The 65,667-nt window shown below is 38.6% G+C and overlaps 1 protein-coding gene across 3 annotated transcripts; it reads right to left on the reverse strand.

Annotated features, from left to right (window-relative positions):
• Positions 1-23,090: 23,090 nt before the first annotated feature.
• On the reverse strand, positions 23,091-60,443 carry LOC109069624 (macrophage mannose receptor 1-like). 3 transcript variants are annotated; one of them, XM_042750626.1, is made up of 5 exons: positions 60,360-60,443; positions 59,340-59,378; positions 58,624-58,986; positions 57,923-58,273; positions 23,091-23,793 (listed from the first exon to the last, which is right to left on the reverse strand). In XM_042750626.1, exons 2-5 carry the CDS (start codon positions 59,374-59,376, stop codon positions 23,438-23,440), a joined length of 1,107 nt encoding a protein of 368 aa, XP_042606560.1. In that variant the 5' UTR covers positions 59,377-59,378; positions 60,360-60,443; the 3' UTR covers positions 23,091-23,437. The 3 variants fall into 3 exon arrangements, with proteins under 3 accessions (XP_042606560.1, XP_042606559.1, XP_042606558.1); XM_042750625.1 differs by lacking the exons at positions 57,923-58,273; positions 58,624-58,986; positions 59,340-59,378; positions 60,360-60,443 and adding exons at positions 24,843-25,172; positions 25,383-25,781; positions 32,039-32,077; positions 32,633-32,927; XM_042750624.1 differs by lacking the exons at positions 57,923-58,273; positions 58,624-58,986; positions 59,340-59,378; positions 60,360-60,443 and adding exons at positions 24,843-25,172; positions 25,383-25,781; positions 32,039-32,287.
• Positions 60,444-65,667: the final 5,224 nt, after the last annotated feature.

Raw genomic sequence — 65,667 nt, forward strand, 5'->3', positions numbered from 1 at the left:
CGTTTCTGAAAGAACACAGAAACAACCCTGAACTGAAGGTGTTTAAACAGCCAAATTCTGGATCAATCTATGGAATGAATCTGTTTGATGCATTTAGAAGATGCTTTTATGCATTTTATTCATTTAGATTTATGTACATTTTGAGTTGTGTTTCGTTTTTCTCATATTACAGAAGCTTCTGTTTGTTGTTTGAGCTCATTGGATCTTCATGTTGGTGTTCAAGAGTCCATTTGTGGGGGCATAGCTTTTAGAAACTCTCTGATGATGTCATGCAGTCAGCCAGTGCTGCTGTCGATCATCTTCTGATGTTACATACCCTCCCTCATTATATGACCTCACCCCTCAAAGCATCCCACTTCTGGCTTCTCCTCTTCCTCAGCCCCTTCCTGTGAAAAACCCTGCAGAGAGGAAGAGGAGGGTGAGGAGCTTCTACTGGAAACCAGTTCCTAAAGATCGCGTCAAGCAGCAGAACAGGCCGAACCTGTGGAGCAGCAGAGATCCATTCCACATCGACATCAGAGCCATCGAGGAGCTGTTCAGATGGGAGGAAACACCATGATTCACAACAACCAGACACGCTTTTGTGAAACATCTCAGACCGCAGGTGAGACACACGTGAGACCTACTGAACCTAGCCAAGGCAAAATTTCTAATTTTTTGTTTAAGTATTAGAATAACTTAACCTAAGTCTATATCGACATATTAAAGGGGTCATATGATGTTGCTAAAAAGAACATTATTTTGTGTATTTGGTGTAATGCAATGTGTTTATGCAGTTTAAGTAAGTAAATAGGTAAGTAAGTAAATTTTATTTATATAGCACATTTAAACATAGCAAAGCTATCCAAAGTGCTGAACAATGTAAAATAAAATTAAAAGAGAGAAAAGGAAAACAGAAAAAGAAGCAAACTAGACAGACAATAAAACAACAATGAAGTGAAATTAAAATGCTAAGGAGAAAATACGTTTTTAACCTCGATTTAAAAATGGTAATGGAAGGTGCAAGGCGGCAGTCTAGAGGCAACTGGTTCCACAGATGGGGGGCAGTGACTGAAAAGGCTCTGTCACCCTTTATTTTTTAAACGGGAACGAGGGACAGATAAAAGAGCCCGGTCAGCAGATCTTAAAAGTCTAGTAGATGACAAAGGGATAATAAGACCTTTAAAGGGGTCATATGATGACGCGTCGATTTTCACAAGGCTCATCTCTCTGAAAAGCAAGGTGTGCTCTGATTGGCCAGCTATCCAGTGCGTTGTGATTGGCCGAAAGCCTCAAGCGTGTGACAGAAATGTTACGCCCCTTAACATATTGTGATGCGTTGTCCGGCAGGAGTGACGAGACATAAATATAAAACCCATTATAAACGTGATATAAGCATGATTTCTAGTCATTTCTTCTTTTGGAAGGCCAAACAAAGTAGTTTCGCTTTCTCAATGAAACAGCGTCACACACTGCGGCCTCAGCTCCAGGCATGATGAAGTGGATATCGTCCTCTTTTGGAAGGACTATACGACATGGCAGTGGAGGCAACAACAATACTATAACGAGAATAAAAGGTACGCCTTCTTTCTTTGCGTGAACATCTGGGCCTGCATTATGCAAATCTTCCCACATACTGACGTAGAGATGTGGGGGCATGTAAGAACGAGCCGTTTCAGGGGGCTAGACGAGTCTTAACTTTTATAAAGAATATGTCTTTGGATTTGAGACTTTAGTCTTTGCAACTTTACCGAACTTTTTTATGCACCAAGAGCTTGTAACACTCCAAAGAGAAAGGAAAATTTGAAAACGCATCATATGACCCCTTTAGGATAAGATGGAGCTTGATTGTTTGTCAAGAGCTTTAAAAACAAACAACAGAATCTTAAACAGAACTATAAAATGGACCGGAAGCCAGTGAAGTGAAGTTAAAATTGGAGTGACATGGTCATATTTCTTTGCCCCAGTCAGCAGCCTTGCAGCTGCATTTTGTACCAACTGGAGGCAGGAAAGCAATGACTGAAGAAGACCTAATTTCATTGAATTACAGTAATCTAAACGTGAGGTAATAAAAGCATGAATAACCTTCTCCAAATCCTGAAAAGACAAAAATTATTTCAGTTTGGAGATGACCAGTAATTGATTGTTACTAATGACAGAATGAATTTGTTTGGACAAACATAATTCTGAGTCTATGATAACGCTCAGGTTTCTAACGTGAGGAAATGGAGGGAAAATTATTTCCCAGCTCCTTAATAATATCCATTCTCATTTTTTGGGGACCAAAAAAAATAATTTCTGTTTTGTTCTCATTGAGTTGGAAAAGGTTTGATAACTATTTTTTGATATCTGAGATACAAACCAGCAGTGGTTGAATGGAATCACTAGCTTTTTCGGGAGGATCAACTGTCTATCATCAGCATATAAATGAAAATAAACATTGTGCTTCCTGATAATATCCCCCAGAGGGCACATATATAAGTTGAAAAAAAGCGGTCCCAGAATAGAGCCCTGAGGTACTCCACTAATAATTGGGGCAGATGATGAGAAAAACCTGCATAGCTCTACAGAAAAAGACCTATCTTTGAGATTTGAGCTGAACCATTGTAAGGCTGTGCCCCTGATACCAATCAGATGTTTTAACAGCAAATAAGAACATTATGATCCATGGTATCAAAGGCAGCTGTAAGATCCAGTAGAATCAATACTGCATTTTTACCGGCATCAACTGCAACCAAAATATAATTGAACACTTTAAGCAAAGCAGACTCCATACTGTGATAAGTAGTGAAACCAGACTGAAAAGGTTCTAATAAATTAGCTGTATTTAAGAAAGTGATCAGCTGTAATTGCACAACTTTTTCCAAAAGGTTTGACAAAAGGCTGAACAAATGCATGCTTAAAGCAGTTCGGAACCACACCAGTGTCCAAAGATGAGTTAATCAACACTTGAACACTGGGGCCAATTACTGGAAAAGCTGCTTTTATGATCTTGGAAGGAACAACATCCAGTGAGGAGTTAGAAGACTTATACAGTAGTTTTATTACAGAGACATGTTGAAAATGACAAAATAAAAATGGACAAGCAAATGTTCAAAGACAGGTCTGAGAGCTGTGAAGTAAAAGATAAGCGAATGGCACTCACTTTGTCAACAAAAAATGTCAAATAATTCTCACAGAGCCCTGCTGATGGCTACCTGGAAAACTGGGAATTCGTATTAATTATTGAATTTATAGGGGAGAATAAAACCCTTGGTCTATGACAGTGTGCGGTAATCAGTTCTGAAAAATATTTTGATCTAGCTGACTTAGCAGCGCTCTGAAACTTGACCAGACAATCTTTAAACATCTCAAGAGACACAGTAAGACGATCATGCTTCCATCTCCTCTTTAAATTAATCTTTGGTTGTTTCATTTTAAAAGGAGCATTAGAATCTAAGATATTAGAACAAACTGTGTAAAACTGAGAAATTAAATTGTCAGGCCCATAGGACGCCTTTGCAGCATGCAAGATAGATTTTTCAACAGCATTAGCTAGATAGTCTTCATTGAACTGAGAAACAGTCAGTGAGTTTATAAAACGAGAATAAAAACCAGCAGGCTTATTCACAGTAGCAGAGGTTACAGCAGGAACCTTAAAAAGAATGGGTTTGTGATCAGAGAAGGAAGCATCATCAATGACAACATCAACTACAGAAGAACCATATGATATAATAAGGTCAAGTGTGTGACCAAGAACATGAGTTGCTTGATTTATATGTTGAGAAAAACCGAATAAGTCCAAGATATTACAAAACTCAGCCACCAAAGGATGCCCTGGGCAGCAAAGATGTATTTTAAAATCATCCAAAAGCAACATATAATCATACAACGGGGCAACAGAAGTTAAAAATTTAGAAAACTCACTAGTAAAAGTACTTCCAACATTAGGTGGCCTATAGATGAGAGCACAGAAAAGTGCAGATGAATTAGACTGTAATGCAACACACTGTACTTCAAACGATGAAAAACTACGAACAGAAACTGATTGAATATTAAGATGATGTCACACCACAAACATGCTGTTCTTCAGCATTATTTTGTTTTGTTTTTCAGTAAAAACATGCTCAGCAATGGATGCTCTGCAGTGAATGGGTGCCGTCAGAATGAGAGTCCAAAGAGCTGATAAAAACCTCACAATAATCCACAAGTAATCCACAGCACTCCAGTCCATCAGTTAACATCTGGAGAAGACAAAAGATGAAACACATCCAGCATTAAGATGTTTTTAACTTCAAACCCTTGCTTCCAGATAAAATATAATCTACAATCCATAATATTTTCAAAATTTTCACTGGAGGAAGCGTTATTATGGATTATGTACTTATAATTTTGAAAACAAGATGAATATACAGAGGAGGAACATCATTTTTTCAGTGCAAATGTAGGATAGATTCTGCATGTGAATTTGAGTGTGTTATTGTGTTTATTGAGCAGAATAAACACGTGTAACCCAGGTCACTAACAAGATCACTAGTAATTAAAAAATATTTAATTTTTATTAATATATCTTTAGTATTTCTATGAAAATGCAGATTGAAGTCAGTTTACATTATATTATAAATCTAGAAAAAGGAAATCGCTAAAGTTGAGTAGTGAGGTGAAAGGTTAGTCCCGCCCCCCTGCAAAAAGTTAGCGCACAAGCAGGGCCGTTTCAAGATATTTGGGGGCCCTAGGCAAAAGACTGAAGTGATGTCCCAAGTCCTCCCTCAGGAAAATTTTTAAAATTCAGGTGGGATTTCCTGTATTCTGGTGCATTTTAAGAGTCATGAATTACTTTGTAGAACTCTACACAAAGTGGCCACTAGAGTGTAGTAAAGGACACAGTGTCTTCAATGAGGCATTGTTGATGGGAATGACACAATTTGATTAATGTTTATTTTTGTCAACAAGGCAAAAACAAGGTAATTTTTTTTTTATAATTATTCATATTATTATTATCATTCTTAAGAACTGTCTTCTCTTTATGCAGAGCAGCGTTTTAATCTTGAGCTATACAATTTGTTGAATTAAAAGAAAGGTATTAAAATGGTGTATAACACAAACTATTTTAACAACATTGTACAAGGATTTTTTTTGTCAAAGAATAACCATCCAAAATTAAGAGGTTTAGCAATGCTTGCGGACTTTAGCTTGCACAAAAGCAGTGACCAAATCTTCCATGTTCAATGACCTCCTTATGTTGCGCTCTATTGATATAAGTGCCAGTCCTCTCAGTCTTTCTTGGCTCATGGATGATCTGAGGTAAGACTTTATCAGTTTCAAAGCTGAAAAGCTTCTCCCTCCAGAAGCTACAGTGACAGGAAATGTCAGAGGGAGACGTAGTGCTATGCTGAGATTGCTGTACAAATCCAGCATGTCCTCACTGTAAATGTAATTCAGCATGTCTTGTGGGCATGTAGAGACATGATCAGGAAAGGTATGGATGGCTGATCTGACCTCCAAAACTTAATCCTCTGCCTCAATGTCATGAAGCATCTTCTCTAAGGTTTTGCATTTCACTTGCAGTTTATTCTCTTTTACAGCTTGCCTCATGTTGTCTTTGGAAAATAAAAAACTGTACAGTGCATACACATCTTCCATTTTTGAGAAGTGGTCGTTGAGACTTCTAAGTGCAGTGTCTACTAAAGGGAGAAAGAATTCCCTTCTGAATGCCTCTTCTGGACTGTGTAGAGATTCTTCTGCTGCTGAGTCACAGTCAAAATGCTTTGGTGTTCTTTTCTGTCTCTTTGCAGGAAGTATTTTTTCAATCTTCAGTTCCTCTGCAATGTCCATTGCATCTGATTGACAGCAAGACAACCCACTTTTCTCTAAACTGCATAAGATAACCTCTCACACCTTCTGTTTCTCTTCTGAGTGTTTCCAGAGAAACATTTGGACTCTGCAGAAGTTTACTCATGTGGTTTATCTGGTACAAAATATTGTACCAGATAATGGTGCATAAAAGGAAACGCTATGTGTTCATTTCACTGTGCAAACTTTTGGCAGTGGACAATGTTTCAGCATCCCTCTTTTCAAAAGCAAAAGTCTGAAGTGCAGACAGTGCTTCCAAAACCTCCGGTAGGTGGTAACGCAACACTTTAACACTGTCTATTCAAGCTTCCCACCTGGTTGTTGACAAAATTTTTAAAGTCAACTGCGTGACATGTTGCTTGAGAACAGCCCACCGTTGCACTGAAGAGCTGAACAGATTGTAGAGTCGTTGGAGCAAACCAAAAAAGGACATAGACATAACCGATGACTTTACTGCATCTGAAACAACAAGATTTAGTGTGTGACTGCTGCAGGGCACACACAGAGCTTTGCTGTTCATTTGCAAAATTCTGGCCTGCACACCTTGTTTGTGGCCCATCATATTGCTACCATTGTCATATGATTGGCCACGACAGTCAGAAATGTTGAGCCCATGTTGCTGATGGAGCGTACTAGAGTCTCTGTTAGCCCTCTTCCGGTTGTGTCCTTAACATCAAAAAAGCCAACAAAATGCTCAGATATAGCTGCTCCAACAGATGTTTCACAGTTTACTATTCTAAGCACCAATGACAGCCGTTCCTTGTGTGACAGGTCTGGAGTGCAGTCCATTATGACAGAGTAGTACTTGGCCAGTTTAACTCTTCGCATTATTTCCTCAATGATTTTCTCTCCTACCAAATTTATAATCTCATTTTGAATAGTTGGACTTAGATAGTGTACTTTCGTCTCTTTGTTTTTAATTCTTTTCAAATGTTCACTGAGCACAGAATCAAACTGACACATGAGTTCAACCAGTGACAGAAAATTCCCATTGCGATCATCAAATGGTACATTAGATGTACCCCCTGAGGGCTTGGTTTTGTTCAGCCAGGTGACAGATAATGGCTATGACTCTGTGTATAACTGCTTTCCAGTGTTCAATTTCAAGTTGCATGAGATTTTGGTAGGTTTGGTCGATGGCAGTTTGAGTTAGCAATCTTTTTTGTAGATCATGGCACTTTTTCATTGACTCTGAGTGTGCTTTTGTGTATTCATGTTCTTTAAGGTGATGTGCAAGGTTCTTCCATGCACAATAACCATGGGTGCTTAGAGCGTTGTCTCTTTTACTAAACAGTAAACAGGAAAAACAAAATACAGCATCAGTGCTCACAGAATACAGAAGCCATGACCTCTGGATTTTTCCCCATTTTTCATCGTTATCTTATAGTTGTCTTTTGTGAACCTTCTCAGTGGAACTTCAGCGTTTTTAGGAAAATCAAAGTCCACAATTTGAACTGGTCCACTTCTAACAATTTGACAACGAGTTTCATCATTTATTACATCTGGCCACAACCCAGGATGAACACTGAGGGTTGCAGTAAGTGCAGCCACTTCAGATTCAGGAGGAGTAGAGGTATCTTTTGCTGGAGAAGTAGAGGAGCTTTCTTCGGCTGGAGTGGTGGAGGTGGAGGTAGTAAGAAGCAATGGGGCTCAGTCAGTCTCAAACTGAGATGATGATTGACTGCTCCTGGCTGGGTCTCGAGAGTTGACATCTGAAGTTCCATCACAGCCTAAAAGAAATAGTTAAATACAGATTTTTTAATAGTAATAATAATAATAATAATAATTATTATTATTATTATTTATTACTGTGTTATTATTATTATTATTATTATTATACTAATTTTAATATAAGTAATTAAAAATAATTATTTTAGATGTAACATATCTTCAGCTTGTGAAGAGGTGGCATTATCAATTGGCACAGACAGAAATTTAAGCAAAGCACCTAATAAAGCAAGCAAAAAAAAAAAAAGCAAAAAAAAAACATTTGGTGAATAGCCATACGTTTATTGTTATTCTCATAGCATATCATGAAAGTAAAGTGTGGAGGATTCGATATTTACTTTCCGGGAAAAGAACTTCACTTCTCATAATGCCACAGAAAGTAACGTCATACACAAAACTACCTGTTGCATATGGTACAAAGTGTTGAGATGTGTTGATGGAGAAGAATAGAAGGACAAACGCGAAGGAAAAAGGGGATTTTTCCTCCAGATGGAATAGAAATATCACCAATGGAAATTGATAGCCTGCGTACACCTAAAATGTAACCGGACTTGATGGATTATCTTGTTTGGACCTAACTGCATGGGAGTCATAGGACCAGCTCATTTTGTTTGGAATTGACAAAGTTTTTACCGTGACCGCAGCCACGGGCAGACAGCCGTCAAGAGTAAGTGACAACACTTAACTAGCTTTTGCCTTTATACATGGCAAAAAATCTGATTCGATCGTAATCTGGGCTCGTGCATCAAGAGGATTTAGCTCAAAGTAAGTTTTCGAACGCTGTAGCTACAACAGTGAAGAGGCGAGAAGTTGTCTAGTGTGTATTTTATGCTTAAATTCTGCAAACAGAACAAAGTTGTGTATGACTATTAGTTGAACTTTTTCATCCTCTAACAACGCTCACATCTACTGTTGTGTTTGGTCACTGTTGTCAAGATTTATGTTCGCAGAGATGTGAAAACACGACAGACAGTTGTATTTGGAGATAATAATGGTTTACTTACCGCTGTGTCTTTGGCGTTTTTCCTCTTCTTCTTTCTTTCTCTGTCTTTTGGAAAATCCTGAAGGGTATGAGCGCTTCATGATGACATTTTTAAATTTAAATGCCCACGTAATGCTGAGTGGGTACGACAGTTTCTCTTCCACTGACAGCTAGTGGGGGACCTAATGGGGGGTGCGCAACGGTGGATGTCACTTCAACATTACAGTGATTAGGGCACTCATAGTGTTTGTCGTTGCATAGGGGGAATCCGTATAGTTTGGGGGGCCCCTCTCACAGAGCAGTACTGGAGAGTGATAGCGCTGTCTCACTGTGGTGGTTTGTTTACGGTGGTTGATAATGTTTGACGAGGGCAGATACACAACCTAAACGACCGTGCGGCCATCGGGGGCCCCCTTCAGCTGGGGGCTCTAGGCAGCTTTCTACCTTGCCTACCCCAATGCGACGGCTCTGCGCACAAGCAATCAGAACGAGAGTGAACTTGAACGAGAGAAAACGCAGTTGTGAATGAGAAATGTTATGAGAATCATTTGAGTAACCAAACATAGATGATTAACAAGTTTGAAATATAAATCATTGATATAACTTTTAGAAGCTCACAGTTTGAAAATAGTAGTTTGAACTGAAGTTAGAACGAGATGTGATGAGACGGACGCAAGAGATTTAATCAACATCTTTTCCGGGGAGAAAATATTTTATTTTTGTTTTCTGTTTTATACTTCTCCTTGGTGAGTACAAATTTCATCATAAGAAGTGTATTTAGTTATTCTGATCGTGAATACTGTGAATTATAATGTGAAAAAAGGAATCTAAAGGGAAATAAGTGATGTAAAAGTTTTCAAAAAATGCTTTAAATGTGTTTTAATATATGTGATTGTATGTAATCATGTTTTTAATATGTTTTACGGGTTCGACAAAGATAATTTCTTAATGTGAAATATAGCTTTGCTAACACTGTGCATAGGCCCTAGTGTTGAATTGAGCACATGGTGATAAGCGTGTATGTTCTCATGTATGTGCAAATGATTGAGACAGAGAGTTTGATTTCATTTAAAATGATTTATTTGGACAATGGTGTTAATGTTTAATTTGGCTTTGTTGTTACAAGGCCGGGTTTTTTTTTTTTTTTTTTCCTTTGCTGAAGAATTCTGGATCTTCAGTGGATAAAACATTGTTTTTCCTCACCTGGATTCATTTTTTCCACCTTTGTTGAACATTGCTTTACATTTTTGAATTTGAAATAAAGACACTGATCTTAAACTAATACCTATTGTGAAACTGATTTTAAACTTTTAAAATCTGAATGCCTTTGAGGAACTAAATGCAAAAACTGAGACACTGATTTTGAAATTTAGTGTGTGGAAATTATTATTAATCTCTGTGTTCTGAATCTGAACCTTGATTTGGGTTTTTGAATTTTCATACCCTTTTGTTATTTTGAGTCTTTATTATTCAATTTACTCATTGTTATTTTTGTGTTTTGGTTCTGTTATTTCATTGCCAATTTAAAAGAGAATGACTGAAGTCAAAGAATAACCAATCAGAACATTACATTATATTATTTTCCCTATTGGCTGTTGCTTTTCTTTATTTTACTTTATGCTGTGTGATTTATTGATTATAGACTATTTCTAGATTACACTATTATACGTATTACTTACCTTTGCTCCAGTGAGACAATCTTTATCTTCTGATTCTGGTCCAAAAGCATTTCCAGTGATTTCACAAGTGTTTTATACAGTGACCTAGAATTTATTTATATAGAATTTATAGAGTTTTACACAATAGTAGGACCCCGTTACAGAAAAACTTGGCGAGCCAGCCAGGAGCAAAGTTACAGCATAGTGTAATAGTTATTAATCAACTTGATAACCACAACAGACAATAAAGAGCTTAAGTAAGCCCCCCCCCCACACACACACACTTCAAGTAGAAATGGAAATTGTGAAACGTGAAGAACATTGACGTACAGCACGTAGTTGTTGTAAGTGGTTTCACTGTTTTTTAAACAGACCAAGAACTAGAAGCCTGTCTTCAGAAATATGGATCAATCAAGCGCAACTTGTTTATCGACAACCCAGAATCTGAGTTCCACCACAGTGCAATAGTGGAGTTTGTCTGTGAATCTGCTATGAGTAATTTGGAGCCCTTACTCCCTATGGATATCCAAAGTACTCTAGATGCAAATGTTCTCTTCCATGTTCATAGTTTAGGAAGCGTGTATGTCCCTGCAGTTAGTAGCAGTGCTACTGAAGGGTACTTGGAGAGTCTGCAAGCCATTGCTCAAGCCAGTGGGAAGTCTCTGCAGGGATGTTCTTCAAATTGAGCTGCAAAAGATCTCTGTTTTGAAGTTTTCAGCAGATGAACCCTCTAGACCTGGTACTCCTGCAGAAGTGATCCCAGAACCCAAAAACCCTGCCAAGGAGAGCACACCGGTAAAGTCACCTTACCAGCTGAGAAACCTTGATATTAGTGTTGCTGATACAATGTAATTGAACCTGCCTACAGGTGCTCTGAATCCTCCAGGTATTCAGCGAGTAGTGATGGAGCATGTAGTGAAAACAAGTGATGCTATGACTCCTTCTCATGCTTTCCGTCTTAAAGCTTTCTCAGGAAGAAGTCCAAGACCGAGCACTGAATCAGACTTTGATACTTGGCGAGCCAGCGTTGACTGTCTACTTAATGATGTGTCTCTTTCTGACTTGCACAGAACTAGAAGAATTCTTGACAGCCTGCTGCCCCCAGCCTCAGATGTTGTCAGGCATGTTGGTCCAGATTCTTCACCAGCACAGTGCTTAGAACTTTTGGAATCTGTATATTGTTCAGTGGAAGATGGAGATGACCTGCTAGTTAAGTTCATTAGTGCTCTGCAAGACCAGGGAGAAAAACCTTCAACCTACCTGCATCGTCTGCACATGATGTTGAGTGCCACAATCAGGCGTGGTGGTGTCACAGAGGCTGAACGGAGTCATTATCTTCTTAAGCAATTCTGCCGAGGTTGCTGGGACAACAGCTTGATTGCCGACCTGCAGCTGGATGGAAGGAAAATATCACCCCCTTCTTTTGCTGAGCTTGTAGTACTCATTCATACTGCAGAAGACAAGCAGTCTCTAAAAAAAGGAGAGAATGAGGAAACATCTCGGTTTAAACAAGCATGCTCCTGTTCCGGTCAAGATTCGGACGACCACTCACCAACAGTCTGTTTACAGCAGCGATGTACCTGATGAGCCTAAGGATGAAGTGCAACATCACTCAAGTCAAAAACAGAAGTCAAAAAGCAATGCTGATAAGTCTGAAGTAGATGCACTTAAGAAAGAAGTAGCAAAGCTTCAAGCTCAGATTTCTGGCTATCAAGGTGTCATAAATGTACTGGAGAAGAGGAACCAACAAGCTTCAACTGGAAAAGTGGGATGTGTATAGTTGAAAGGAAACCAACCAGAAGTTGTGCCCCCAGGATGTACAGTAGTCCTAGATGGAATTGTGCAAGTGAAAGGTCCTTAGTTTGAGAAGTGGGTGTCAGTGGGTTCACCTATTTCATCTCCCTTACCTGGTGGTCTTCTAGTGGCAAGCAGTCTGCACAGTTTACCTGCAAGACAACGTATAGTGCAGTTACCAGTGGTAATAAAAAATGAAACCCAAACTGACCTGATGATCCCCCCAAGATGTGGACGCAGTTAGGAAACATCTTCAGGAGCTTCTGGAAGCAGGTGTCATCAGGGAGTCAGAATCTCCATTTTTGTCTCCAATAGTCATTGTTCGGAAGAAGAATAACTCTGTGCGCTTGTGCATTGACTTCCGGAAATTAAACTCCCAGACCATAAAGGATGCCTACGCCCTTCCCAACTTGGAAAAAGCTTTTTCAGTCTTGACCGGATCACAATGGTTCTCAGTCCTAGACTTGAAGTCAGGCTATTACCAAATTGAGATGGAAGAGTCTGATAAGCAGAAAAACTGCTTTTGTATGCCCACTAGGTTTCTGGGAATTTAACCGGATGCCGCAAGGAATCACCAATGCACCTAGTATGTTTCAGCGGCTAGTGGAGCGATGTATGGGAGACCTAAACCGGAAGGAAGTCCTTATGTTCATTGATGAACTCATAGTTTTCTCAAAAACTTTGGAGGAACATGAGACAAGATTGATACAAGTGCTTAAAAGACTCAGAGAGTTTGGATTAAAGCTTTCACCGGAAAAGTGTAAGTTCTGTCTAACATCTGTGATACTTGGGCCACATTGTATCCCAAAATGGAGTGGAAACCGACCCTTCAAAAGTAGAAGCCCTTACAACCTGGCCAAGACCCAAGAATCTAAAGGAGTTAATATCTTTCCTTGGATTTTCAGGTTACTACAGGAGGTTTGTACAGGATTATTCAAAGGTCGTGAAACCTCTTAATGATCTTATGGTTGGATATCTTCCACTGCAAAAGGATCGCAGAAAAAAGATGGATGAAACCACTACTACGTTCCAAAGGAACAATTTGGGGAACGATGGTCCAAAGAGTGTCAGCATGCATTTGACACTTTCAATTCAATTCAATTCAAGTTTATTTGTATAGCGCTTTTTACGATACAAATCATTGCAAAGCAACTTTACAGAAAATTAAGTTTCTACAATATTTAGTAGTAGCTTATCAGTGATGACTGTCAGTTTATGTGCATACGGCAGAAATGTTCAGAAAAATCAATAAAAGACGTAAACAAACAGACGATTAACACTATTAACAGCAATTATGCAATCAAACTTATAGCAAAATGTGGTAGTTCTGTATGTTGTTTCAGGGTTAGCATCATCTGAGGTCCTCTGAGGGGTTGGGATCATCTCTTCTCAGGTGTTCTGGATATAGACTGGCGCTTGTGTAAATCCTAGTTACCACGGGAAGTCCTTTAGTGGACTTTGCTATCCTAGGTATTATCAAAAGTCCAGCGTTATGTGACCTTATGGAGCTTGATGGGTTGTAGCGTGGTAGAAGACTAGTTAGGTATGCAGGAGCTAAGCCATTAAGGGCCTTATAAGTAAGTAAGTAATACAGGTCCTTCTCAAAAAATTAGCATATTGTGATAAAAGTTCATTATTTTCCATAATGTAATGATAAAAATTAAACTTTCATATATTTTAGATTCATTGCACACCAACTGAAATATTTCAGGGTCTTTTATTGTTTAAATACTGATGATTTTGGCATACAGCTCATGAAAACCCAAAATTCCTATCTCAAAAAATTAGCATATTTCATCCGACCAATAAAAGAAAAGTGTTTTTAATACAAAAAAAAGTCAACCTTCAAATAATTATGTTCAGTTATGCACTCAATACTTGGTCGGGAATCCTTTTGCAGAAATGACTGCTTCAATGCGGCGTGGCATGGAGGCAATCAGCCTGTGGCACTGCTGAGGTGTTATGGAGGCCCAGGATGCTTCGATAGCGGCCTTAAGCTCATCCAGAGTGTTGGGTGTTGCGTCTCTCAACTTTCTCTTCACAATATCCCACAGATTCTCTATGGGGTTCAGGTCAGGAGAGTTGGCAGGCCAATTGAGCACAGTAATACCATGGTCAGTAAACCATTTACCAGTGGTTTTGGCACTGTGAGCAGGTGCCAGGTCGTGCTGAAAAACGAAATCTTCATCTCCATAAAGCTTTTCAGCAGATGGAAGCATGAAGTGCTCCAAAATCTCCTGGTGGCTAGCTGCATTGACCCTGCCCTTGATAAAACACAGTGGACCAACACCAGCAGCTGACATAGCACCCCAGACCATCACTGACTGTGGGTACTTGACACTGGACTTCAGGCATTTTGGCATTTCCTTCTCCCAAGTCTTCCTTCAGACTCTGGCACCTTGATTTCCAAATGACATGCAAAATTTGCTTTCATCCGAGAAAAAAGTACTTTGGACCACTGAGCAACAGTCCAGTGCTGCTTCTCTGTAGCCCAGGTCAGGCGCTTCTGCCGCCGTTTCTGGTTCAAAAGCACACGCCTGTGCACGGTGGCTCTGGATGTTTTCTACTCCAGACTCAGTCCACTGCTTCCGCAGGTCCCCCGAGGTCTGGAATCGGCCCTTCTCCACAATCTTCCTCAGGGTCCGGTCACCTCTTCTCGTTGTGCAGCGTTTTTTGCCACACTTTTTCCTTCCCACAGACTTCCCACTGAGGTGCCTTGATACAGCACTCTGGGAACAGCCTATTCGTTCAGAAATTTCTTTCTGTGTCTTACCCTCTCGCTTGAGGGTGTCAATGATGGCCTTCTGGACAGCAGTCAGGTCGGCAGTCTTACCCATGATTGCGGTTTTGAGTAATGAACCAGGCTGGGAGAGTTTTTAAAAGCCTCAGGAATCTTTTGCAGGTGTTTAGAGTTAATTAGTTGATTCAGATGATTAGGTTAATAGCTCGTTTAGAGAACCTTTTCATGATATGCTAATTTTTTGAGATAGGAATTTTGGGTTTTCATGAGCTGTATGCCAAAATCATCAGTATTAAAACAATAAAAGACCTGAAATATTTCAGTTGGTGTGCAATGAATTTAAAATATATGAAAGTTTAATTTTTATCATTACATTATGGAAAATAATGAACTTTTATCACAATATGCTAATTTTTTGAGAAGGACCTGTATTTTGTAACTGATACGGAACTTAATAGGTAGCCAGTGCAGAGACTGTAAAATTGGGGTAATATGATCATATTTTCTTGACCTGGTAAGGACTCTAGCCGCTGCATTTTGGACTACCTGTAGCTTGTTTATTGAGGATGCAGGACAACTACCTAGCAGTGCATTACAATAGTCTAGAGGTCATGAACGCATGAACTAGCTTTTCTGCATCAGAAACAGGTAACATGTCATTGCAAAACTTACATCTGCACCAGTGTTAGGATTTGCCAACCCCAAGGTGCCATATGTGTTGAACACTGTGCCAGTACCAGTGGCCTTGGTGCAGCACTGTATCAAGAGCAAGATGGGCAGATGAGAGTCATTGCATTTGCAAGCCGGGGACTTACCAGGAGTGAAGCAAAGTACCCAGCCCACAAGAATTTTTGGCATTGAAGTGGGCCATTACTGCAAAATTCAATGACTACTTGTATGGAGCTGACTTCACTGTGGTAACTGATAGTAACCCGCTTACATATATCTTAACATCCGCAAAACTGGATGCTACCAGCTACAGGTGGTTGTCGAGTCTGTCGACTTTTACCTTTAAAATCCAATACCGGGCTGGAAGTAGGAATCAGGATCCAGATGGATTGTTGAGACATCCACAAGAGGAAGTTCCTGATGATTTGGAAACGAGAAAAGAGAGGGAAAGAATCAGGCAATTTGCTTACCATCACTTGACAGAAACCCCACAAGCAATTGTTTCAGCAGAAGCAATAAAAGCTATCTGTGACCGCCATCAAGTTTGTCAGCACTCTGATGACTCTAATTCCTTGGACCAACCAGTGACTCTAGTGGAATCTCTTGCAGTTGGAATGGAGGCCTTACCTCTTGCGTTCCAGCAGGAAGATACTTTCCGGTCTGGAGAAATTTTCCACTTGTCTGAACAAGACTTAAGGAAAAGGCAGAGAGCAGATCCAGAAATTGGAATAGTTGTCAAGCAGCTGGAATCCAATGAAAAGCCCTGTTATAAGACCCTGTCCCCTGAATTAAGTCTGTGGTTCAAGGAGTGGAATCGCTTAGAGCTGATAAACAGGGTGTTGTTCAGGAAGAGGCAAGAGCAAGGAAGTGAGTCATATCAATTAGCACTGCCTGCTGATCTCTGTGATCTGGTCATGAAGAAACTACACAACGAAATGGGTCACTTAGGCATTGAACAAACTCTTGATCTAGTTCGATCCAGATTCTTCTGGCCTAAAATGTCTTTGGTGGTAGAACAAAAAGTAAAAACCTGTGAGCAATGTGTCAGATGGAAAACTCCACCAGAGAAAGCTGCTCCATTAGTGAACATTAAAACCAGCGGACCATTGGAGTTAGTTTGTATGGATTTCCTATCACTTGAGCCAGACCGAAGTAACAACAAGGACATACTGGTGATAACGGACCATTTCACAAAGTATGCTGTGGCTGTACCAACAAGAAACCAAAAAGCCCAGACTGTAGCCAAGGGTCTGTGGGATAACTTTCTGGTACATTATGGGTTTCCAGAAAAACTCCATAGCGACCAAGGTCCAGACTTTGAGTCCCGCACCATAAAAGAGCTCTGTAAAGTGTCAGGAATATCCAAGATAAGGACTACTCCATACCATCCAAGAGGTAATCTGGTGGAACAGTTCAACAGGACCCTTTTGCAGATGCTGGGAACTTTGAGCACTAAGGAGAAATCACACTGGAAGGATTTCGTCAAACCTCTAGTGCATGCATACAACTGCACGAGGAATGATGTGACTGGATTCTCGCCCTACGAACTGATGTTCGGGAGACAACCCAGACTACGAGTTGATTTGGCTTTTGGGCTACCAGTCAACAGTTAGCCTGAATCCCATTCAAAGTACGTGCAAAACCTCAGGAACCGATTGGAGGAGAGCTACAAAGTCGCAACAGGAAACACTTCTAAAGTAGCAGCACGTAACAAGAAGAGGTACGATAAACATGTTGTTGCCTCTGTCTTGGATGTGGGTGACCGTGTGCTTGTAAGAAATGTTCGAATAAGGGGAAAGCACAAGCTAGCAGATAAATGGGAACCCGATGTGTACATTGTAACTAAGAAGGCTGGTAACTTACCTGTTTATACAGTCAAACCTGTAGGAAATGAGGGACCCCTTCGAACGTTACATTGAGATTTGTTGCTGCCATGTGGATTCCTGCAGACAGACAGATCTGAAGATATTCTTACCAAAGAAGTACCTTGAAAACCCAGAACCAGCGCTAGTTCTGCCCAAGAACCTAAAGAATTTGAAATCCAAAGTGAGTATTCAGAATCTGATGAAGATCTGATTGAGCACCATGTTACTGGAAGAACTCTGGAAATTGAAAGTAGGATTTTGTCAAATAAAAATCCTGTTGTTTCTACCAGAAGTGGAAGAACTGTAAACTTACCTGGTGTGGAACCTGTGTCAGAGAAGGATGTGGAATGTCATGTTCAGGAAAAACCTGTTAATGACACAAACTTACCTGAACCTGTGGAAAGAAATCCTCTGGACTTGATTGAAGCTGAAGTTGTTGGTGAGGATCTGGAAGAAGAATCTGGAGGAGAAATTGACAGAGAAAATTATCAAAAGGAAGCTGTTGAAAGAGAAAATGATCAAGACGAAGCTGTTGAAAGAGAAAATGATCAAGACGAAGCTGTTGAAAGAGAAGGTGATCAAGAGAAATTTGCTGGTGATCATAAGTCAGCAGAAAGTTCAAATGGAAAAGATGGAAGGGATAACGTTTCTGTAATTTCTGGAATTATTGAAATGGATCAGAATGAAGAAACTGAACCTGTGGGAGGACTAAGATGTACCCAAAGACCCCATGAACCTCCAAAAAGACTTCACTATCCCCAGTTGGGAAATCCTCTTAGTATGGTGATCCAGTCTTTGTTGTCAAGCCTGAGTACAGCGTTCAATAATTCGCTGGAAGAGAACCTGGAACCTGCTAGCTATTCACCAACCATTGTGACTGTTCAACCTCTGATGCAGAGGGACCTGCATACATTCAGGAGGGTAGAATGTAAAAAAGGTAATTAATAAGATCACTAGTAATTAATAAATATTTTATTTTTATTAATATATCTTTAGTATTTCTATGAAAATACAGATTGAAGTCAGCTTGCATTACATTATAAATCTAGAAAAAGGAAATCACTAAAGTTGAGTAGTGAGGTGAAAGGTTAGTCCCGCCCCCCCTGCAAAAAGTTAGCGCACAAGCAAACTTGAACGAGGGAAGACGCAGTTGCGAATGAGAAATGTTATGAGAATCATTTGAGTAATCAAACATAGATGATTAACAAGTTTGAAATATAAATCGTTGATATAACTTGTAGAAGCTCACAGTTTGAAAATAGTAGTTTGAACTGAAGTTAGAACGAGATGTGATAAGACGGATGCAAGAGATTTAATCAACAACTTTTCCGGGGAGAAACTATTTTATTTTTGTTTTCTGATTTATACTTCTCCTTGGTGAGTACAAATTTCATCATAAGAAGTGTATTTAGTTATTTTGATCGTGAACACTGTGAATTATAATGTGAAAAAAAGAATCTAAAGGGAAATAAGTGATGTAAAAGTTTTCAAAAATGCTTTAAATGTGTTTTAATATATGTGATTGTACAGTCGTGGCCAAAAGTTTTGAGAATTACATAAATATTAGTTTTCAAAAAGTTTGCGGCTAAACTGCTTTTAGATCTTTGTTTCAGTTGTTTCTGTGATGCACTGAAATATAATTACAAGCACTTCATACGTTTCAAAAGCTTTTATCGACAATTACATGACATTTATGCAAAGAGTCAGTATTTGCAGTGTTGGCCCTTCTTTTTTCATGACCTCTGCAATTCGACTGGGCATGCTCTCAATCAACTTCTGGGCCAAATCCTGACTGATAGCAACCCATTCTTTCATAATAACTTCTTGGAGTTTGTCAGAATTAGTGGGTTTTTGTTTGTCCACCCGCCTCTTGAGGATTGACCACAAGTTCTCAATGGGATTAAGATCTGGGGAGTTTTCAGGCCATGGACCCAAAATTTCAACATTCTGGTCCCTGAGCCACTTAGTTATCACTTTTACCTTATGGCACGGTGCTCCATCGTGTTGCTGGAAAAATGCATTGTTCTTCACCAAAACTGTTGTTGGGTTGTTGAAGAAGTTGCTGTTGGAGGGTGTTTTGGTACCATTCTTTATTCATGGCTGTGTTTTTGGGCAGAGATTGTGAGTGAGCCCACTCCCTTGGATGAGAAGCAACCCCACACATGAATGGAGTCAGGATGCTTTACTGTTGGCATGACACAGGACTGATGGTAGCGCTCACCTTTTCCTCTCCGGACAAGCCTTTTTCCAGATGCCTCAAAGAATCGGAAAGGGGCTTCATCGGAGAATATGACTTTGCCCCAGTCCTCAGCAGTCCATTCACTATATTTTCTGCAGAAGATCAATCTGTCCCTGATGGTTTTTTTTTGGAGAGAAGTGGCTTCTTTGCTGCCCTTCTTGACATCAGGCCATCTTCCAAAAGTCTTCGCCTCACTGTGCGTGCAGATGCGCTCACACCTGCCTGCTGCCATTCCTGAGCAAGCTCAGCACTGGTGGCACTCCGATGCCGCAGCTGAATCCTCTTTAGGAGACGATCCTGGCACTTGCTGGACTTTCTTGGACGCCCTGAAGCCTTCTTTCCTTGAAGTTCTTGATGAACCTATAAATTGTTGATTTAGGTGCAATCTTAGTAGCCACAATATCCTTGCCCGTGAAGCCATTTTTATGCAACACAATGATGGCTGCAAGAAGGACTATGCAATTCATCTGATCACTCTTCATAACATTCTGGAGTATATGCAAATTGCTATTATAAAAACTTAAGCATCAACTTTTCCAATTTCCAATATTTATGTAATTCTCAAAACTTTTGGCCACGACTGTATGTATTTATGTTTGTAAGATGTTTTACGTGTTCGACAAAGATAATTTCTTAATGTGAAATATGCACCATGCTAGCTTTGCTAACACTGTGCATAGGCCTAAGTGTTGAATTGAGCACATGGTGATTAGCGTGTATGTTCTCATGTATGTGCAAATGATTGAGACAGAGAGTTTGATTTAATTTAAAATGATTTATTTGGACAATGGTGTTAATGTTTAATTTGGCTTTGTTTTTAGAAGGCGTTTTTTTTTTTTTTTTTTTTTTTTTTCTTTAATGAAGAATTGTGTTCCTGAATCCTGTCCTCACCGAATGTTCATATTCCGGTTTGGACTGGTGAGCCATCCCACCAACTCGTACCTGGAACAGAGAAAAGAGTGGGAAATCTGCCGAACTGGTAGGATCAAACTTTTTTTTTTTTTTTTTTTTTTTTTTTTTTGCTTTGAGTTTTTCTTTTTGCAATTTTTTTTCCTGCCTGGATCTTCAGTGGATTAAACATTGTTTTTCTTCACCTGGATTAATTCTTTGCACCTTTGATGAACATTGCTTTACATTTTTGAATTTGAAATAAAGAAATTTAGTGTGTGGAAATTATTATTAATCTCTGTGTTCTGAATCTGAACCTTGATTTGGGTTTTTGAATTCTCATACCCTTTTGTTATTTTGAGTCTTTATTATTCAATTTACTCATTGTTATATTTTGTGTTTTGGTTCTGTTATTTCATTGCCAATTTAAAAGAGAATGACTGAAGTCAAAGAATAACCAATCAGAACATTACATTATATTCTTTTCCCTATTGGCTGTTGCTTTTCTTTATTTTACTTTATGCTGTGTGATTTATTGATTATAGACTATTTCTAGATTACACTATTATACGTATTACTTACCTTTGCTCCAGTGAGACGATCTTTATCTTCTGATTCTGGTCCAAAAGCATTTCCAGTGATTTCACAAGTGTTTTATACAGTGACCTAGAATTTATTTATATAGAATTTATAGAGTTTTACACAATAGTAGGACCCCGTTACACATGACTCTGATATGAATGATAAATGAGCACTGAGCTCTAGTTTGGTCTAGCGTGAGATGAGGAAGAGTCTCAAATGTGTGTTCATCCTTCTCTCAGATATGAGGTAGGCTACAGCACCTCTGTGAAGTTAGCACCCCATAAAAATAAACAATCACCAAACTATGCCATTCGTTTGTGCCACAAATACAAACATTTGTGCTGGTTTGTTCTTTGAGATATTAAACTTTTTTTCTTTTCTTGACCGTGTGACATCAATCTCCACCCAATGTTGCCCAAATCGCTCCAAATCGTTGCAGTTCGTTTGTGCCGGTAATAACTAATAAAATATGTTAACTGAAATAAAATTAAATTAAACAGTATTATTTTAGCTAGATGCCGAGGCAACTTTTCTGTTTAATTTAATGTCTTGTACTAATATAACAAAATAAATAAAAATAATAAATAATATTATATATATAATATATATATATATATATATATATATATATATATATATATATATATATATATATATATTTTTTTTTTTTTTTTTTGTGGCAGAAATATTTTCAGTTCCAAATAAACTTCATGTTTCTGTTGTATTTCTTTAAAATAAATGCCACTTGTTTAGATAGTTTTATATATAATTCAAAAACAGTGTTTCTAATATTTCTTTAGTGTTTCTAAGTTTTTTCATCACTGTATATATTTATAGATCCTGTAATTTGCTGCAATATTGAAGTATCAATAAACTCTATTTTCATCACATTTTAACCTTCACTTTATTTAAATGCTTCTGCTGATGTTCAAATATAGTGCAAATATTCCATGAAGTCACTCAATGTATATTTATTGTCATTATATAAAACATTATCCATTTTACGTTTACACGTAGATGATTTTATACAAAGAAATATCACACTCACTTCGTCATCAAGCCAGAAATATTCATAGTCTACAGTGTCAAGTGAGAGGAATAAAGAAATACACAGTAATGAAGGAAATTAATGAGACACAGGTGAACAACATAATCAGTTACTGTAGTTACAGATAAGATCATACTTAAAAACCATGACGACCAAGAAAACAGAAAGGAAACACAGGAAACAATGAGATGCAAACTAAAAAAAAGTCCATGAAAACAAAACATAAACCAAACTGAACGTGACACATATGTGACCCTGGAGCACAAAAGCAGTCATAAGTAGCACAGGTATATAGAAAACAATACATTGTATGGGTTAAAGTTATCCATTTTTCTTTTATGCCAAAAATCATTTGGATATTAAGTAAAGATCATGTTCCATGAATATATTATGTAAATTTCCTACCAGAAATATATCATAACTTTAATTTTTATTTTAATTGTATATTTTAATTTTTGATTAGTAGTATGCATTGCTGAGAGCTTCATTTGGACAACTTTAAAGGTTATTTTCTCAATATTTAGTGTTTTTGTGCACCCTCAGATTCCAGATTTTCAAATAGTTGCATCTCAGCCAAATATTGTCCTATCTCAACAAATTTCAATAAATTGACCCTTATGACTGGTTTTGTGGTCCAGGGTCACATTTATAAGAGCATCTTAAATATTTTACATCACAGTCCCATTTAGGAAGGATAAATGTTATTTTAAAGGTTTAAATACCGAAGTTATTTTAAAAAAAAATTTCAAGTTGCATTGAAAACTGCATTATTTTTAATCATTTTTTAGATGCAGTTCGCAGAACATATTAGTTCTACAAAAGTAAGTACTAAATAATACACACTAAACAACAAACACTAATAAAGCAAACTGAAAGAAAACACTGTAAATGTGTGTATCCGTCACCTTAAACAAGTGAAAACATGACAGAAGTTCAAATAGACATGAAAAGAATTAAACGGAGATCATTCGAGTCAATAACAGAAAACTACCTGATTGTTACATTGAAATATACATTTTCTGTGAAGCTGCTTTGAAACAATATGTATTGTGAAAAGAGCTTTACAATTATACTGGAATTGAATTGAATTAAACTGAATAATTTGAATCCAAATGGCTTGATTAAATCTGTTATTTGACTCACACACAGTGGGTAATTATTTAAACATTTTTAGTCCATTGCTGGTTACAGATTACATGACAAAACTTTTATATAGAAACAATCTATTAGATTTCACATTTTAAGTGATGGATTCTGAGTGCTTTTTGATTACTTTATAATTAAATGAATAATTTACTGGCATTGTGTGACCATGTAATCCATAAGAAAGTAACGGTTCTCTAATTATAGGCATTTTAAAATGTAGTGTAATCTAATTACAAGTACTGAATATTTGTAATCTGGATCACATGTAATCAGTGACTCTCCAGCACTCACTTGGTGCAGATGAAGTTGTTTCTATCAGTTTCAGGGCGGCTGATCCAGTGATTATCGCTTTTTCGAATGACTCCGGATCTGACCGTCTTATCGCAGTCGCCCAGTTCATTGTTGTAATCAGAAGCCCACTGATTGTAGCACACGGTCTGACCGTTGACCCAGAACCAGATCCCCACTGTGCAGGAGTGACGCAGACCCAGCCACACGTGATCGGAGAGAGCGCTCGAGGTCACATTCATCACCCGCTGCTGTATCTGCTCCGAATCCACCGACACCAGGTCCATGTCCCTATCTCTGCAGTATCTCAGAGCTTCAGTCCACATCTTATTCTCTCGGATCAGAACCAGTTTATCTGCAACACAAACAGATCAACAAGAAAATCAAGAAATAAAACATGGAGCCTTTAGAAACAGGAACCATGGCTATTTTAGTATCATTGAGATATTATAGATTCTATCAGTATGTTGAAAAAGTTTTTATTTTTACCTATTAATTTTAATTTCATCTAAAAATGTACTTTTTTATCATTTTTATTATTTGTAGTTTTTTTAATAAATGTATTTTTTATTCTTTTTATAATTGTCTACAGTAAATGACAATTCTGTTATTGTTTACTCACCCTCATGTAATTACAAATCCATAAGACTTTGGTTCATCTCTAAAACATGAATTATGTTTTTTTTTTAAATGAAAAGTTTGTCCGGGTAATGAAATCATGAATCATACGCTTTAAGCCAGATTTAATTTAATTCAATTCAATTCAATTCAAGTTTATTTGTATAGGGCTTTTTACGATACAAATCATTGCAAAGCAACTTTACAGAAAATTAAGTTTCTACAATATTTAGTAGTAGCTTATCAGTAGTGACTTTCAGTTTATGTGCATACGGCAGCAATGTTCAGAAAAATCAATAAAAGACGTAAACAAACAGACGATTAACAGCAATTTGCAATCAAACTAAGTTTAAGCAAATTTAAGCTTTTATTTAAATCTAAACAAAGATTGACACACAAACATAGAGCTCAATACATAGAGTGTGTGGGTCAAGTTAGAATAAAGCTCACTGGTTCTTGTGCATAACGTGACGCGTGACTTTCTGTGTTTACCATGTGTGTTTGTAAATTAAATCTGTCTGATAAATGGTAAAAATAAATAAATACGTGTTTTTTTTTGTTGTTTTTTTACATTAGAGTACATTTTACAAGAGAGTACCATTTTATTGCTGTAAATATTACATTTACAGTAATTCAATGTTTTACTTATTGTTTCTGTGTAATTATTTGTGAAAATTATTAGCAATTTGTAAGTGAGATTTGATTCTACACCGCTGAACTTCTTTTATGAGTTTCTGTAGTTTCACACATACACTGTACAGCAGCTCAGATGATTGATCTACTCACCATCATAACACACAAAGGGACGTTGTTCTGAACAGAGCTCTTCTGTCCATCCTTCATCACTGATACCAGTTGATACACAGATGCTGTTTCTGTTTGTTCCGATGCTGGGTTCACCAGTTCTCCAGTGTGTGAATGTAGCGGTGCTGTTATCTGACCAAACCCAGAGTCTGTGCAGACCGATCCAGACTTGATCATCTTGTAGCATGTTCTCAATCTGATTATTCTCACTCTCATTCCTCACACTGGCCAGATCTGTGTGTTTCTGTCGGCAGTATTTCTGAGCGTCTGTCCAGTTCTTTTTGTCCTGTTCAAGGACGAATCCTGTACTGGCTTTAAAACAGAAGGACATTTGATCTGATATTGATTAAGAGAAATAAATACAAAAAAAAAAAAAAAAAATTACCAAGAAAAAAAGACAAATCCACGAACACAATTGTGGTTCATTGTTCATAACTGCATTTTATTTTTATTATTGGACATGAAATATTCAATATTTTTTGATCACATTTCTGTGTTGTGATCTCTTACAGCTGAACTCACCATTATAGCAGATGAAATACAGTGTGTAACTACAGCTTGCATCATGCCAATATCCTTTATGTGCTTTCGCACAATTCACTCCACAATCCATGTAAACACAGTCTCCATCTTCTTCTGGCTGTGGTTTTGCTGTCATTTTATCCCATTTCTCATACAGTAAATCTTCTCCTCTGTAGAAGGCAGGGTCACTCAGAGACCAAATCCATGTGCTTGTGCTCCTCAGTCCAATCCAGACACGGCCAGAGTTACTCTTTATGGCCTGTTTTATGTCATTCTGTTCATTCATGTCATTGATAGTGACCAGATCTGTGTATTTCTCTCTGCAGTATCTCTGAGCTTCAGTCCAGATCATGTTCTGATTCACAAAGTGATACTGACGCAGAGACGAACTGAGCACGACTGAGGAGAGACACATTCACACAGATCTCACTCATTATATTGTATTTTGTTGTGAAACATACTACAATATTGTATTTTACAACTTTTACAAATATTTTTATAGTGCTTTATTACCTCTGAGACAGAAATATATTGCTATTGTAACACACATTGCGCTGTACAATAAAACTATAGATATATGTGTGTGTGTGTGTGTGTGTGTGTGTGTGTGTGTGTGTGTGGGCTGATCTGTGTTTGTGTTTTTGTGTGTTTGTTGGTTGATTTTAGTTTATAAAGGTGGTTTTGAGTAATTGTTGTGTAAAGCATCAAACAAACATTACACAAAGTAGCTTCAGCAAGAAATATTTTGTTTGATTCAACAGAAAATTTATTACATATACTCTTTTGGACCATGAAGGTGAGTAAATGATGACAAAATTTTCATTTTTTTTGTTGGGTGAACTATACTGTTAATAATTAATTATTATTATTATTACTATTATTACTATAGAAATATGAAATTATTTCTTTAATGAAGTGATACTCTAAATAATAAACTCAAACTGCCAGTAGGTGGTGGTAAAAGACTTTTAAAAGTCATTGCATCATTTATTCATTCATTTGTTTCGTTCAAAAGGCTGATTCATTCAGGAGTGAAGTACAGTGTATGGTTCTTTATGAATGGTCTATTAAATCATTAGGCTTGTTGGACTTGAAGCGGATCATCACCATCAGATCGATCGGTGTGTGACATCAAAGTACCGCGAGAGCTATAGAGAGCAGACGGATCCTTGTGTTTCTGAATCGCTCTCGCGGTACTTTGATGTCATTCAACGATCGACCGCTTCAAATCCAACACGCCTATGGCCAGTGGTTCAACTCACAAAAATGATTCACCGAATTCAGACGTGCATTAAAGGGGTCATATGATGAGATTTAAATTTTTCCTTTCTCTTTGGAGTGTTACAAGCTCTTGGTGCATAAAGAAGATCTGTAAAGTTGCAAAGACTAAAGTCTCAAATCCAAAGAGATATTCAGTCACTGTGCCCCCTCACCTCTGGTGCTGTCTCCGTAGTGGGCGCCCTGATTTAAGTCTGTGAGGCAGGGTACTGCTCTGGCAAGGTCTCCCAGGCTGTTTTTTATACACAGATTAAAACATTCTGGTAACGCAGAGCGAAATAAGAATGGTACTGCATTTAGAAATAATTCCTATTAACTTTGCTATTATTCTTGAATTTTCAAACTGCTAACACTTTGTACTTTTCAGTGTTGAATTATGCCTTTACTGTATGACCAAAAATGATGGCGTAGTCTATTTTATGTTTCAGCTGTTTAATCGCGCCGGCGCCTCACACACACACCATATGCTACTGCATTCATTGGAAACAGTGCAGCCATTTACCGTGACATTCGGCGTAAGCACCGGTCCACTGTGGCATATTTTTGCTCATTATGATATTTTTCCTTCGATACTGAAACGCGAGTGAACTACAAATCCTATTTTACCTAATAAATACGCTAATAGTTTAGCTTCAAATAGACTACATCATGAATATGGACACATTTGGATTTGTGCCTAATGAGAGAGGTAAGCTCAGCTTTATTTCATTTTAAATTAATTTGTTTTGGCTTGTTTTTTGCTAAGCCCATATTATTATATGGGCTACTGCAATTATATTTATCCATTAGAATGATATATTTTTAATTATTGTTCTGTTCTGATATGGTTAAATTTAAAGGACTTGTTGTAAAGTGAGGGGAACCAAAATATCATATAGTGTTCATAATGTTGGTACATTATAACATTATTACGCCTGCCTTTTTTATTTCTGAAAATGCGACTTATACGAGACTTATCTCTTTTTTTTTCTTTTTCTTTTTTTTTTTTGCTCAAAAAAACGAATAATTTATTATTAGTGTGTTTTTAAAAGCATGCAGCAAACAAAAATATGTAATTAATCGGTTAAAATTTGTTACTGTGGGTTAACAAATTTACATAGGTAGGCTATTCATATGAGAAGACCCCTCTGTCAAGCTCCTGAAGTTTGCAGACGACACTACAGTCATCGGTCTCATCCAGGACGGTGACGAGTCTGCTTACAGACAAGAGGTTGAGCAGCTGAACACTCTCAAAACAGTGGAGATGATCATGGACTTCAGGAGAAACCCCCTGCACTCCCCCCACTCACCATCATGAACAGCACTGTGGCTGCAGTGGAGTCATTCAGATTCCTGGGAACCACCATCTCTCAGGACCTGAAGTGGGACAATCACATTGACTCCATTGTTAAAAAGGCCCAACAAAGGTTGTACTTCTTTCGCCAGCTGAGGAAGTTTAACCTGCCACAGGAGCTGCTGAAACAGTTCTACTCAGCCGTCATTGAGTCTGTCCTGTGCACTTCAATAACTGTCTGGTTTGGTTCAGCTACAAAATCAGACATCAGAAGACTACAGAGAACGGTTCGGACTGCTGAAAGGATTATTGGTGCTCCCCTGCCCACCCTTCAAGAGCTGTATACATCCAGAGTGAGGAAAAGGGCTCAGAAAATCACTCTGGATCCCTCTCATCCAAGTTACCCCATCTTTGAACTTTTGCCATCTGGCCGCTTCAGAGCCGCAAATACCAGGACAGTCAGGCACAAGAACAGTTTCTTCCCCCAGGAAATCTACCTCATGAAAAGTTAAATGTTCCCCACCTATGCAATAAAAATATATTTATTTGTTACCACCTCCATCCTAGTACATCCCTGCATCTCACTCGATTCTATTCCATTATCATCTATAGAACAACTGTTCATACAATTTATTTATTTTTCTATTTACTTGCAATATTTGCCTATTTATATTTCCTTTTTTTTTTTTGCCTGTGTGTTGTTGTTGTCTCTGTGTACTGGAAGCTTATGTCACTAAACTTGGCAATAAAGCTCTTTCTGATTCTGATAGTGATTTTGATTCTGATATGCTTGGCTTCCCATAGCAACAGAGTCTGGGTCAAATCTGGTTTACATTCACTTGATAACAACAAAATATCCAAGTTCTTAGAATTAGAATGTCTAATCAAATCATTGTACCCAATTAGATCTAATATAAATAACATTTGCTGTTGTTTGCACCCTTTGTAGACAAAAAAAAAAACACCTTCACAAAAAAGAAGACAGAGAAAGAGAGAGAAAGAGTGAAGGGAGGCTGCTAAAGGCAGCTCCAGCAAGTCAGCAGGTAAATCATCATATAGAATATTTAGTAGTTTGTCACACTTTAATTATTGTAATTAAGTATATTTCCCATATTAATCACTTGTCTTGATACTAGTAATCTATAACACATCATATTTTGATACAACCATATTAATAATAGGCCTATAGATAAAAATAATAATATTAAAAATAAAATAAATGTTCTAAATGAATTGTTTATTAGTATATAATCTAGATTTATGCTGTAAAATATTAAATTAAATGTGTAATACATTTAGGGGAGAGTGGGGCAAGATTAGCCATTTTTACTTATGGGTCCTCAAGATAAGTTTAAATGATGAAGAAGTACAATGAATCCTATCCTATCCTAATAAAAGTATTCCTATCATTTTAAATGAGAATGTATCTATGACAAAGGGTTCTTAAAATATGACTTCTTTTTAAAAAGTGTTCCCATGGCTCAGTTTGGTGTAAGTTGACCCGAGTCGAGTCACTGATCAGACCATCTGATCAAATCTGATACAAACCCATGTGAAATAAATAATAATTTAAAAATGAATTTAATAATTGCCTTTTACAACCAGTCATATTTCTTTTCAAAAGTTAACTTTTACAACATAAAACCAACCAAATGTAGTTTAAATTTCAATATTTAATTATTTGCATTTCTGAAACAATATGTTTAAGACTAAAGGTGTAGCCTTCCTAAAAACAGACTAAACAGAGAGTTTGTTGGTCATTAGTGACTGCAGCTGGAAAGATATATCTGATTATAATGTGATGAAAAGGATTTTCTGGTTCTTATCAGAGAAGGATTTGGTGCACTTGTACACTGTCCCTATCAAATAAACTACAGATAATGTGTATATATGCTAACTAAACCACTAATATCACATTCAAATACCAGTTTATAATTCAGAGATTTAACTGAACTACAGTGTCTTATGGTGGGGTAAGTTAAAACGCTGACTCAATTTACCCCACAGCATTTGGCTCACTTTGCCCCATAGATGCCATTTCGAAAAACTATTGTTGCTAACCAGTTCAAGCTAATATTAAGCTAAATGATTTGCATGGTTTTATATGTTGCTAAATCACCTATATATGTATCATAAATAATTTTAGATCTGGATAAATTTGCTTTGATGTAACAACCATTACAACTGTTATGCTAAAATTTTACTTTGGCAAGCCAAAAACAGTTTTTAAATAAATGGGTGCCTTCCACTCCTCCCGTGTGTTTCTCCTTTTCACAGTCTGGCAGAAATGATGGGTTTTTCCAAAATACATGGTCACATGACAGTAAAAGTGTACAGTTGCCAAGATGCAGGGGGTGGCTCAACTTACCCCACTCTCCCCTACTTCCCCTGAAGATGAGGAAGAAGCAGGCTCAGAGAGTGAGGGAGAGCCCACTCTCATCAAAACATCTACAATAAAGTCTGGAATTATTACAGAGTGTGCTGTCTTCTCTTTTAATTGTATATTTGTAACAACTGGTTAATTTGTATTAACAACCACCCCCCTAGTGCCCCTTTTTTGGTTTGGGCCACTGCCCCTCAAAATATCTGTGCATGGCCCTGGTCTACGTCATTGTGTGGAAAGATTTGCATGTGTGTTTCGTTGTGAAAGCGAAGCTACTTTGTTTGGTCTTCCAAAAGATGTCACAACTAGAAAATAGTGGTTAAGTTGTATTTACAACACTGTTCCAGAGCAGCTCAACCCAAATATTCAGATTTTACGGAGGACAAGGACTGTTTCCTGTGAGAGTAGCCTACAATGCTGGTGTCTGTTTCTATAAAGTGGGACAATTCTAACTTTGCATAAACAACATGTAGAACAATCACTGCCAACTGAAAACAATTCAAAAAAGACACCTCTCACTGCAAAAAACATGTTCTGTGTGATCAGGGCCCAAGTCATTATAATCAGTAATTATGTCGCCACTGAATGCAACAAAAGCCTTGTTTCTAATGGGTATTATTGGTTTTGTCTCATCCCACTGGTGTCCTGATAATTTATCCTACCCATCAGGCACACACGCATCACAGTATGTTAAAAGGGCTAAACATTTTCATCACGCTTGAGGTATTCAGCCAATCACAAAGTACTGCATTGCTGGCCAATCAGAGCACACCTCGCTTTTCAGAACGATGAGGTTTGTAAAAATCGCCATATTTCAGAAAGGCGGGGCATAGAGGAGAAACAATAATGTACAGTATGTAATGTAAATAATGTGTTTTTTTTTACCTTAAACCACATAAACACATTTCATTACACCAAATACACAAAATAATGTTCTTTTTAGCAACATCATATGACCCCTTTAAGAAATGAAATGCCGTTGTGTGTTGCTCGGAGACGAACAGTTCTGCTTTGTCTTTATATTTTCGTTGGCAAAATTGAGCAAAACAGACAAGATTGTGTCTAAAATCACACTAATATTCACTTCTTATTTACTGAACTGTTGTATGAGATCAGTATCACATTTGCGCTTGTTGTGTGATATTGCACTTATTGCTCGTAAATGTAAATATGTAAATATGAGACAAAAACTCAAACAGGGGCATTTTTGCCCCATAACTTAAATTTTAGGGACATTCTAACTATGTTCTCTAAGCTCCATTACACAGTGAGTTGTTGCCCTGCCTCATATTTGTCATCAATCAACTGTATGAAATGTCAGATGACCCACAGGTCTGAGGCGTGGCAAGTGCGTTAAATGCGTTAATCATTTTAACATGTTGTTTTTCACCATAATTAATTAATCTAAATAACCCGTTAAATTACCAGCACTAATATATATATATATATAAGTTGTTTATATTTATGTCTTAGTATCTTCAATTACTAAGGTTAAACATTCAAACTTTAACTTAGACTGAAAGGACTCATGGGAATCACTGACGATGTTTTGTGGTTTTTATGTGGTTTATTACAGTAGCAGAAAAACAACAGTCAACATCTCGTCAACAACATAAAAAATTTACAGGAATCATTCAAACACACTTGAACACTGTCAGCACAGCACTAACACTAACTATCAGCACTAGTACTAGTCAAGCACTCATTTAAACACTCACTCACCTGTGAGCAGAACAGACATCAATGTGATTCTCTCCATTTCTGAGGGAAAAACAGAAATCAGTCTCAATAAATGATGCAGACGCTGAACATCTGACCAGATCCAGAACATCAGATCATGTCATTTCTGCTTTATCATTGCTTATTAGATTCTACATCAGTTATAAATACACACATGAAGCTCCTGAAGCTGACGTGTGTCGTGATTCAGTCTGAAAATACACTGAAAATACATAAAACTTACAGTAAAAGCAGCTGTGGTTGCCAGAACTTTTCAGTAAAAAATACAGCAGCAATAATTTGTTTTATGGATTTAAGTTGCATTTACAATAATACATTTTACTGTACATTATTTGTAAAAAATATTATATTAACTGATATAATGCTAATATACCAACCTACTGAAATAATAAAATCTTTAAAACACTGACAACCATCTTAAAAACTCAGATTGTAATAAAGTTAAAAAGAGAAACCCACATAATGAATCCACACATTCACTAGTTAAACAGTGATCAGCTTAATATAATGTGATATAAACACTGCTAAATCAATCATATTATAATCAGTGTAAAGTTAAGACTCAGAGTTTCTTACCTGTAGATGTTGTGATTCAGGTGTGTTTGTGTTTCTTCTTTTATCAGGACAGACTGATATCACCGATCCTCTCTCTTTCTGCTCCTCCCATCTTTGCTTTTCCTGGAAAGAAAAACTCCCTTCTGTGGTTTGTTTCTTTTTCAGGTTTGTTTCCTTCTTTCTTGCCCAAAGGCAAGTGCACTGAACAAGAGAGAGTGTGTTCATCTGTTCACTGTTGTGTGTGTTTATACAGGTGGAAAGAAAACTAAATACACACTTTGATTATTCTGTGACACGTATTATTTGTGTCTTTAGATTTCAATTCCAATACGTATCTTCAAAAGTTCTTTCCTCCACTTCAGCAGCAATTACAGCACTAATTTATTTATTAAAATGCAGGGTTGTGTCTTAGGGTTACAGTGTAGGTTAGGACTGGGTTATAATATTTATAATTAGCTCTATATATAAACAATAGAAGTCTATAATGTAGATGGCAAGTGTGTGTGTATGTTTGTGTGTGTGTGTGTGTGTATGTTTGTGTGTGTGTGTGTGTGTATGTTTGTGTGTGTGTTTGTGTTTATATTAGCAGAAAATCCAAAGTACACACTGAGCTTGTTTTATTGCACTATTTGTATCTGTAAATTTTAATTGTGTAATTGTGTAATGTATTTAAACATTTTCTTCTCCAGTTCAGCATTACTTACATACAGTAAATCTTTAACTCTAATATGACAACAAAATCAAACAATTAAACGGTTTAAAAACAGTACAGAATGTATAAAATTATAATATTTGTAAAAATGCAGAAAGTTGTCTGTTAGGGTTAGTGTGTAGGTTAGGTTAAGGTTATAGTATGCATAACTAGCGCTATATAAAAACAATATATGTCCATGTAATGTCCATTTTTATTTCTGCAGGGAAACTTTAATGAGACATGAAGGAGAATCCGCTGAAGTCTGAAAGAGCACAAGTGCATTATTTAATGAATTATATTGTAATATCCCGGCATGCATCGTGAGTAGCCGGGTGCATTGTGGGTATTTGTTTATAATTGATTTATGTATTGTTTAAGCAATATGGTTGGGTTGTTCTGTTAGCATTGTTATGTGTGTTTATGTTCAAGTTGGTTCACGTGGGTTGGGTTCATTTTACTGCACTGTTATGTGTAAGTGTGGCCGTCACTGTCACGGAGAGAGGTGTGTAAGGCAGGGACACGGCGGTATGGCCTTGTCTTTGCAAGTTTTCATTCTGTGTTAAAAATAAAGTGATGTGATATACAGCCAATTATGGTGACCCATACTCAGAATTGGTGCGCTGCATTTAACCCATTCAAAGTGCACACACACCGTGAACACACACCCGGAGCAGTGGGTATCATTTATGCTGTGGCGCCCGGGGAGCAGTTGGGGGTTCGGTGTCTTGCTCAAGGGCACCTCAGTCGTGGTATTGCCGGCCCGAGACTCAAACCCACAACCTTAGGGTTGGGGGTCAGTTTGTGTTTCGGTGTGTTGATGAATTGCATATAAGTAGTGGTATTAAGACAGTGCGATCTCCTGCCATTTGATTCTGTCAGCTTGCCTGCTTCTAGAGACCCTCGTGGTCGTGCGGTGTCTGGGACACGAGTGCTCTCACTCTCCGTCAGCCAAGCGTAAAAGTCGTGCTGCATAGATGCTAGCACCCCACTAGCAATTAGCTTAGTAGCAGTCTACTGGCCTAGTTTAGCTCCAGTCAGCCCACGCTCTGATGAACAACCGCCAGTTGTTACAATATTAATTAACTGTTATTATTTTCTCCTTCCTTGTATCTATCTCCAGTGTCTCATGTGTCGGTGTGACATTTAAATTATCAAGTCAAGTCAAGTCTGCTTTATTGTCAATTCTTCCACATGTACAGTACATACATACAGAGAATCGAAATTGCGTTACTCTCAGACCCCCGGTGCATACAGATAACACTAACAGTAGAGCCTAAAAATCTAGATCAAATATAAAATATAAGATAAAACTATACAATAAGGGAATGTAAAAAAGACATAATAGAAAAAATAAAATAAAAATAAGGTTAAATAAAAGCAGCGCAAGGCACATGGCAGATAGAGTGCAAACCAGTGAACAAACAGTGCAGATAAAAAGATTTTTAGTGCATAAAAAATAGCTTATTCAGTCTGATTAAAAGTGACTTATTTCCCTATTAATTTACATATTGTTCTAATAGACTGAATCATCAGGACAGAATTTGAATATGTGCCGTTCTTCCTCAAGATTATGATGACGGTAAAAACAACAAAGGGCCGAACCAGGAAACCAGGAGCGCTTTTCAGGTAAAATATGCAAAACCATCAAAATATGCTACCTGAAATAAATTTAATCATAATATTCTAGCTAGTTGCAAAGGCAACATTTCTCATCTCTGTTTAATTTAACTTCTTGTAATAAATGACTAAAAAACTATATGTATAGTATGTATTTTGTATATTGTAGCAGAAATATTTCAGTTACAAACAAACTTTATGTTTGGAATATTTCTGCTGTATTTCTTTAAAATAAATCAAGAGAAGGCCAGAATGTGTCTTTTGAGGTGAAAAACTGTCAAATGACAGCATGAAACCAAACACAATGAAAAGACAACAGGAAATGAAGCATCCAGAGACAATTGGTAAAGATCAGGGCCTGTTATTCATGAAAAATCTTAGTGCTAAGAGCTGCTCCTAGTAACACAATTCTAAGAAAACACTTAGAAATGTAGGTGTTTCCTCTTAAAATTAAAGAAAAACATAATTCAGAAAGCATCTTAACACTTAAAATAGGTCTTAAGGTCCACAATGGTTAGGAGTATGAACAAGGACTTAAGAGGCTTAAGAGTTTCTTTAGCAGAGGAGAAATTTGACGAAACATGAAGAGGGAGAAGAAATGTGTTGCACACAATGCATGACAGTGAGATAACAAGAAGCTACACATTAGATCGTGCAGGGATCATGTTTGTGACCGATCTTATTAGAGACACACTAACATATCAGACACCGCCAGAAATGCCAAAGCACCAGAAATGGGTAAATAAAAAATAAAGAATATATATACATATTATGTGTATGTGTGTGTGTGTGTGTGTGTGTGTGTGTGTGTGTGTGTGTGACAGAGAAAGAGAGAGAGAGAGAGAGAGAGAGAGAGAGAGTACGGTGAAACAGGAAAAATTACACCTGTAATTTCAAAGTGAAGACTTAAAATAGACCCTACACTTAAAAGCACTTTTTTTATTTCCTTCTTGGACAACCAACCAATCACAGCCTTCAAAAGACTGTTTCCTTTGAGTGTCCGCTGTTGATTGCCAAGGCAAAAAAGCCACATAATTGGAGAGGAGCTAATCAAACCCACCTGCATGTGTACAGTATGTTGACAGGGATGAGTTGAAACAGGACATACAGTGGTGGCCAAAATTATTAGAACACTAGTAATTTCATCAGCAAAAATATGGTTTTAAGTCAGTTATTTCTATCTTTTGCTGTAGTGTGTCAGTAGGAAATATCAGTTTACATTTCCAAACATTCATTTTGCCATTAATTGTAGTAATCCAGTAAGATTTTTGTCTGAAAACAGCCAGCGCTCCACACAGAGATCAGGGTCCGTATTCACATAACATTTTATCTTACCACTAAGAGTTCTCCTAAATAGCAGCAAAAGTTTTTAGCTAAGAGTTTTCTCTTAAAACCTATCCACAAACCTGCTGAGACAAACTTATACTAAGGAGTAGAGAGAAGTCTTAAGCGAAGAGTAAGGGTGGGGTTGACCCAAGCGTCCACCTCCCGCTCTCTCTTGTGAAGCCCACACGGAAGGGACTTAAACTGTAATTCGTCAACTGGCTGCTAGAGGCTGGCTGCAAAAGGGAGTCAATCCCATAGACTCCTCATGTTAAAATGCCCAACTTTACAGCAAAAAAAAAAAAAAAAAAACATGTTTACAGCCTGGTCCAAAAAAGATTTTGGTCTATATAGCTAATTTGGCCATTCATGACAATTGTGAATCGTTCTGCATAATTAAGGGCGTGTCCACTTGAGTGACAGGTGGATTGCCGCTGCTGTCACCATCGTCGAGCTAGGTGGGCATGGTTTCAGCAACCAGCTCCCACCTTTTTACCCATTTTCAATTATCCGGGAGTGACGCGCGGTGACACTCTGCTAAGATGGCGACAGCTAGCTCCGCCTACTTTTGGCTTCAAAAACATCCCTCAGAAACCTATGAGTGATGTCACGGACACTTTGTCCATGTTTTTATACAGTCTATGGGTTGACCTAGTTGCTATGGATGATGTCAGCATACTTAACTATGCACACAGTGATTGGCTGATAGGGGACTGGGTCACAGATTTATTAATAGAAATATTGTAAAGCACAATATTGTTTTGCCATATTCAAATAAATGTTAATTAGTTAAAATTTTAAAAGTTAATTGTCACATTCAAATAAAGATTTTAAGATGCAGGCTAAGTGTCATTAATTAAACATACTGTATATGTGCATTTATGCTTCTTGTAAACAATAAGTGAATATGCATTTAAACAGCTTTTTAATTTACAGACTACAGCAATATCACCCTGCATCCCATGACAGGTTACCCACTGAAGCTAAGCAGGGTTAAGCCTTGTCAGTACCTGGATGGGAGACCTCCTGGGAAAACTAGGTTGCTTTTGGAAGAGGTTCTAGTGAAGCCAGCAGGGGGTGCTCACCAGGGCCGGACTGGGATGCAATTTCAGGTTGGGAAATCCCACACTTATCCAGGCCACACAGAAAATAAAGGGCCAAAATTGTACCTTTTGGGGTACAACAGCTTGACACTGTAGCAGTACATCGTACGCTACTTATAAGTACCTTAAGAGTAGTAATTCAGTAATTCAATAAAGGTACTAATTTGTAGGCTTACCTATTAGGGGTAAAAAAAAGAACAAATATGTCCTTTTAAGGGTCCTGTTCCAATATCAAGCTGTTGTTCCCCAAAAGGTGCGATTTTGGCCCCTTATTTCCTGTATATAGCCTATACATCCACAACAATTTCAGAAACCAGACAACCAGATTATTTTTATGGGTATCTAATAAAAATGGTCTAAATCCTTTGTCTGGGGCTGTGGAAAATAATTAAAGGTTCTCTCTTGCACTGCACCTTCACTTCCCTTTCCCTTTTCTTCATTTTCCCTAATACCCTAGATAATAAGAAAGAAACAGACTAATATTAGCGTAGATGCCATTCTTCTAATGATGTAGCAAGTACATGGGGTGTAAAAAAAATTACGAAAAATAAAGCATCAACAGGTGTTGACATATCCCAACAGCACAGCAGTAATGACTTTATGAACTACTTTACTTTCAAGATCGATACTATTAGACATAAAATTTTAACCATGCAGCTGTCAGCTACAGTATCACATCAGATAATGTGCTATAGATCGCCTGAGGAACAATTCCACTCATTCTCTACTATAGGAGAGGAAGAATTGTATAAACTTGTTAAATCCTCTAAACCAACAACATGTATGTTAGACCCTATTCCATCTAAGCTCCTAAAAGGGGTGCTTCCAGAAGTCATAGATCCTCTTCTGACTATTATTAATTCCTCATTGTTATTAGGATATGTCCCCAAAACCTTCAAACTGGCTGTTATTAAGCCTCTCATCAAAAAACCACAACTTGACCCCAAAGAACTAGTTAATTATAGACCGATCTTGAATCTCCCTTTTCTGTCCAAAACACTAGAAAATGTAGTATCCTCACAATTATATTCCTTCTTAGAGAAAATGGTATTTGTGAGGATTTCCAGTCAGGATTTAGACCGTATTATAGTACTGAGGCTGCTCTAATTAGAGTTACAAATGACCTGCTCTTATCATCTGATCGTGGTTGTATCTCTCTATTAGTGCTACTGGATCTTACCGCTGCGTTCAACACTATTGACCACAATATTCTTTTGAATAGACTAGAAGACTTTGTTGGCATTAATGGAAGTGCATTAGCATGGTTGAAATCATACTTACATGACCGCCATCAATTTGAGGCATTGAATGAAGAGGTATCATATCGATCAGAAGTGCAGTATGGAGTACCTCAAGGTACTACGACCGTTTTTCTTCACGCTTTACATGTTACCCTTGGCAGATACCATCAGGAAACACAGTGTTAGCTTTCACTGTTATGCTGATATATTTCAGCATATGCTATATTTCTGTGTGGCCCGGCAAAACATAACAATTTGAAAACCTAGCAGAATGCATAGTCAATATAAAAAACTGGATGATGAGTAATTTCTTACTACTAAATTCTGAAAAAACAGAGGTGTTAATTATAGGACCTTAAAACTCTGCATGCAATGATCTAGAACACTGTCTAAGACTTGATGGCTGCTCTGTCAGTTCCCCGTCAGCAGTTAGGAACCTAAGTGTGCTATTTGATAGCAATCTTTCCTTAGAAAGCCACATTTCTAGCATTTGTAAAACTGCATTTTTCCATCTCAAAAATATATCTAAATTACGACCTATGCTCTCAATGTCAAATGCTAAAATGTTAATCCATGTGTTTATGATCTCAAGGTTAGATTATTGTAATGCTTTATTGGGTGGTTGTTCTGCACGTTTAATAAACAAACTCCAGTTAGTCCAAAATGCAGCAGCTAGAGTTCTTACTAGAACCAGGAAGTATGACCTTATTAGCCCGGTTCTGTCAACACTGCACTGGCTCCCTATTAAACATTGTATAGATTTTAAAATCTTGCTAATTACTTAAAAATACCTGAATGGTTTAGCACCTCAGTATTTGAATGAGCTCTTGTTACATTATAGTCCTCCATGTCCGCTGCATTCTCAAAACTCTGGCGATTTGATATTACCTAGAATATCAAAATCAACTGCGGGCGGCAGATCCTTTTCTATTTAGTGCCCAAACTCTGGACTAACCTACCTAACATTTTAGGTATTCTAACATATTCCCTCCACTATTTTATTGCAGGTGGGTTTGATTAGCTCCTCTCCAAATATTTTTTATATTTATTTATTTTTTGCCTTGGCAATCAACAGCGAACACTCAAATTAAACTTTAGTGGCTTTCTGTAAATGGTACCTGCACTTTCAAATACTTTTCTGATGTCTGTCCATCTTTTTGACACAGCCTTCTCTTTCTTTCTCTCAAAGAATTCCTGGGCCTGTATTCTTAAAGATTCTAAGAATCCTCTCAGAGAGCTCCTAATTTAGCTTAAACATTTCTAACTAGGAGTCTTAGCTTAAAAGTGATTCAGGACCAATCTGAGAGCAACTCTGAGCGAGGAAAAGACAAAAACTTTTATCTTAGTGAGGAGGCGGGGCTGACCTTGTTGCTAGCTATGACACAGTCTTTTGAAGACTGTGATTGGTTGGTTGTCCAAGAAGGAAATAAAAGAGTTTAAGTGTAGGGTCTATTAAAAGCCTTCACTTTGAAATTACAGGCGTATTTTTTCTTTTTGTTAACAATTGTTTATTGAATTTTCTTCTGTGAACAGTAGTATCAAGCAAAAAGCAACTGTGCAAGTTTAGAACCCATCCTAACCCATCCCACCCCCTGGTAGACTTAAGGGTAGAGAAGAAAAATAATAAATAAATACATAAAGTAAAATAAATAATAATAATAATAAATAAATTAAGTAATATTAATACATACAATACAATAAAATAATATTTACAAATATTTTAGAAAAGATTAACATTCAAAGATAAATGCCATAAATTAACGGTTTTCACATTAGACCCATGTATACGAGAAGTTGAGAATTCCATCGAGATAATGTCCAACAAATATACCGCCCAGGTCCGTCTGTCCATTGTGTGAGGAGGATTCCAGCGGTTGACTAGCAACTTTTTTGCTGCAGTGAGAGCAGCTAATAGTAAACATCTTTGTTGGACGGACAAGGTGAAGCCCCAAAAGTCATTCATGAAAAAATGGTGTGAAGTCAAACAAATCTCAGTACCCAACAAATAAGAAAGGTCCTGTGAGAGCTGAGTCCAAAAAGGAGAGAGAGAGGGGCACTCCCAAAAAAAATGCAAACATGTGCCTAAAGATCCTTGTGAACAGAGATTGCACTTAGGAGAAGAAGACAGATTCATATGAAAACGTTTCATTGGAGTCAAGTAAACCCTATGCAGCCATTTCCAATGAATCATTTGGTGGTTAGGGTTTTTAGAAGACAGTTTAAACATTCCCCATATCTGATCCGAAAATAAAATATGCACATCCTCATTAAGATCCTTAGCCCAAACAGTTGTAATAGATAAAGGTTTGTATGAATGCTCAAGAAGAAAAAGATAGATAACTGAAGCAGAGGAGGGAAATTAGTTTGCGCAAAGGGTGAATAGGCAGTTGAGAGTTCCAGGGCACCCCATATGCCCGTAGGGCCAATCTAATGCGCAAATACATAAAAAAGGAAGTGCCTGGCTGATTATATTGAGTTTTAAGTTTCTGGAAGGATTGTAAACCACTATCATCAAAGATATCTCCCAGAGTGTTTACTTTATGATGAGTCCATTGCGGACAATGGAATGGAGGATTGCCTGACAAAAGATTATTGTTGTGGAAAATTGGTGAATGCTTATGCCATATTGTAACTAGTTGTAAACGTCTTTCAACATCCCTCCATGTGGATAGGAGATGGGTTATAATGGGACCAAACCTAGATTTACACTGCCTAAGCGGAACCCCAGAAAAAAACAAGATGCTTCAATTTATATGGATAAACAATAGATTCCTCAATTGCTCTCCAAGATACAGAAGCATCAGGGTCAAACCAAACTAAACCCTGAAATTTTAACAAAAGTAGTTAATGAAGAACTTGATAAGTTATCTACTTGGTTCAAGTCCAACAAACAGTCACTAAACATATAAAAAAAAAAAGTTATATATTGTTCGGTACCAAGTCTGATTCACTTAATTCCTCAATGAAAATTCAAATTGATGATATCTCCATTAACAATGTTAGATCTGCTCGTTTCCTCGGTGTTATACTAGATGACTCTTTATCTTGGAAACCACACATTAGTGCCACAAGTACAAAAATAGCCAAAGTAGTCGGTATATTAGGTAAAATACGGCACCTGATTAACAAAAAAGTTTCAGTCATGTTGTATTACTCAATGTTGTACCCATATATAAATTACTGCAATGTTGCTTGGGCTAGTACCCACCCAACTAAACTGGAATCTATTTTTCGACTTCAGAAGCGAGCTTTAAGAATAATATTTTGTGTAAATCGTAGTCACCCTTCCCAATCACTGTTTACTCAGGCAAGTATTCTTACTGTTTATCAAGTAAAATCAACTTCAAATTGCTTTATTTTTGTTTATAGTTCTATATAAAAAAGTTATTTCCCCAGCATCTTTGTAATATTTTTATTTTTAATAATGAATTTCATCATTATCCAACTCGTAGTGGTTGTCTTATCAGGCCTCCCTACTCTCGTATGACTCAAACACAGTTTAGTGTATTATATAGAGGGTCAAAGGTTTGGAACAGTCTTCCCACATCACTTATTGAGGTTTCTAAAGAACAGTTTAAACAGAGAGTAAAATTGTTGTTATTAAGTTGTTTGAATTTTCCTTATGGGTTTGTGTTTTAATCCCAATTTTACACTGTTTGATAAAATGTTTTAGAATATGTTTTTTTAATTTATTAAATAGAATTTTCTATGGATATTGCCACCAATTAAACCCCTTGATGGTTTTTTGGCAATTCTCCATCACATTTTTCTGTGAAAGGTATAATATTGTGGTTTATGCTTTGGTAGTAAAAATAAAATAAAATCAAATCAAACTGATAAAGGGCGGAGGGAAAAGGCTTGAGCATACAGTCTCAAATTAGGGAAAGAAAGACCTCCATGTAATCTACTTCGTTGTAAGGTAGTCAGTTTAATACGAGGACGTTTCCCATCCCATACAGTATATACCGTGAAACACATGCATCAAGTTTGTTCCAGTAGCCAACTGGTGGAGCGAGAGGAATCATGGAAGAAAAGAAATTAATACGTGGGAGAACATTCATTTTAATCACCGATATATGAGCCTGAAGGGAAGTAGGAAGACGAGAACAATTTTCCAAATCTGAGGATATTTTGGCTAGAATACTATTATAGTTTTTTGAAAGAATTTCTTGCAGGGAAGGAAAAACATCTATCCCCAAGTACTTAAAGTTCTGAACCAATGGAATAGATACCGAAAGGCAAATGGGATCAAATTTAGAATTGAGGGGAAGTAAACATGACTTACTCCAATTAATTTTAAACCCAGAGAGCGATACAAAATGGTCAAATAAATTCAATACATGATGAATAGAATGTGACGGCTTCTCCAAAAACAATAAGATATCATCAGCAAATAAAGAAATATGATGATTAGTATTCCTTATATTTATGGGAGAAATAGTTTCAGATCGTCGGACCACTTGAGCTAAGGGTTCCAAGGATAAAGCAAATAACAGAGGAGAAAACGGGCAACCCTGACGAGTACCTCGATGTATAAAGAATGGGTTAGAGCAAACAGAACCTGTGAGAACAGAGGCTGCTGGATTGACGTACAGAACTTTTATCATGTTTATGAAACTCGATCCTAGACCCAGATGCTGTAGAACCTCCCATAAGTAGTTCCATTCTAGCTGGTCGAAAGCTTTCATTGCATCTAGAGATAAAACTGCACAAGGGGAGGACAAACTATTAGTTTAATTAATAGTATGATATTACCTGCGTAAAATATCCGAAGCTGAGCGAGATTTAATGAACCCTGTTTGGTCATGATGAACTTGCCTATTCATGAATTTCTCTAGATGACGAGATAGTACCTTAGCATATAATTTAACATCAGTCCCTATCAAAGAAAGTGGCCGGTAACTAGAACAAGAATTCGGATCTTTATCTTTTTTAACAAGAGAGAAATAACAGCTATATTAATAGATGGGTCAAATGAACCTTGAGTAACTGAAAAATGTATCATATCTAGCATGAGGGGGCCTAAATCCGACCAAAAAGTAGAATACAATTCGACTGGAATACCATCTAAACCTGGGGATTTCCCCCTTGTTTAAAGATCGGATTGTTGACTCCAGCTCCTGAAGAGTAATCGGTTCAGCCAGGTAATCCAAATCTGACAGCCTAGGTAAACAAGGTTGGACAAAAAAGATGCAAAAGAGTAAGGGTCACCACTTCTCCTTCTTCATGTATCGTCCAATTTCTCCTCTGCTAAAGAAACTCTTAAGCCTCTTAAGTCCTTGTTCATACTTCTAACCATTTTGGACCTTAAGAATTACGTTTTTCTTTAATTTTAAGAGGAAACACCCACATTTCTAAGTATTTTCTTAGAATTTTGTTACTAGGAGCAGCTCTTAGCACTAAGATTTTTCATGAATACAGGCCCTGATCTTGATCGATTGTCTCTGGATGCTTCATTTCCTGGTGTCTTTTTGTGTTTGGTTTCATGCTGTCACTTGACAGTTTTTCACCACAAAAGACACATTCTGGCCTTCTCTTGATTTATTTTAAAGAAATACAGCAGAAATATTCCAAACATAAAGTTTGTTTGTAACTGAAATATTTTTGACTAAAACTATATATATATATATATATATATATATATATATATATATATATATATATATATAGTTTTAGTCATTTATTACAAGAAGTTAAATTAAACAGAGATGAGAAATGTTGCTTTTGCAACTAGCTAAAATACTATGTTTAAATTTATTTCAGGTAGCATATTTTATTAGTTTTACTAACCCTGTTTCTACAAGGGTTTTTTTTTTATCAGACAAAATACTCAGATTCTGATGGTTCTGCATATTTTACCTGAACAGCGCTCCTGGTTTCCTGTTTCTTTTACAATCATCATCATCTTGAGGAAGAATGGCACATATTCAAATTCTGTCCTGATGATTCAGTCTGTAAGAACAATATGTAAATTAATAGGGAAATAATTTAAATGTCACACAGACACGAGACACTGAAGATAGAGACAAGAAAGGCGAGAATAATAATAGCTTTTTTTTTATTTTGTAACATGTTGTTTTTTTTTATGAGAGTGTGTTTTGTGTGGATATAATATGGGAGTGTAGTGTTATTGTGATATTTTTTATTGTGGTGTTATAGTTTTTGTGGAGCGAGTTTTACGCTTGGCTGACGGAGAGTGAGAGCACTCGTGTCCCAGACACCGTACGACCACGAGGGTCTCTAGAAGCAGGCGAGCTGACAGAATCAAATGGCAGGAGACTGCACTGTCTTCTTTTCCCTTTTTATTTTTAACACAGAAAGAAAACTTGCAAAGACAAAGCCTTACCACCGGGTCCCTGCCTTACACACCTCTCTCCATAACGGTGACGGACACACTTACACATAACAGTGCAGTAAAATGAACCCAACCCAAGCAAACCAACTTGAACATAAACACACATAATAATGCTAACAGAACAACCCAACCATATTGCTTAAACAATACATAAATCAATTATAAACAAATAACCATAATGCACCCGGCTGCTCACGCTGTGTGCTTACGCTTCATGCCGGGTCATTACATAACCAACCCCCCCCACCAAAGAGGGTTAGTACCCCAGTAACCCTAATCTCCCACAACAAAATCCCACAAATGTCCTGGCCAGCATCAAACACGCTCCAGACTCCCTGATGTTCTACCCCCAGCGCCAGGCTCAGTCCTGAGTCTGTCATCATCCATCTCGGCACTGGGAGTGGAGGGTGGGGAGCTGCCCTGGCTTCCACCAGTCTCTTGTTCTGGGGCCTGTGGGTGCTACGGTGCCAAACGGTCCTTATGAAGCACCACCCGCCTACCCCATCCAGGGAATCGGACCCGGAAGACCACCTCTGAAATTTGGTCCAGAATCTCCCCAGGTCCGCTAATGATGAATCAGTTTGGGTGACAACCGCCACTTCCTCTGGGGGAAGAACACTCACACTCTGTTCCCTGGCCCAGAGGTAGGCCCGTGGTCCTTGGTGTCATACGTCCTCTTAGGCCTCCCTTGCCAGTTAGTGAACCATGCTCAGGTGCTCCTTCAATCAGTAGTCCAGTTCTGGTCCACCAGCAATCTCTGGCTTGGGTGGCGACTTAAACACCAAGTCCACCGGCATGCGGAGCTCCATCCCAAAAATCAGCACCGCCGGTGTGCACTGACTTGACTCTTGCACTGCTGTCCTATATGCCCACAGGACCAGGGGCAGATGCTGGTCCCAGTCTCTCTGGTACTGGCTTGACAAGATGGCAAGTTGGGTGGCCAGGGTGTGGTTGAACCGCTCAAGCAGACCATCACTTTGAGGGTGGAGGGGAGTAGTTCTTGTCTTCTTCACTCCCAACTGCTGGCACACCTCACTGAACATTCCACCCCTGGTCACTATGAAGTTCGAACATCTCATCCACTAGTCGCTGTGCAGTCGTGGAAGCACTCTGATCCAGCACTGCATACACCTCTTGCCACTTCATAAAATAGTCCATGGCGACCAGGACAAAATGGTTGCCAGCCTCTGTGATGGGGAACAGACCCAAGATGTCCACCCCAATCCTCTCCATGGGCGCCACGACTAGGTACTGCTCCAACAGCGCCTGAGAGCATTGGCTGGGTCCCTTCTGTGCTGAAGCTCCAGGCTGCCCCGCTGAGAATGAAGCACCTTGATCTCGGGCCCCTGGGAGTACACAGCTGGCCAGTGCAGATGTGTTCGGGCCTGCAGCCAGCCCCTTACCTTCACCAGCACTGCGGTGGTAGCGGCTGAGATGCGCTGGTCTGAGTTGCAATACTGTCCACAGTCTCTGCAGCTAACGAGCGGCAGCTGGGGACCCGAGCCGGTGAGTGCTAGTGTCTAGGCGGCGGCCTCTCCTCTGCAATTCTGTTGCGTGCTCTGCGGCTCTCCATGATGTCTCCGGCCCGACCTAAGCGGCACGGTCTCGTTACCGAGGATAGAGGGAGGACCCCGACACATCAACACATGCTCCCCAGTGGGCAAACAATTCAAAGCCAACAATGCATTCATCTCTGTCGGCGAGTAAAGTAAAATGAACCCAACTCACACAAACTCACATAACACTGCTAACGCAACAACCCAACCATATTGCTTAAATAATGTATAAATAAACTATAAACAAATTCCCACAATGCACCTGGCTACTCGCGCTGCGAATAATTAGCGCAAAAAAAAATTATAATACGTGCACTTGTGCTCTTTCAGACCTCAGCGGATTCTCCTTCACATCTCATTAAAGTTTCCAAGTTTCTGTTTCCCTGTAGAAATAAAAATGGACATTACATGGACATATATTGTTTTTATATAGAACTAGTTATGCATACTATAACCTGAACCTAACCTACACGCTAACCCTAACAGACAACTTCCTGCATTTTTTCAAATAATATAATTTTATACATTCTATACTGTTTTAAACGGTTTAATTGTTTGATTTTGTTGTCATATTAGAGTTAAAGAATCACTGTATGTAAGTAATGCTGAACTGGAGAAGAAAATGTTTAAATACATGTATTGGAATTAAAATTTAAAGATGCAAATAGATAAAGTGCAATAAAACAAACTCAGTGTTTATTTTGGATTTTCTGCTTATATAAACACACACACACACACACACGTGTTCAGTGCTGTTGCCTTTGGCAATAAAGAAGGAAACAAACCTGAATAAAGAAGTAAAAAACAGAAGGTTAGCCCCTGTTAATTATTTGGCAGTCTATGGGACAGTCTCAAGCCTCCCTGTTTTCATCCAAAATATCTTAAATTGTGTTCCGAAGACGAACTAAGCTTTTACGGGTTTGGAACGACATGGGGGTAAGTGATTAATGACAAAAATTTTAATTTTGGGATGGAGTATCCCTTTAATATATTAAACTAGGTTATGTATTGTCGTTTTTTATGAGGAACTAATAGATTAAATATTAGTGTGTAACAGAAGCAAATACAAAGGCAGAAGTGCATTATCTTTACTGGTTTACTGGTAAGTTGTTGATTCACTTGTCTTGTTCAGTTGTGCTGAGGTGATTATTTGTGTTTTGTTTTGTTGTTTGGTTAGCCTATACCTCTATATGATTTCTCAGTTTAAGGCAAGACACTACAGGTGAACATGAAAATTCAACTAACATGTCACCATGCTTCACCCAACTGATTAATCACAATACGTCAAGACAATTGTTTTTATTAAGTTTTTCTGAAATGTTATGTTTAAATGTGCTATATTTAAAATATATATATATATATATATATATATATATATATATATATATATATATATATATATATATATATGTATATAGTTTAGCATATATAACATAAAAAAATAACTACTTAATTTCTTAAACTTTAAAATGTAAAAAAAAAAAAATAAATAAATAAAAATTAATTCCAAATAATAATAATACTAATAATAGCAATAATATATCTCATGCAAGCATAAAAATGTACTGAAAAAAAAAAAAATTAAACCTAATTCAAAATATGATTAGCCATACCTGTATATCTCATGCAAAAATAAAGATTAGAATTAAAATGAAAACATAAAATACAAATATAAAAACTAAAACAAAATATGAATAATATATGTCATGCAAGCTTAAAGATTTACTACAATTAAATTTTAAACTAGAAAAATAAAAACTAATTCAAAGTATTATTAGCTAGGCTATATATTATACAAGCATACAGATCACATGATGTCAGTTTGTGAAGATATGTGACTAAATATCTGAATTAAACTCTGTATATCCCAAAAAGTGTCTGTTAAAAGGTTGGTTTAGTTTATAACACTTGTAATTTCTTTCATTTAGGAATGATTGAAAGCTTTTTCAGCACATAAATGTTCATAGCTCTTTCTTATGTTACTGTTAATGTCAGGGCTCAGGTTTGATCTGTCTCTTTCTCCTGGAGGAGCCTTTGTTTTTGTTTCTGTTTGCACGTGTCAGCCACGATCAGCTGTTCGCATTTTGCGATCAGCATGGTCGTGCACGTGTTGATTGTTTTGGTTTTCACTTGCGCGTGCCAGCCGCATTCAGCTGATTGCGCTTTGCAATCAGCGCGGTCGTGTATGCATTCACAGCTGTTTGTCATTTCCTCATTTATTTTTTCCTTATTTAAATCTCATGTTTTCTCTTAGTCTTTGCCAGTGTGTTTTGTTGTTAACGCTTTTTATGCGTTTTTTGTTTGGTTCATCAGTTATAGTTTTGTATTTTTTTTTTCTTTTTCAGTTTTTCTTTTTTCTGCCCAGTTATTGCAACTGCTGTCTGGACTATCAATACTCCTTGGCCAGTGGTCTGTTCATCGGGACTTTTGGATTTTTGCTCTGGATTATTATCTAGATTTGTGGATCTCTTTGAATCTGCCTGGACTATCATCTTTAATGACCATCGCCTGTTTCTGACTACCACTCGCCTGGAATGTATCTGTTTGGACTCTGATCTCTTCTATTGAGTTCTTGGATTGTGGATCTGGAATTCAGCAGTTCGATTTATTAATAAACTCTTGTTGCATTTCTACTGCATTTGGGTTCTTCATTTCAGTGAAACCTGACATAACACACTGGCCATTATGGACCCAGCAGAAGAAGCTCAGCTCCGAGCTGCCGTTGAACATCAGGGAGCGATGTTGAATCATCAGGCTGAGGAACTTTCACATGCTCGTCACACCGTGGATGCCTTGGTTGCACGAGTTACTGAGCTCTCGGACAAGTTACACTATCTTCAGCCCGTCGATCTCAATGTTTCGTCTGCAGCACCCCAACAGGCCACTGGTCATGAGCCACGTATTAATAATCCTCCTATTTATGCTGGTGAACCAACTAATTGTCGTTCATTTCTTATTCAGTGTGAAGTAGTTTTTTCACTTCAACCCCAGACTTGTGCATTAGACAGATCCAGAGTGGCTTACGTGATTTCTCTTCTGGCTGGACGTGCCCGCGACTGGGGTACTGCCATATGGGACTCGCGCTCTTTGTGCTGTGATGACTTTAAATCATTCAAAGCCGAGATGATAAAAGTATTTGACAGATCCGTGTTTGGCAAAGAGGCTTCCCGGCAATTGGCTTCGCTGCATCCAGGCAAGAGGTCAGTTGCTGATTATTCTATTGAATATAAGACTCTTGCAGCTACAAGTGAGTGGAACTCAGCAGCTCTGGTGGCTCGTTTTTTGGATGGATTAGTGGCAGATGTTAAGGACGAGATCTACGCACGTGACCCTGCGGACCTGCTTGACTATATTATTGATCTCGCTATTCGTTTGGATTCCTGTATGGAATTGAGGCGTAAAGTTCGGGGAAATACCAGCTGGATGTGGCCAGAACCGTCTGTTTCCTCCTCTGCTTCCCGAGCTCCTGAATCGTCTGACCTTGAGCCTATGCAGCTGGGGAGAATGCGTCTTACTGCTGAGGAGAAACAACGGCGACTTTTAAAGGGGCTTTGTTTATATTGTGGCGGTCATGGTCATATTGCAGCCGTCTGTCCGTTAAAAGCCAATGCCCACCAGTAAACAGGAGAATTCTGGCGGGCGGTACTTCAATTTCTCCATCAGAGGGTTCTCGTACTCTCATTTCTGCTTCAGTGTTACTGAATGGCTTGGTCATTAAATGCTCTGTGTTAACTGATTCGGGTGCAGAGGGGAATTTTGTTGATGTTGAATGGGCTCATCACTATGGCCTGCCCATTCATTCCCTTTCCTCTCCTCTCATCGTTCACTCCCTTAATGGACAGCAACTCATGGCAGTTACTCAGATCACTGTCCGGTGAGTTTAATTACCTCTGGTAACCACCGGGAGGAAATAGAATTTTATTTATTTAACTCCCCTTCTGTTTCTATTTTATTAGGTCATCCTTGGCTTTCTCTTCATAACCCACATATTAACTGGGCTGAGAATTTAATTCTTTCTTGGAGTTCTCGCTGTCATGCTGCTTGTCTTGTGTCTGCTCCGTCTTCTGTTGTTTGTTCTGTGTTGCAGGAGGAGGAGGTGGATCTTCTCTGATCCCTGGCATGTACCACAATCTGCGTGCGGTCTTCAGTCGGTCCCGAGCTGCCTCTCTTCCTCCCCATACGACCGTATGATTGTGCTATCGATCTTCTTCCCGGCACTTCTCCTCCTCGCGGACGTCTTTTCTCTTTGTCTGCACCCTAGCGGGTGGCCATGGAGAAGTATTTATCAGTTTCTCTAGCAGCAGGTTTGATTCGTCCCTCTTCCTCTCCAGCAGGAGTTCTTTTTCGTGAAGAAGGATGGCTCTTTGCGCCCCTGCATTGACTGTCGTGGGCTGAATGACATAACTGTTAAGAACAGGTACCCCCTGCCTCTTATGTCTACAGCCTTCGAGGTCCTGCGGGGTGCAAAGTTCTTCACAAAATTGGATCTACGCAATGCTTATCTAGTTCGGATTAGGGAGGGGGATGAATGGAAGACGGCCTTTAACACGCCCACTGGGCATTTTAAATATCTCGTTTTACCTTTTGGGCTGTCCAATGCCCCAGCCGTCTTCCAAGCGCTCGTCAATGACGTGCTGAGAGATATGATTAACGACTTTGTCTTTGTGTACCTGGATGATATTCATTTTTTTCTCAATCATTCCAGGTGCACGTCCAGCACGTCAGACGAGTGCTTCAGCGGTTGTTGGAGAATCAATTGTTCGTGAAGGCGGAGAAGTGTACTTTTCACCCCCAGTCGGTTTCGTTCTTGGGGTCGATCATCTCGGCGGAGGGGATTCGCATGGACCCTGCGAAGGTTGGAGCTGTCTCTGACTGGCCGGTACCTGGCTCAAGAAAAGCTTTACAACAGTTTTTTTTGGGCTTTTCTAATTTCTATAGGCATTTTTTTTATTCGAAAATTTCAGCCAGGTGGCGGCCCCTCTGACAGCGTTAACCTCCACCAAATCCAAATTTTGTTGGTCTAGTGTTACTCAGGCAGCTTTTGACAATTTGAAATCCAGGTTCACTACTGCTCCTATTCTTATTTTACCGGATCCTAACAGACAGTTTGTGGTGGAGGTGGACGCGTCAGAGGTGGGTGTCGGAGCAGTTCTTTCCCAAAAATCCCCTCATGATAATAAGTTGCATCCTTGTGCTTATTTTTCTCATCGCCTTTCTCCCTCAGAACGAAATTATGACATCGGCAACAGAGAGCTGCTGGCAGTACGCTTGGCTTTGGGGGAGTGGCATCACTGGTTGGAGGGGACGATAATTCCATTTCTGGTGTGGACTGATCATAGAAATCTGGAGTATATTCAATCGGCAAAACGGCTGAACTCCAGACAGGCTCGTTGGGCACTGTTTTTTTGGGGCGCTTCAACTTTGTGTTGTCTTACAGGCCGGGTTCTAAGAATGGTAAGCCCGACGCTCTGTCCCGGCAGTTTGACGTGCCTGTTGACGAGTCTCCTCCTGATACCATTTTGCCTTTGGGCCGTGTGGTGGGGGCCGTCACCTGGGGTGTCGAGGGCCGGGTCAGGCAAGCATTAGCTCAGGTTGAGGTGCCCATGGGGTGTCCCGCGGGTCTGTTATTTGTGCCTGATACAGTCCGCACCGCCGTCTTGCAGTGGGGTCACTCTTCTAAACTCACGTGTCATCCTGGTGTGAGGGAGGTCGCTGGCAGCCATCCGTCAGCATTTTTGGTGGCCGGCCATGGCTGAGGACATCTGTCGGTTCGTGGGTGCTTGTGAGGTTTGTGCTCTATTCCTTCCCGCCCCTGGTCACATATTGCCCTGGATTTTGTTACTGGTTTCCCTCCATCCAGTGGCAATACTGTGGTCCTTACTGTTGTGGATCGCTTTTCTAAGGCGGTTCACTTCATTCCCCTTCCTAAACTCCCTTCGGCTAGGGAGATGGCCTGGGTGGTCATTGACCACATCTTCTGGATTCATGGTCTTCCGGAGGATGTGGTCTCTGACAGGGGGCCCCAGTTCGTCTCCCAGTTTTGGAGGGAATTCTGTCGACGACTGGGTGCCTCCGCCAGTCTGTCCTCAGGATTCCATCCACAGACCAACGGCCAAACCGAGCGTGCAAACCAGGATCTCGAGCGGATGCTCCGATGCCTGGCTTCCCATAACCCCTCCTCCTGGAGTCAGCAGCTAACTTGGGCTGAATATGCCCATAACTCCTTGCCGGTGTCCTCGACTGGGCTTTCCCCGTTCATGTGTTGCCTTGGTTATCAACCCCCTCTGTTTCCTTCCCAGGCTGCTGAGGCCACAGTTCCCTCAGTCCAGCTGACCGCTGTCGGACTGTGGCACCCAGGTATGTTTGTGGGCAAAGGGTGTGGCTCTCTACCAGAGATCTGCCACTTCAGGTTCCGGCCCGTACGTTGGCATCCAAATTTATAGGGCCTTATCCCATTGTCAAGGTGGTCAGTCCGGCGGCGGTGCGGCTTCGGTTGCCTCAACCTTTCTGTCGTGTCCATCCTGTCTTTCATGTTTCTCATGTTAAACCTGTTCTATGTTCTTCCCATTCTCATGTTTCTCCCTGCTACACTAGACCCATTTCAATTTGCCTATCGCTGCAATAGATCAACAGAGGACGCCATCTCAACGGCACTTCACTCTGCCCTCACCCACCTGGACAGTCAAAACACACATGTGAGAATGCTGTTCATTGATTTCATTTCTGCATTTAATACTGTAATCCCTCCCAAACTGATCTCCAAGCTCAGCCAGCTTGGAATCAGCACATCCATCTGCAACTGGATTCTTGACTTTTTGACTAACAGACCTGAGTCTGTTAAAATTAGATAACCTCTCCTCCTCCATCATCACCCTGAACAGCGGCGTGCCACAGGGCTGCGTACTGAGCCCTCTCCTGTACTCCCTATTCACCCATGACTGCGTTCCTGTTTATGGCTCCAACACCATAATCAAATTTGCAGATGACACCACGGTGGTAGGTCTTGATCAAGGACGACGATGAGTCAGCCTACAGGGATGAGGTGCAGCACCTAGCTGTGTGGTGTGCCACCAACAATCTGGAATTAAACACCCAGAAGACAAAGGAGAACATTGTGGACTTCAGGCGGACTAGGAGTCATGCACACTCACCCATATACATCGACGGAGCTGTAGTGGAGCGTGTGTCGAGTTTCAAGTTCCTTGGCATCCACATCTCTGATGACCCTCACCTGGTCCCTTAACACCTCCACCCTGGTCAAAAAGGCACAGCAGCGCCTTTACTTCTTACGAAGCCTTAAGGAAATTCACCTGAATCCCAGGATCCTTGTGGAATTCTACCGCTGTACCATTGAGAGCATACTCACAAACTGCATCTCAGTGTGGTACAGAAATTGCTCCGCATCTGACCGCAAAGCACTCCAGCGGGTAGTGAAAACTGCTCAACGGATCACAGGCACCCAGTTAAATTCTATTGAGAACATTTATCATAAGCGCTGTCTGGGCAGGGCAAGGAACATCATCAAGGATGCCTCTCACCTTAACCATGGACTTTTCACCCTCCTTCCATCTGGCAGACGTTACAGGAGCCTACGCTCTCGGACTAGCAGGCTCAGGAAGAGCTTCTTCCCCGAGGCCGTGACCCTTCTGAACGCAACACCACCAATCTAACCTGAACCTGCTTTATTACTGCACTGGTCAAAGTACTTTACATACATGTATTTGCACTACTCATATTTTGCACATACTGCACACTGTTCTAGTTATCGCACTGTAAACTAAGTTGTTACTGTACAAAGCACAGTAAACTATTCTATAAAAATATAATTGCACTACTGTTTTTGCATAGAATTCATTTTAACAATACTTTTGCACACGCATCCAACTGTATTTATTACCACTGTTCTCATGTTGCTGCTGTTCATAATGTGTATATATAATCCTACATTGCTCTGTTCATTATGTACATACAATCCTACACTGCATTCCTATTTATATTCTGTATATACTCTGCTCAGTACTGTAGCTATATAGCAACCCCACTGTACATTTTGTAAATCATAGCTTCACTTATTCTGCACTTTTTATGTATATAAAACACTATATTCTTGCACTTCTGATTAGATGCTAACTGCATTTCATTAGATGATTTTATACAAAGAAACATCACACCCACTTTGTCATCAAGCCAAAAATATTCATAGTCTTCAGTGTCAAGTGAGAGGAATAAAAAAATACAGAGTAATGAAGGAAATTAATGAGACAGAGGTGAACAACATATTCAGTAACTACCCTTACCAAAAAGTAGTATAGTTCAAGTTTATTTTATTAAGTATGCTTAAGTAAAGTTCAAGTATATTTTTAAGTATACTTTATGTAGCAATTATACAAATATGAGTGTTCTGTTTTTATACTTGTAAGTGCACTGTTTCAATACTCCTTGGGGCTAAATTGGCTAACTTTCTAGTATATAAAAGTGTACTTTTAAGTATACTTTAAGTATAACAGTAGCAAACTTTGAGTACACAACTAGTTTACCGCTATGTTTGTAGTTTGTACTGCAATTATACTAAAAGTGAACTTATAGGTATACTGACAGTTTACTAATTAAATACTTTGTACACTTTCAAGTATAGTCTCAGTAAACTACTAGTTTAGTAGTTTTATACTGCAAGTATACTCATAACTTTTCTTTAAGTGAACTTTACATCATACTTTAAGTATACTACTATGTCCCTATTTAGGTTTTAATTTGGATATATTTTGTTACATGAATATCTGAACATACAAAACATCCAAAGAAAAAACAGGGTATCTGCTTGTAAACAAAAACATTTTATTATAGCTTTATGCATTCTTTTTTTAAACACTTTAATATGGGTAAATTTCATAAAAAAATAAAGAAATAACATTTTGAACAAAAACCTGAAAAGAGACTATGAATTGGATTCAGAATGATAATCAAAACTTAGATGGAGATCAAGTGAGAGGAATAAAAAAATACACAGTAATGAAGGAAATTAATGAGACACAGGTGAACAACATAATCAGTTACTATAGTGACAGATAAGAACATACTTAAAAACCATGACGACCAAGCAAACCGAAAGGAAACACAGGAAACAATGAGAACCAAACAAAAAGTCCATGAAACAATATATTGTATCGGTTAAAATTATCATAATGCTTTGTCTGGAAATTACCGTTTAATTTGAATTATGTTGTCAAAACACTCTAATCATGCAATAGCAAGGGGGAGTTGATACTGTTTCCTATGCAGTGACGTTAGCCAATCATATCAGTCGCTGATTACTAAGAAGCCTTAAAAGACCAGGGGTCTCATTTATAAACGTTGCGTATGCATAAAATAGGCATAGAAACTGCATACGCAATTTTTTCTGCACATATCGGGATTTATAAAAAATAAACATGGCGTAAATATGTTCGCACCTTACGGACATTCTCTACCATGCGTACGCACTATTTTTAATGGAGTGAGAAAATTAATGACGTAAACAACGATTTTAAACTCTGTTTTCACGTCGATATACACATTTACATTATTCCCACTCGCATTAAAGGAGATTAACACTGAAATTACATAATTTTACAAACAACATAATTGCATAATTTCATTAACAATAAACATAATTTTCCTGTGACATGTTATTTTTTAATGACAGCGAGGAGTTCTATAGGTGCACTGTAATTAATCTTGAAACTAAACTACAGATCACGTTATGAGAAATATTTTAGCTAGATCAATGATGTGCACTTACTGTGATATTATGGTGGACACTGCTGGATTACTGTACAACCACAGCTGCACGGAGGTGTTAATGTCGTGTAAAGTCATCTCAACAACATTATGAAAAATTCCACTGTATTTGAAAGACATAACTAGGAGAAAACGGTAAGTTTTGCATGTTTCCTTTTTACAATACTTTGTCAGTGACACACCGAATCAGACAGAACACTGTAATAAATATGGGCTTATCGGTTTCCACTAAAAAAGCTAAAATATGTTTATCTTATCAGCAAAACTGCATACATTTAATTTGAAATAACTGAAATTGTATTTGGCCAGTGTAAAAGAATGAGATAATCTAAAATATCTAAGAACTATTTGAAACCATTTAGTTTTTATGGAAATTTTTCGTATATGTATTCTAAAAACATAGCAAGGATACTATTTCCCTACTGTCTCTGTGTTAAACATGGGGTCACGTGCATGGGAATTTGCATGGAAATGATATGCAGATGAGGTTATGCATAGTAACACTAGGCGTTGTAAGCTCCATATTCGGTGATTTCGGGGAGGAGTCGAGGTGGAAATGCACGTACGCACCTGACTGGGATTTATAAATAGATTTTTGCACAGGTTCTGGCGTGTGCATGGTTTTATAAATCTGAAAACTTTTGGGCGTACACAAAATCTAGCTTTTGTGCCTACGTAAAATTTTAGGATGAAATCTACGGAGAGAGTTTTATAAATGAGACCCCAGCTCCTTAAAAACAACCTGTTTCTGAAAGTTCAGAAAGAGGGTTGAAAATAATAAATTTTCTACTTATTTAGTTATTTATTTATTTTTTGCAAAAAACTTTATTAACATTATAAGTAAACCTCAAAGAACATGTTAAAATAATAATAAAAAACATGTCATGACCCCTTTAAAATGTAGTGTAATTAATTACAAGTACTGAATATTTGTAATCTGGATCACATGTAATCAGTGACCCTCCAGCACTCACTTGATGCAGATGAAGTTGTTTTCTTCAGTTTCAGGACGGCTGATCCAGAGCTGATCACGGGTCCGAATGACTCCGGATCTCACCGTCGTATCGCAGTCGTCCAGTCCAGTGTCGTAATCAGAAGCCCACTGATTGTAGCACATGGTGTGACCGTTGACCCAGAACCAGACTCCCAGTATGCGGGACTGACGCAGACCCAGCCACACGTGATCGGAGAGAGCGCTCGAGGTCACATTCATCACCCACCGCTGCATCTGCTCCGAATCCACCGACACCAGGTCCATGTCCCTATCTCTGCAGTATCTCAGAGCTTCAGTCCATGTCTTATACTCTTGGATCAGAACCAGTTTATCTGCAACACAAACAGAAAGTGAAGCATTTACACACAAGAACTCATATGAAGAGAGTTGTGTTTTTGAGCATTTCGTTTTTATATATTTTATTTGTTTAGCTGCATGTCTTGTGATCCTGTAACTGACATCAGAGAACCATGAATGTGTGAATGTTTTGTCAAATTATTGAAACATTCATTTAAAGACTTCAGTACTTTCACTGACAGAAAGTTTGGGAATTGCTGGTTAAAGGAATAGTGCAGTCATACTGTAATGATGAGAGAGTTTCTGTAGTTTGACATGTAGATGTACAGCAGCTCAGATGATTGATCTACTCACCATCATAACACACAAAAGGATGCTGTTCTGAACAGAGCTCGTCTGTCCATCCTCCTTCATCTCTGATACCAGTTGATACACAGATGCTGTTTCTGCCATCTCTCGTGTTGGGTTCATTAGTTTTCCAGTGTTTGAATATGCATTTGCTGTTATCTGACCAAACCCAGAATCTGTACAGACCAATCCAGGCTTGTTTAGGTGAAGTTAGGTGCTGGTTTATGATGTTCTGGATCTGATTATTCTCACTCTTATTCCTCACACTGACCAGATCTGTGTGTTTCTGTCTGCAGTGTTTCTGAGCATCAGTCCAGTTCTTTTTCTCCTGTACAGGGACGAATCCTTTACTGCTGCCTTTAAAAGAGAAAGACATTTGTCTGATATTGATTTAGAGAATTAAATACATGTTCTTTCTCTTCTCATTTACCAAGAACATAAAGACAAATCCAGTTGTGGTTCATTATTCAAAACTGAAAGTGTTTCATGATGGAAATGATCAAGTCTTTTAGAACATTTCTGTTTTAATCACATAATCAAGTCACATTTATTTCTGTAGCATTTAAAATAAAATAAGTGTCAGTGTTGCAAAGTTCATTAATTACTCAGAAACCAATTCAATTCAACTATAAGCAGCTTTAAAGAAGATAATTTGCTTAATTTATAGTGCAAAGTTAATCAGATATAAAACACACAGCTGAACTCACCATTATAGCAGATGAATTGCATTCCTGTATTACAGTTTATATCATGCCATTGTCCATTGTCCATATAAATACAGTCTCCATCTCCATCTGGTTGATTTGTTCCCCACTTCCTAAACTGAGACTCTTTTCCTCTGTAGAAGTCAGAGTTATTCAGAGACCAAATCCATGTGTCCTGCAGCCCAATCCAGACACGGTCAGCACTGATCTTCTCTCTCTTTAGGAGCTGTTTTATGTCATTCTGTTCATTCATGTTATTGATAGTGACCAGATCTGTGTATTTCTGTCTGCAGTATCTCTGAGCTTCAGTCCAGATCTTCTTCTGATTCACAAAGTGATACTGACGCGGAGACGAACTGAGCACGACTGAGGAGAGACACATTCACACAGATCTCACTCATTATATCCACACTGTATTTCAAGAGCTCAGAGTTTCAGTATGTGTTTGATAAAGTGCTCTGAATGGTGCTTTTGTACGTTCAGTGTTTCCACAGGATTTGGTGACACTGTGGAGCTCTAGTGGAAGAACACTGAGTGCATTTTAAAGTTAAACGCATGAATGTGGTGCATTTCCAGTGTTTTGATTTTCAGTGAACAAACGGAATTCTCTGCATCGGCTTGAACTTGAAAGTTGACTGAAACCTCTTTTAGTTGTGACAGCACTAACACTAACTATCAGCACTAGTACTAGTCAAGCACTCATTTAAACACTCACTCACCTGTGAGCAGAACAGACATCAATGTGATTCTCTCCATTTCTGAGGGAAAAATAGAAATCAGTCTCAATAAATGATGCAGACGCTGAACATCTGACCAGATCCAGAACATCAGATCATGTCATTTCTGCTTTATCATTGCTTATTAGATTCTACATCAGTTATAAATACACACATGAAGCTCCTGAAGCTGACGTGTGTCGTGATTCAGTGTGAAAATACACTGAAAATACATAAAACTTACAGTAAAAGCAGCTGTGGTTGCCAGAACTTTTCAGTAAAAAATACAGCAGCAAGGTTTTATGTTTTATGGATAAGTTGCATTTACAGTAAAAACTTTTATTGTACATTATTTGTAAAAATATTTCATTAACTGATATATTTTAACCTACTGAAACAGTAGAATCTTTAAAACACTGACAACCACCTTAAAAACACAGATTGTGATACAGTTAAAAAGAGAAACCCACATAATGAATCTACTATATGAATGAAACAATGAAACAAGAACTATAAAATTACATTTCTAACAGTTTATATAGTTATCATGTATTTTAAGTGTTTTACAGTTAAGAAATATGATAATTTTTTACAGTGTATTGTTTTATGCTGCACGTTTCTGCTGTTAAAATCTCCAGAGTTAAATTCACACACACATTATGATCTGGTATTGCATTGCTGTTGTAAGTAGGTTTTGATCATGTAATAGCATATCATTTATTTAATAAATAAATACACTTAGGACACACTTGGGAAATTAAGTGTGAGGAAACCTTTATGGAGTTATTATTACCATCACCTTTGGATCAATCTCTGGATATTAAGTTCAGTTTTTAAGTTTATTTATTTTTGTTTATTTTCTCTGTAATTTTTCTCTATATAAACTCAGATATCAACAGATAAAATGTGCTAAATCCACACATTCACTGGTTAAACAGTGATCAGCTTAATATAATGTGATATAAACACTGCTAAATCAATCATATTATAATCAGTGTAAAGTTAAGACTCAGAGTTTCTTACCTGTAGATGTTGTGATTCAGGTGTGTTTGTGTTTCTTCTTTTATCAGGACAGACTGATATCACCGATCCTCTCTCTTTCTGCTCCATCCCATCTTTGCTTTCCCTGGAAAGAAAAACTCCCTTCTGTGGTTTGTTTCTTTTTCAGGTTTGTTTCCTTCTTTCTTGCCCAAAGGCAAGTGCACTGAACAAGAGAGAGTGTGTTCATCTGTTCACTGTTGTGTGTGTTTATACAGGTGGAAAGAAAACTAAATACACACTTTGATTATTCTGTTACACTTATTATTTGTGTCTTTAGATTTTAATTCCAATACGTATCTTCAAAAGTTCTTTCCTCCACTTCAGCAGTGTGTGTGTGTGTGTGTGTGTGTGTGTGTGTGTCATCATCACTTTATGGTTGTGTATCTCCTAAACAACAGTGAGATGAAATCGTGAGAAATGAAATAGTTTTACTGAGGTTTTCCTGCTTTCAGATGTTTGTACTTCAGCTCCACATTCATTGTTCAGCTCTGGACTGGATTGTTGACTCGTTTGTATCCTTTTTTAATTTCTCCAGAGAAACATCTGAGATAAAGTCGATACTTTGATGAGAATGCTGAGGTCTGAAAGAACACAAGTTATTTTTGGTTAATTATTTTGAGTAAGTGTTTAATGAATACTGGTATTATTCCTGTACTTATTTCCTCTGTTTATCGCCAGCGTTGTGTGACATTTGAATTTTTCCATTTTAATTTGCATATTGTTATTTATATTTTTACGCAGCTGATAGTCATGAATGTCCCAGTGTCCCTCAGGGATGAATAATCAAATACAGGACAGAATTTGAATGTGTGCCGTTGTTTTTCAAGGAAAAAAACAAAAACAATCTAACCAGAAAACCTGAGGCCCATTCAATAAAGAGGTTCGACCAACTCTGAGTTAAAACTTGAACATTAAGTTGACTTACCCTGAGATGGGAAACTCTGATGAGTTTTCAGATTCAGAAAAGCTGAATTGTGTTAGTTCAGTCAACTCTGAGTAAGGTGACCAACCCTGTCTCAGTGTGCCTTAAAGTATGTACTCTTTTGGTGAAGAAGAAGTACACACTTTTGAGTGTGTAGTAGGCAAGCTTTGGGACATACTATCATGTCACACAGTTGCGTCTTTAAAGGAGCGCTCTGTCGCACCTGTTACACGCACCTGTTACTGTAAACTGACCTGTCAATCATCTCCTCACAGTTAACATCCTCCACATTTCATTTCATTTAACTTCCTACTGTACTGGAGAGAAAAGAAGTAGCTCGTTGATCTGCCAGTCTTTCATGCGCAGAACTCTGCTTATATTCTCTGCATAATGATGCATTTAAAAGTTAACGACCAAATATATGTTTATAAAAGTTCACATTGCTGTTGCAGATAAAATATAACACGGATAACAATAAATAAATATTTTTTACCAGGTTAAATGTTGATTATATTAGTAACTCAAACCCCTTTTTGTAAACCTCTCCTAACCGTTGATCGTGTGCATCCGCCACGTTTGTAGTTTTTCTAACGCGTTTTATTCGTGTTTGTAGTTCTATACCGAATCCTTCGCAAAGCGCAATGGATTGTGGCTAATTTTAGCCATTAGAGTGTGCACAGATCCACACTTCATAAATCGACCTGAAATAGTAGGCCATCCGGGGACTTTTGGCATACTCTTTTCAACATACTATGCTTTGGGACACACTTACTCTAATCTCACATACTGTATGAACATTTAAATGCAGGGTGAGTTTAGTGCGTGCACCACGACTATGAGAAGTCATGATCAATGGAGTTCCGAAAGTATGATTCACCATGGCAACAGCTCCGACAAAAAAACGTCCACATACTTTGTTTCAAAAAGTTTAATTCTTAATCACTGTTATAATAACAGGGGTGAAAACTGGCAGAACGGTAGGTTATTTAACCAATATTAATCTTCATGGTATCCATTTTTTTCACATACTTTAATCTTTTCACATAATTAAATATACTTTAATCCAACCTCTCGGACTACACTTCCATATGACCTCCTTTCATTCCATATCTCTTTCATTTTCAGAAAGGTCCGATGATGGGAATATGCGTGTTATCAATGCATCCAACTACACTGGAAATTCTAAAGGAAATGTATTGGGTTACTTCCAGAGGCCGCCGCAAGATGTTATCAAGTGAACGTGCATACAGAGTCTGCATACAGTGGCCTTACTAATGTGCTCTGCATCCCTGATAGAAAACTACCGAATAAATATGTGGATATGGCACAAAATTTTTTAACTCCCTACGAATTAATACAGCCTCCTCATCTACAGTATAAACAGACGTGCCATTTTTGTCACTTTGACAGTGTCTGGTGTTTGACGAGAGGGGGGATGGAGGGGAACAAATAATAATCTTGTTTACATTTGCATTAAGATGATTTTGACCCCATGGTGGATAATTTTAACTTGTTTTAAGTAAAATGCACTTAAATGCACTTGTTTTCCCCCAAGGAAACAAGAATAAACATTAAAAGAAAATATATTTTTTCTTATATAGAAAATGCATCATGATTTAAGAATTTGTATATATTTGTAGTTGAAATAAGACGGAAATACTCAGTAAGAAAAGCATTTTTGCAGTGTGAATGAATTAATGAGGTAGCCTATTTAAAGGGGTCATATGATGCGATTTAAATTTTTCCTTTCTCTTTGGAGTGTTACAAGCTCTTGGTCCATAAAGAAGATCTGTAAAGACTAAAGACTAAGACTAAGACTAAAGTCTCAAATCCAAAGAGATATTCTTTATAAAAGTTAAGAGTTAACCACTCCTACCTAAAACGGCTCGTTCTAACACGCCCCCACATGTCTACGTCACTATGTGGGAAGATTTGCATAATGACCCCCAAATGTTCACGCAAAGGAAGAACGCGTAACCTTTGAGTCTCACTGCTGCCGCTGCCGCCATGTTGTGGAGATGCTGTTTCGTTGTGAAAAAAATACTTTGTTTGGCCTTTCAAAAGAGGACACAACTCAGTGGTTAAGTTGTTAACACTGTTACAGAACAGTTCAACCCAAATATTCAGATGTGTGCAGAGCATTTTACGGAGGACGATGACTGTTTACTGGGAGAGTAGCCTACAGTGCCGGTGTCTGTTTCTATAAAGCGGGGCAATTCCAACTTTGCAAGGATAGTCTGGCAATTCTGATTCACAGATTGTAAGTACATTTACATATGTAAAGAATTTGCCACTGATGATTAAAACGTGAGTTTTGAGCAGTGTAGAGTAGAGTAGTGCTTGTTTGTCGTTTCTCCGATCACAAATGCAGACATGGTTATATGTTTACGGGGTGTTAACGCAACGCATAAAAAGACAGTACAAGTCATTATAATCAGTAATTAGGTCCCCACTGGATGCAACAAATGCCTAATTTATAATGGGTTTTATTGGTTTTGTCTCGTCCTGCTGGGTTACGGCATCACAGTATTACACCAAATACACTGCATTACACCAAATACACAAAATAATGTTCTTTTAAGCAATGTCATATGACCCCTTTAAACATCGCTTACACTTTAAAAAGGGGGAGGAGACCATAAGAAACTCCAGGTTTACCAAAGAAAACCTGCTCCCATCCAGGTTAGGATCACAGAGTAAGATACCACGGTAACTGACTCTGAGTAAAATCAAAGACAATAGAATACCCATGATGTTTCACTCCTACAGTTTTGAATGTGGAAAAATGCAATGCTTAATATGGCTCAATCGCAGGAAGCCCCGCCTTCTGAATAAAAGACCCAATCTCTAATCTGTAAAGTCAGTGCATCACTGCAGCTGAGAGAGCCGACTGCCCACTCTGCAAGTGGCTTCCCCTGCATGTTCTCCGCTACCGTAAGCCTCTCTTTGCGAAGGGAGCCTTCTCTAGCGTTTCCTATGGTGCTGATTCTGCTCGTGGGGTTCGCATGTGGATCTGGAGGAGGGAATTGAGATGGGCGAGTCCCTATCTTCTTCCTCACCCTCCAGATCCAGTGCCCGCTCTCTGGGATCAGAAAGCCCGCTCTGCGGTTGCTTCCCCCTGGGGATCGGGGGCTCAACGCTTCACCTGTCTTGTTGACGTGGTGAACGTTGATGAGGACTCGCCCCCTTAATCGCCCCAGTATGAGGAGCTCTTGGAGGTGGTTACTCGTGCCGTGGCCATGTTAAATATAGATTGGCCTGCCGAGAAAATGGCCAAACAGCAGAAAAGTAAGTTGGATGAGTGTTTTCTGCGTACTAAGCCGCCACCTCCGCACCGGAGCCTGACTTTTTTTCCCAATCTTCACACCGAGGTGTCGAGATCATGGGGAAGACCATTCTCGGCCAGCCTCTTCATCCCTGCTTCTGACTATTATGGCAATGTGGCGGGGATGACTGAGCGTGGTTATAAGACGATGCCCCGGGTAGAACAGGTGCTCGCAAGCTATCTGTCTCCCGGCACGGCATCGTCTTTAAAGGCTCCAGCACTGCCCTCCATTGGGCGGCGGAGAGGCATTTGTGGCTGACCCTGTCGGATATGAAAGAGAAAGACAGGGTCTGCCTCATGGACGCCCCGCTTACACCTTCTGGCCTGTTCGGCGATGCCGTAAATTCCATCGTCGACCTCTCCACTCTCTAGTTCCTGGGGCTGCTGGGTGGGAGCGGCCCCTGTCAAGTTCCAGCTCCTCATACAGGGAGGCACAGAAATGCCTGATGCCACTGGCCCAGGGTTTATGAGGGCAGGCCCCTCTGGGGTGGAGAGGGTTACACCGCATTACATGGTGATCGCCTCGCCTCAGTGTCCTCAGGAGATCGATCTGCCAACCCTGCCAGAGTTACAGGGCACAGCGGTCTCCAGCGAGCACCACTCTCAGCTACCGCCCAGAAACGTAGCGGTGCTAATAGGCTCGCCACCTCCGCGGAGGTCTCCAGAGCACTTAGTTCGGCTGTTTCCTGCCGGTCCGCCATTACAGGGCACTGAGCTAGCTGGTCTAATTACACCAGAGGTCAGTCTCGAGGGACTGATTCCCTTAGTAGACTATTTGGCAGTGTGGAAACTACTGCCAAATGTGTCTCAATGGGTCCTGCACTCTGTAGAGAGAGGCTACAGAATCCAGTTTTTTCTCCACTGCCTTGTTTAAATGGGGTTATTCTCACTCTTGTGGGCCCCGAGTCATGGAACAAGAAGTAGACACTCTCTTGAGCAAGGAGGTCATCGAGGTGGTCCCTCCTCATGAAAGAGAGTCTGGGTTCTACAGCCGGTACTTTATAGTTCCAAAGAAGGATGGAGGGTTGCGTCCCATTTTAGAT

The sequence above is a fragment of the Cyprinus carpio genome, chromosome B23 (genome assembly GCF_018340385.1).
Source record: "Cyprinus carpio isolate SPL01 chromosome B23, ASM1834038v1, whole genome shotgun sequence".
In the NCBI taxonomy this organism is placed as follows: Eukaryota; Metazoa; Chordata; class Actinopteri; order Cypriniformes; family Cyprinidae; genus Cyprinus; species Cyprinus carpio.

Bases quoted from the DNA above. Each gene is read 5' to 3' on its own strand.
- LOC109069624 (XM_042750624.1), bottom strand. From the start codon at position 32,147: ATGTTCTGGATCTGGTCAGATGTTCAGCGTCTGCATCATTTATTGAGA. The intron at 25,782-32,038 runs GTGAGTGAGTGT...GTCTCTCCTCAG, and splicing joins GATGTCTGTTCTGCTCACAG to TCGTGCTCAGTTCGTCTCTG. The intron at 25,173-25,382 runs GTGAGTTCAGCT...TCTGTTTTAAAG, and splicing joins GTATTTCATCTGCTATAATG to CCAGTACAGGATTCGTCCTT.